The sequence below is a fragment of the Myotis yumanensis genome, unplaced genomic scaffold (assembly GCF_028538775.1).
Source record: "Myotis yumanensis isolate MYYU_CA2020_CCGP unplaced genomic scaffold, mMyoYum1.0.hap1 SCAF_14, whole genome shotgun sequence".
NCBI lineage: Eukaryota > Metazoa > Chordata > Mammalia > Chiroptera > Vespertilionidae > Myotis > Myotis yumanensis.
Genome location: NW_027223765.1, coordinates 51,798,791 through 51,870,879, shown reverse-complemented (window position 1 = coordinate 51,870,879; position 72,089 = coordinate 51,798,791). Strand labels below are relative to the sequence as shown.

The following is a 72,089-nucleotide window of genomic DNA, read 5'->3' as shown; positions in this document are numbered from 1 at the left end:
TTTCTTTTCAAAATGGTGGAAACACATGCGCTATGTGGCCCATAGTAGATAATGTATCTTGATAACACGGTTGCTCTTGCTGCTGCTTCTCCATTTGCCAAGTGAACCCACTCTCCCATGCTCTCTGCCCTGCTCTGTCTTGAGACCAACCTCTCGGGAGTGCCTAACTCAGCTCCCACAAGAAAGCGAGGCTAGGTCGTGTCTCCACATGCTCAGTCTGAAGATCTCTCAGGCTCTGGAATCATATCCCCACCCCTTTGGCCTTTTGTGAGAATGGTAACAGCTTCCCACTGTGCTACTCTTTGGGTACTTACTTCATCATGCCCTGCTGGTTCCTTAACCCTGACTGCTCCTCTCCACAGTGGCTAACTCAGTTCGACTCTCCTTGCCTAAACTCTTGAATATGCCAACTGTTTATGGCCAACATTCAGACCCATAGTTTGCCTACATTAGTCTTCTCTTTTTCCCCTATTATACAAATAATACATATCATGAAAATAGAAAAAAGAGATGAAAAATTATACCTAATCTTACCCCTAGATGTGATGAATACTTACATTTTGGGCTATAGCTTTCCATGTTTTATTCGTTACATGTAAATATATACAGGGTGGGGCAAAAATAGGTTTCCAGTTATGAGTATGTGAAACACAGAGTTTATTCTTATATTACTAGTTATTAATTATTGTATTATTTTCCATACAAACAACTGGAAACCTACTTTGCCCCCATCATACAGGTTTATTTAAAGAACAAACATGGAATAATGATGAGATTTTTAAATGGAAAGTTCTCTTCTGTCAAACCTCAGAGGGAAGGCAGGGGAGGGGGTAAGAGAGCAACCAAAGGACTTGTATGCATGCATATGAGCATAGCCCATGGACACAGGTAGTGGGGGGGGGGTGAGAGCATGTGCTGGGGGCAGGAGTGGGCAGGGACAGGTCAATGGGGGAAAAGGAGACATATGTAATACTTTCAACGATAAAGAACTTAAATTTAAAAAAAGTTCTCAAAGGAAAAAATGTATAAAAATAGTCTAACTTCCTGGTCAAAAAGGTAATAGAAAGCTAATGTTTTCAGATTCAACTTCAATCATATGAAATTACCTCTATGTTTGTAGAAAATTATTATTAGAATTATTATAACTTTGCCTTTTAGAAGACAATTATTTTCTGTGTTCTCTCATAAAGAAGTGACTTACCTTTCTGATTTTACTTAGGTCAGAAAAAATAAATGTGGGGAAAATTTTTTTACTTGACTGACTTTCTGTGAACTTCTACTACTATCATAGCAGAGAAAAAAAAAAGAAATTGAAGTGAGATGGAACATTTTCTAATTTCTATTTCCATCTAGAGGTGTTATATTTAGCTGTAAATGAGAATATAACATTTTCCCTAGGTTTTTCACTTCGAAAGAATAAAAAAAATCGCCAAGTAACGATGAGTATTTTAGAAAACACAAATGTTATATGCTGCACACTAAATGGAATGCTGAATCAGTGATGCCTGTTAACAAGGAAGAAGGATTTGGGACTCTGTATCCTGCCAAGAATTGTCTTATAACTACCCCCACTCCCTGCCCCCCAAGCGTGGCTGGAACCACTCATAATTGTTCAAAAATCAGTAGTTCCACAAAGTCAATGAACATGAAGGCCACTTCAGACCCTGATGTGGACTGAATACTTGTGTCCCCCCAATTTACATGGTGAAGTTTCCCCCGCAGTCTGAGGGGGGGAGGTAATTAATGGGTGAGGTGGAGCATTAATTAATGGGATTAGTGCCCTAATAAAAAGAGGCCTCAGAATTCTCCCCCACTCTCTTTCAGCCACATGAGAAGTTGGCTATCTGCAACCCAGAAGAGGGTCCTCACCAGAACTTGACCATGTGGCACCCGATGGTGGTTTGTTACAGCAGCCCCAAGGGACTAAGACAGCGTCCTTTAAAATGAATGTGACCACATTTACAGGCCCAAGTTATTCAGAGTGATCTAAGATAACAAAGACTTACTGGGAAAGGCTTACTCATGCAAAGCTGTGGGGCATTCAGACTCCCACTCCATCATTTCTGTGATCCGTCATCTTCACTCTCTCCTTTGAGATGGTATTCCTTGCCCCTCTCTCATAGTTTCTAATAACTGCCTAAGGAAGACATGGAAAATATAGATTCCCCCACCCCCTTTCTGTCTCCAGCTCCATTAGTTCAGTTTTCTAAACCATTGATTTTACAGTAATTCCTAAGAGGTCCTTCTGGATTGCATCATCTCTCTGACTCATCCACCTCTGAACTCATGACCCCAGAAAAGCCTTGGCCTGGGTGTAAACCCCACTTCTTGGTCTGGACCTTGCCCTGTTGCAAAGAGAATTGCGAGGTCAGCCAGACATCTTACTCTTCCACCTTACACAGTCCTTGTCAGTGTTGTCTGGAGCCGTGTTCTCCACATTGTTCTGGTTCCCAGAACTTGATGAATAGTAGAGCTTTGGAAGGCATGCTTAAAGAGATGGAAAGACATTGAAGCATCGACAGTGATTGAAACACGGTGTCCACTCCACCTTAACAATGTCAGGTAATGTCTATGAGAGTGTGCCCAAACTTCTGGGCAAGATGGCAGCATAGGTAAATGCGGTACTTGCCTCCTTCCTACAATCACATCAACATTACAACTAAACTACAGAACAACTGTCATTCAGAACTGCCTGAAATCTGGCTGAATGGAAGTCCTACAACTAGGACATTGAAACTGGTAGGAGGGGTAGAGACATGAGACAGCCTGGTCCCATACCCAAGTGTGAAGAATAAAAATTGGGAGGAATATCTCAGCTGCAGAAGTCCTCTGGGAGGAGTAAAAGATCCCAGTCCCACACCAGGCCCCCCAACCCAGAGTTCCAGAGCCAGGAAGAGAAGCCTCCATAACTTCTAGCTGTAAAAATGAGCAGGGAACACAGAAAACCATAGGACATTGAAAAAAGAAATAGAGGAAGATACAAACAAGTGGAAGCACATACCATGTTCATGGATTGGAAGAATTAACGTCATTAAAATGTCCATCTACCCAAGCAATCTGAAAATTCAACACAATCACTATTAAAATACCAATGGCATATTTCACTGATCTAGAAAAAATATTCCAAAAATTTATATAGAACCAAAACTGACCCCCGAACAGCCACAGCAATCTTGAGAAAGAAGAACAAAGTCAAAGGGATTATAATACTGGATATCAAACTATACTACAAAGCCATTTTAATCAGAATGGCTTAGTACTGGCACAAGAACAGGCATATAGACCAATGGAACAGAACAGAGACCCCAGAAATTGACCAATGCCATTATGGTCAATTAATATATGACAAAGGAGGCAAGAGCATACAGTGGTGTAAAGGCAGTCTCTTCAACAAATGGTGTTGGTAAAATTGGACAGGCACATGCAGAAAAGAGAAACTAGATCACCAACTTACACCATATACAAGAATAAACTCAAAATGCATAAAAGACTTAAATGTAAGTGGAGAAACAATAAAAATCCTAGAAGAAAACATAGGCAGCAAAATCTCAAACATCTCACATAGTAGAATTTTTGCCAATATTTCTCTTAGGACAAGAGAAATAAAGGGGAAAATAAACAAATGGGACTATATCAAACTAAAAAGCTTCTGCACAGCAAAAGAAACCATCATCAAAATGAAATGGATTCCACTGTATGAGAGAACATATTTGTCAATGATATAGCTGATAAAAGATTCATTTCCAAAATATATAAAAAACTCATACAACTCAACAAATGGATGACAAAAAAATCCAATTGAAAAATGGGCGGGAGAAACCAAGATGGCGGCATAGGTAAACACCGGAGATTGCTGCCGCAAACAACCACTTCAAAAATACAACTAAAAGATGGAATGGACATCACCCAGAACCACAGGAAGGCTGGCTGAGGAGAGACTCTTCAACTAGAAGGAAAGACAACAGCATACCGAGGCTCAGAGGAGGCGCAGTGTGGAAAATACAAAGGTGCGGAGGTGCGCGCGCAAAGCGGGCTGGTGGCTGAGGGCGCGGTTGTCGCTTTCAATCAGGAGGGAGTCTCAGACTCTGAGCTCCAGATCCGGGCGAGTCTCTAGGGACTCAGACTCAAACGGGAGAAGTGGGATTGTCTGGCATCAGTTGGAACGTGAGGGCAGCTTTCTCTCCGAGGTTTGCAGCTGTTGCTGGGCTCTGAGAAGCAGAGCCTCTGGGAACGGGACTGAGAGCAGCCATAACTGCTCCCTCCACCTGCCCTGTTGATCCCGCCCCACCCAAGCTCCGCGCAGAGCCATTTGCCAGATAACCTCAGGCAAAGGCTAGATTAGCACCTCTGCAGAGGACAGAAGTTTTCCCACTGCAGATACAGCTGATTCTCACAGCCAGTCAGCCTGGTGGTCAAATCCCTCTAGTATTAACTACAACAATCAAGGCTTAACTAGAACAAGACTGCGCACAAAGACCACAAGGGGGTGCACCAAGAAAGCATAAAAAATGCGGAGACAAAAATACATGACAGAAATGGAGGATATAGAGCTAAAAAAACGCAATTTTGAGGGCTTGCAATAATGTGCTAGAAGCTGCCAATAAACTTGATGAGAGCCTCACGAAATCTAATGAGACCCTCGATGTTGTGATAAAGAACCAACTAGAAATTAAGCATGCACTGACTGAAATAAAGAATATTATACAGACACCCAATAGCAGACCAGAGGAGCGCAAGAATCAAGTCAAAGATTTGAAATGCGAAGAAGCAAAAAACACCCAACCGGAAAAGCAAAATGAAAAAAGAATCCGAAAATATGAAGATAGTGTGAGGAGCCTCTGGGACAGCTTCAAGCGTATAAACATCAGAATTATAGGGGTGCTAGAAGATGAGAGAGAGCAAGATATTGAAAACCTGCCGAACCGGTTTGGCTCAGTGGATAGAGCATCGGCCTGTGGACTCAAGGGTCCTGGGTTCGATTCCGGTCAAGGGCATGTACCTTGGTTGCGGGCAAATCCCCACTGTGGGGCGTGCAAGAGGCAGCTGATCGATCTCTCTCATCGATGTTTCTGGCTCTCTATCCCTCTCCCTTCTTCTCTGTAAAAAATCAATAAAATATATTTAAAAAAAAAAAAGATATTGAAAACCTATTTGAAGAAATAATGACAGAAAACTTCCCCCACCTGGTGAAAGAAATGGACATACAGGTCCAAGAAGCACAGAGAACCCCAAACAAAAGGAATCTAAAGAGGACCACACCAAGACACATCATCATTAAAATGCCAAGAGCAAAAGACAAAGAGAGAATCTTAAAAGCAGCAAGAAAAAGAGACTCAATTACCTACAAGGGAATACCCATACGACTGTCAGCTGATTTCTCAACAGAAACTTTGCAGGCCAGAAGGGAGTGGCAAGAAATATTCAAAGTGATGAATAACAAGAACCTACAACCAAGATTACTTTATCCAGCAAAGCTATCATTCAGAATTGAAGGTCAGATAAAGAGCTTCACAGATAAGGAAAAGCTAAAGGAGTTCATCACCACTAAGCCTGTATTATACAAAATGCTGAAAGGTATCCTTTAAGAAGAGGAAGAAGAAAAAGGTAAAGATACAAATTATGAACAACAAACATGCATCTATCAACAAATGAATCTAAGAATCAAGTGAATAAATAACCTGATGTACAGAATTAACCGGTGATTATAATAGAATCAGAGACATAGAAAGGGAATGGACTGACTATTCTTGGGGGGGGAAGGGGAGTGGGAGATGCGGGAAGAGTCTGGACAAAAATCGTGCACCTATGGATGAGGACAGTGGGTGGGGAGTGAGGGCGGAGGGTGGGGCGGGAACTGGGACGAGGGGAGTTATGGGGGGGGGGGGGAAGAGGAACAAATGTAATCTGAACAATAAAGATTTAATAAAAAAAAGAAAAAAAAATGGGCAAAGAGGACATATAGAAGTCCAAGAGACATATGAAAAAATGCTCAATGTCACTAATCATCAGAGAGATGCAAATTAAAACTACAACGAGGTATCACCTCACACCTGCCAGAATGGCTACCATCAGTAAATCAACAAACAACAAGTGCTCGCTAAGATGTGGAGAAAAGGGAACCCTAGTACACTGTTGGTGGAAATGCAGACTGGTGCAGACACTATGGAAAACAGCATGGAGTTTCTTTAAAAAAAATTAAAAGTAGGAACTGTCAATTTAACCTAGTGATTCCACTTCTATAAATATATCCCAAGAAACCTGAAACACCAATCAGAAAGAATATGGGCACCCCTTTGTTCAGGGCAGCACTGTTTACAATAGCTAAGTCCTAGAAACAGCTCAAGTGCTCATCAGTACATGAGTGGATAAAAAAGCTGTGGTACATTTGCACAATGAAATACTATGGGCTATAAAGAAGAAGGATCTCTTATCCTTGGAGACAGCATGGAGGGGCCTGAGAGTGTTATGCTAAGTGAAATAAGCCAGTCAGAGAAAGACAAGTATCACAGGATCTCAGAAGTACGGAGGCATGGAACAGACTGATACATCTTAGAGCGGGAGGCAGTGTGGGATGGGAAGAGATTAACCAAAAGACTTATATACTTACTAGAGGCACAGTGCATGACATTTGTGCACTTGGGCGGACGGGAGGTCCCTCAGCCTGGCCTGCACCTTCTCGAAGTCCAGGGCCCCTCTCGGCATGTCTGACTGCTGGCTTAATGGACATCCCGCCACCGCTGCTGCGCTCACTAGCCATGAGCCTGGCTTTTAACTGAGCAGTGTTCCCCCTGTGGGAGCACACTGACCACCAGGGGGCAGCTCCTTCATTGAACATCTGCCCCCTGGTGGTCAGTGCGCATCATAGCGACCGGTCATTCTTCTGTTCAGTTGATTTGCATATTAGGATTTTATTATATAAGACTAGGGGCCCAGTGCACAAATTCATGCACCTTGAAAGGAACTGTGGATTGTGAGGCTGCGTTGGGCACAGGGGCGGGTCTCGGCCCATCCTCTGCACCCCGGCCCAGCCCCTCCCACCATGACCCCCAGTCCCCTCTCTACTGGCAGCCCCACTCCCACCACCCCCGCCACTCCCACACTTGATGGTGCCAGCCTCGCTTGCACCCGCTGATGGCGTGGAGTGACTGGGGCCAGTGCCATCAGCGGGTGTGAGTGGCGGCTGCTGCCGGCCCTGATCACCCCTCAGGAGCAGGGGGAGGTGGAGAATCCCTGAGGGTCAATCACATCCAGCAGCCATTGCTCGCACCCACTGACAGTGCTGAGTGATTGGGGCTGGTGCCAGGCGACAGAAGTGGGTGTGAGTGGCGGCTTCAGTGCCAGCAGCAGGTGTGAGTAGGGCCGGGGACAGCAGCAGGTGTGAGCACCAGGTGGGACTGTGGCACATGGGAGCAAAGAATTTTCAGTAACCACCAGACCGCGACCAGCACCCCACCTTGGTCTGGTGTCCCCACTCACCTGCTCCATCATCCTGCCATGGCCAATGCCCGCCATGTTCTGCACTCTGCCGCTTGCTACCGATGCCTGCCATGTTCCGCGCACGCCCTCTGGTGGTCAGTGCACGTCATAGTGACCAGTTGTTTGGTTGTTCGGTTGTTCCACCATTCGGTCTATTTGCATATTAGGGTTTTATATATATAGATATGCATAGCTCATGGATACAGACAATAGTGTGGTGAAGGCCAGGGATGGGATAGGAATGGTTGGGAAAAGGGCAAATGGGGGGAAATGGGGGACATCTGTAATAATGTCAATAATAAAAATATATTTATTTAAAAAAGGAAATGCCAGTTTTGCAAATGGGTTATACATATTTATATTTCTCCCAACAATATACAAGCGTTTTGGTAGTTCCACATCCTCTCCAACTTGTAATGTTTTTAATTTCTTTTCTCATATATTAGTATCTCATGATGGATTTAGTTTTCATTTTAATGATAATTGATTTAGAGCACTTTTTCGTGTGCTTATCAGAGCCTTATATAGCTTCTTTCTGAAGTGTTCATTCAAATAGTGGGTTGTATTTCTTTTTAATGTGGATTTGTAAGTGTTCTTTATATGAATGCATTCCTTTGACAGATACTAGTATATATGCACAGGATTTTTCTCCCAAATTATCTCAACTATTTATGTTTCCAATCACATATTTTGATAAACTGAAAATGTCATTATATTGTACATTGTCTCATTTTTTCCTTTGTTTTATGGCTCCTGCTTTATGGTTTTAAGAAATATTTGCCAACCAAAACAAACAAACAAGCAAACAAAAAAACCCCAGGAGGGATTGAGGCTGAGGGAGGCTGAAAGCTGCTGGAGTCCCAGGTGTTCCTCTTAAAGGGCCAGTGCATGAACTTACTCAGACTCACTCCCTCTGAGCTCCAGCATTGGAGCAGCAGCTTGAAAAGAACCAGGGACACATGGGGAGGAACTGAATTGTCCAACATCAGAGAGAGAACTGGGAGACAGCTTTCTCCCAGACAGAAGTGCTGGCAGAGGCCATTGTTCCTCTTCTGAGACCTCCCCACACAGAGCCAGCAGGTGGGTGCCATATCTGAAACTCCATCATCCTGGTTAACACTGTTCACCTTGCCCTGGTGATTCCTTGAGACCCCGCCCCACCAAACTTATTGGCCCACCCAAGCTGTTTCCAGTGGCTTTTCCATAAGAATGGCCTGTCTTGGCTCATGATTAAGATATTTCTAAACGCTCTCAAACAAGCATCATCTGGCCTCAGCATGTCCCACACCTCTCATTAATTGGTCCTAGCCCTCGCACTACAAGTAGCCTGTCTTGGTTTGCAGCTTGGCCTTGCCTAGGCACCTCCAATCACAGCACAAGTAGCAGCCATGGGCATATTGCTTTGTAGCTCATGCATGTGGCCCCAGGCTGGAAACAGGCAGTGGCTGACCTTGGCCTGCACTTCCTAGAACAGACAAACCTGGTAGACAGCTTCAGATCATGTTGAAGCATCACTACCCAAACACCTCTACAAGCAACACACTCAAGGGCAGATTTAGCAGGCACCAGAGCCTACTGAAGTAAGTCCTACTCTATGGCGTAGGCCCCTGCACAGCTGACCCTTCATGATGGTCAGAGGTTGGAGGTTGAAGGTCAGAGGTTGGTGGTCTGTGGTAGAAGCCAGTCCTTGCAGCTGATTGGCCTTTGGGTGAATCTTGCCTATTGACATGCTATCCACAAACTCTCTCATCTCCCCTCACACCCACGTCTCCCCCCCCCCCCCCCACACACACACAGAATTGCACATGATTCAGTCAACACCTTTCATTCTTCTAGACACAATGATTGGTTCAGAAAGTGCACATGTCTGAACGTAGCCAAAGAGATGTAATCCCTGATCTTTTGCTAGGATGATTAGGGCAAAGACTCTCTTTCACTGGGCTTGAATGTGTTCATGTATAGACAGAGCATCCGTGAGCACCGGCAGAGACAGCGTGCTGTACATGAAGCCAGCAAGGACGAAAGAGACCTGCCAACCCTACCTGAGTATTGTTGAAGAAAAGACAATGGCCCCAAAACGGAGTCACGGGTGCTAAGCCCATGTTTTACTAGCTAACCCAACTGCAGTTTTAGCTTCTCCCGGGAATGTCACCTTCAGCCAGTCAAGCTGGATTTACCTGGTCAGCACTGGTGAGGTCCTCAGCCTGACCAGCCCCTGCCTGAAACAACCCACCCTGGCCTGGAAACTTCCCTTTTCCACCCTCTTCACTGTATACGCGTCCTGGGAGCGCGTTCTTATTGCTGGGTGGGATGCTGCGCGATCCAGGGACTGTGGAATAAAGCCCCGTTGAATTCTGTTTGTTTGTTTAACAGCTTCTAACCAGCTATTCCTGAAGCTCTAAACTTTTATTACACGAACCATTAAGATAATAACCTACCTTTTTATGTGTGTTTAAATACACATTAACTGATTTTACTTTATTACTATTATATTTTTTGTCACTAGCAACTCAGTGAGAAGGATGAGTGGCAAATAACTTTTATTAGGTTGACTCAATCCTTAAGTTAATTTAGTATTTGTCCTCTCATCGTTCAACAATCCCCTTATCGTGTCATCTGTCTGCATTACCGCCCGCAATAATTTGCCTGACCCACAGCTTTGGTGCTTGGTGTAAAAGAAGTAAATGAGTGGCACTGGGAGTACATTAGTGCTTCTGACCCTACACTGTCGTCTTTTAGCCAGACTATGCATGTGTGGCACGGCAGCTGACCATCTGGCCTGCTTATGTAAGTTCTGTACTGAAATGGCCCAGGCCTCATTGTTTATTTATGTGATGCAGGCGGCCTCTCTCTAGATCCTAACTCAATCTTCAGTCCCTGTTTTGTAGGCTAGGAGCTCTAATGACGGCAAGAGAAATGTGTGCTGCTTCAGATAGCGCGATTAAAAGAAAATTGTTCCCAAAGAAATTCTTATCTCCTGGTGGGGGGAGCTAAGTCAGTATAAATGATGGAAAAGGAAATTACAAATGTGTCTTGTTTTCTCCTTATTGGAGGCATTGTTTTATCACAACTGTCAAGTCAAGCATGCACCTATTTTGAAAAGCTTTTTACGGCTTTGAATTAAGCACAAATGGAGAAATAAGAGGCTGCATAATTACAGGAGCTAATGGAGCTCTGCTTTGCAAGGCAAAGGCAGGGTTTTGCTGTTACTTTTTTATTCACAAGTGGCACGGGCAAGGGGCTGAGGCGTGGCAAAGACGCTAGAAAAGGAGAGAAAAGCGACAGCAAAATGCAGTTAAGAGAAACAACCAACAAGATCACCAGAGGCCTAGCAGGAGACTAAGAATCTTGCAAAGGAAAGCTGAGCCCTTTCTAATTGTGTTCCCCGGAGGCAGAGAATAAGAGAAAGGGCCAGGGAAGGGGTGGGGACCTTGGATTCTAACCTGTTTCAACTGAATAAGCACAATCAGTCAATCCATCAATGTTGATGTAATCTTTGATGTTAAAAAATTTCATTACGCTGGCTGTTTCTCTTTTCTCTCCATCACAGGTGATTTCAATGGACTGGGCTCCTGCTTAGTCATGGCTCCTGTTCATCACCCAGCGGATGTGTTTGAGAGGCCAGCAGAGGGAGCCCAAGATTATGGGTGGGTTCCAAGTTTAGCCAAGGCAACCATCGTCCCTATTCAGGACTTCCCAATCCAACTTGTGACCACGAAGCTCTTTCTCTTCCCACCTCCCTTTATATCCCTCTTTTCCCCTAGCATCTCCCCAAAACAGCCATGATCCCCAACCCCAAATAGTCTGTGTGGTCCCACCTTTTACCAAAGAGTTCACAGGTTGACATTCTGATGGTAGATCCCCCAATACATGGAAAAGAAAGGCCTCAGTGTGGGTCTAACGTTAAAAATCATGTTGAATGGAAGAGTGTTAAACGTCAGGTCAAATAGCCTATGATCTGCCCTGGCCGGTGTGGCTCAGTTGGTTGAGCGTCCTCCTGGGCAACAAGAGGTTGCAAGTTCGATTCCTGGTCAGGGCACATGCCCCCCGGTTGTGGGCTCAATTCCCAGTAGGGGGCGTGCAGGAGGCAGCCAATCTATGTTTCTCTCCTCTCTCACATTGATATTTCTCTCTCTCTAAAATCCATTTAAAAAAACATCTTTTTAAAACAAAGCCTATGATCTACTGTTAAGTGAAAATTACAGATTACAAAACTGGCAATGATAGCATCTCAGTTGTGTAAAGATTTTTTTTATTATTATAGAAAAAAACAGAAGTTTGTCAAATTAAGAGTGGTTGATTTTGAGGTGTGATATGTATATAGGGGTACTTCAGGGATTTTTTTTCTTGCTTCATTATGTATTTATAACTTTCATATGTATAGTGTATGCAGTCAATGTATATAGCTTTGATAATCACAGGGAAAAATACAAGATTATACATGCTTGTGTATGTTTCATGTGTTCTTATACAATACTCTCTGCTTTATAACACCATAGGAATGTTCATGTGACCATACTAAGGAGCAACACAGAAGGAAAGAAAGAAAATGAGCTCTTATTAAGCCCAATGTGCTAGGGACTGCATTAGAAGCTCAGGAACGAGAAGATAGATCAGTTACACTCCATGACCTCGGGAAGCCTATCTAGTATAGTCATCTGCACCATCTCATTTCCTTGTCACACTGGCTCTGTGAAGTAGATGGCACGGTCACGCCGTGCTTAATGATGGGATACGGTCTGCATCGTTAGACAATTTTGTTCTGTGTGAACAGCTTAGGGTCCACTTCCAGAAACCTAAATGGGGTAGCCCACTACTCTGATCGTATGGGCACTCCTGTTGCACGGCTGGTAGAGCAGAAGGCTGTTTACACCAGCATCATCGCAGACACGTGAGCAATGCCTCGTGCTGTGACTGCTATGTCACTGGGTGGTAGGAATTTTTCAGCTGCATTACAATCTTATGGGACCACGGTCGTATATGTGGTTCCTCGTTGGCCACAATGTCATTATGTGGTGCTGACTACAGTAGCTTCAGTTTGACAGGGAGGTTCCTGTGACCCAGGGCCACTTAACTATTGCATGGCTGACTGGATCTTCACCTCCAAAGACTCTCCTCCTTCCCAAATTGGAGTCATCATAAAGTCATAATTTCCTAGCTTATAACTATTACCTGAATTATTTACTTCTTTTTATTTCAACCTATTTTTAACAAAAATTATTTTAAAAGATGTTTTATGCTACTAATGTAAATGCAAAACAGAATATGTCCCATAAATAAAAGATAGCCATAAATAAGCACAATAAAAACAAATAAAAAATGTACACTGACCCTTCTGGGAGGCTCTGAAGCTCTCTCTCTTTTAAAAATATATTTTACTGATTTCAGAGAGGAAGGGAGAGGGAGAGAGAAAGATCAATGATGAGAGAGAATCCTGCCACTCAGGCATGCGCCCCTGACCATACTCGAACCCGGGACCCTTCAGTCGGCAGGCAGACAGTCTATCCACCGAGCCAAACCAGCCAGGGCTGAAGCTCTCTTTGCCATAAAGAGGGGAGTAGCAAGTCTGAGAGAGATGGTCAAGACACACTGCCCCCTCGCTGAGGCTTTCTCCTGGACATCACCAGAGGGTCAGAACAAGTACTGAAAGGGAGTAGCTCTGTATGCAGCTTGTTGCAGACCTTCATTGATACCAACATGGCTTTGAGAAATATGGCATTTGATGCAAAGCCAGTAAAATATCCCAGCCAGAGAGGAACAGAGAAACCCAGCAGTTAGAAAGACAAGCCTGAGTTCAAAGACTATGTAAATCAAATTTCACTACCATGAATCTCAAGATGATGAGAGTATCTATTTTTTATAAATATTCTGAAACATCAGCATTAACTGGAACATGAAACTAACAGAAATTTTTGAAAGAATGAAAATGTATGTCTCATGTTTGAGAGGGCATTCCATGAGAAGAGAGTGCGTTGCAATACAAAGAATATACATTTAGGAACTGAATAGACGTGTATTCAGATCCACTCAGCAATTTATTACACATATACCCGAGCTTCTCTGAGCATTTTTTTTTTTTTTTTTTTAATATATTTTATTGATTTTTTACAGAGAGGAAGGGAGAGAGATAGATAGTTAGAAACATCGATGGGAGAGAAACATCGATCAGCTGCCTCCTGCACATCTCCCACTGGGGATGTGCCCGCAACCCAGGTACATGCCCTTGACCGGAATCGAACCTGGGACCTTTCAGTCCGTAGGCCGACGCTCTATCCACTGAGCCAAACCGGTTTCGGCCTCTGAGCATTTTGTTTCCATCTAAAAGCCTGGGAAAGGGGTGGATGGTTTTCTCTCATGCAAAGGTCATTTGCATAATTTCTCAGGTTAAAGGATAATTTTCCCAAAAAGGTAAAACAGTGGTTCTTATATAATGATGAGTACCTATTGAATATCTTATTTAACTTATTACTAGTGAAATGTTACAACTCATTCAAAGGAGAATTCAAAGAAGAGAGACAGAGATAGATGGGAGGGCTGAAATAAATTTACAAATGGACAAAAACTGTCTTCTTCCACATGGGAGAGGGAAATTCATTGACCACCCACAGGACGGACTTTCTTTGAATATCTGTAGACAAACTTACATTACTCTAGTTTTCTCAGCAACTTCTGAACTATTGTGGTCAATACAGAAATGTATAGTAAAACAGTTTTCAAATTAACTTTTATTTCAAGACTTGTGAATAGCTTAGTGAGAGACAAAGATTCGTATTACTATAGAACTACATGCCCCCCAGAGACCTGTGCTCCACCGAAAAATATCCAGTCATCCCTTTTGTTTTTTCCAAAGTCTTATTGTTCCTCGTATTTATAGCAAGACCTGATCGGCAGAAGTTAACGCTATTTTTGAAAATAACGAATTTATAATACAAAGTAAATCAACTAGAAAAAAATTGTTCTTTAAAATCTCACCAGTGCTGATGATCCTGTAGTGATCAGCTTCCTCACGGAAAACATGGGACAGGAAGGTCTCTTCCATCTAAAAGCGTAGGATTCGACCAACTAGCCCAGTAGTTGGCAAACTGCGGCTCTCGAGCCACATGCGGCTCTTTGGCCCCTTGAGTGTGGCTCTTCCTAAGCCTTAGGAGTACCCTAATTAAGTTAATAACAATGTACCTACCTATATAGTTTAAGTTTAAAAAATTTGGCTCTCAAAAGAAATTTCAGTCGTTGTACTGTTGCTATTTGGCTCTGTTGACTAATGAGTTGGCCGACCACTGAGCCAATTACAACGCTTTATTTCTATTTTACTAAAATCTAAGTTTCAAAAGGTTAGAGGTAAATTAAAAATTAGCCTGTAATAAAAAAAATAAGTAATTTCTGAAATTAAAGCGTAAGTTAAGAAAAAAAATGAGTCTATAATAGAAAAAAAATTAAACCAATTTGCAGTAAAATTTGAATTATATAATCCCAGGTTTTTTCCTTATTTAAGAAATACTGACAAAGAATGACACTATCAAAGATGAAAGATGACAAAAGCTCTAACTCGATGTCCTGATCAATACAGAAATTTATGGTAAACCAATTTTCAAGACTTTCAAAGTGGCCTACATAATGATTTTTAACTCATTCCTTTGCAAGTTCTCAAACAAAGGATGTCACTTTATACAGTAAAGAAGGTAATTCAAACTGCATTTTCTAAGCAATTAAGGTAGCTTGTGTTTGGAAGTTGATTTAATTTCATTAATTTCTTAATTTCCTTTTGTGTTCAGATTTCGAATGGAGCTCTCTAATTCTCTCAACATGTCTGCATGCCCCTACACTGGCTGGTTCGTGTTGTCCCTGGAGGGCCTTTCTCAGTGACAGACCAACAACTCAGTGATTCTCTCTCAACCATGTAAGCTGTCCAAGTCCTCCAATAAATTTAGCAAACAAAGCAAAGGAATCCAAATAACATTTCCTTCTATTCACAGAAACTTCAGCTTTTATGTGCAGTAATTAATGGCACTGTTTAACGAGGAATGACATTAGAAATGGGGCAGTTGTTATTTACCACAGCCATGTAATAAGGTGTCAAAGGTTATCACAACAGGATATCTGTGTCTAAGTGGGAAGAGATACAGAGACAAAGTCAAGCTAGCTATCCCTGTTTTGTTTTCCCACGGGAGGGAAGTCTGCTAAAATAGACTCTGAGCACCTAAAGCAGCAATGGGCACAATGGTCATTTTCAGGTTCTAGCCCTGCTTTCCTTTCTAATGTGGGTGACAGGCGCAAACATTGGAATATAACCATTCTAATTGAGTACCTGCAATGTGTAATACTGTACTGGCATCTTCTCTTGGTCATGCTACCTGTGTGCATTTTCTTTCCCGTCGTATAGAAAGAGGGTAGCTAGCTTCTAGAAGGGATCTGGTCACAGGAGTGGTGAGCCCGCGCTGATGGTTGTTTGGGTAGTGTGAATGTCGTCAGGGCCTCACTTTGACCACCTCCTCTACCTGGCCCATCTCCTGACCTTGCTTTCTCACAGATTCCTCTAGCACAGTGGTTCTCAACCTGTGGGTCGCGACCCCTTTGGCGGTTGAACGACCCTTTCACAGGGGTCACCTAAGACCATCCTGCATATCAGATATTTACATTACAATTCATAACAGTAGCCACATTACAGTTATGAAGTACCAACAAAAATAATTTTATGGTTGGGTCACAACATGAGGAACTGTATTTAAAGGGCCAGAAGGTTGAGAACCACTGCTCTAGCACATTCTCGCTATGACTAACACTGTCATTTTGGGGTAGGCAGTTAGACAGACATGAGCAGAGCAAGGACAATGGGGCAGGTACAGAAGGTCACCAGGCAGGAAAGCCCAGGGGCTTAGCAATGGACAATTAACTGTAGGGTTGGACTCGCCCAGGATGACTTTTCCTCCCTAGCATGTGCTGGCCATGCAGTTTGCACCCCCTGACCTCTCCTCCCTAGAGATAGCATCTAGGCCTCAGTTGTATTTCAGCTCCAGGCCCAAATAAGCAACAAAACCAGCCACAGCTGACCTGACCTCAGGACGTATGACCCTGCCCTGATGCAGGCCAATCAGCCAGTGCAGACTACAACCCTGAATGGTCACACCTGGAAAGCTGCTGACTATTCTATAAAGATCTTTCCCTGGGACCTCCCCTAAGATCTCCGCCTTAAAACCCTCAGGAAGGAGGACCCAGTGTGCTCTTCCTCCTGAGAGCAGGCCAGTGTCTTTCCCTTTCCCCTCCCCCTCTGTCTCTCTCCCCCTCCCAGCCCCAGGCACATTCCCATTAGCTTCCTCACTTCCAAATTCCAAAGGCCCTTCCTTCACCTCCATAACTTGTTTCCTAAGCCCATTTCTTCTAGGAATTACTGCTTCTAGCTCTGTGATGTACCAAGTAAATGTTCTCTTACAGTTTGGGTCTTTGCTCTGCATTCTCTCCTGGCCAGAACCCAAGTACCGAGGTTGCTGAACCCAGGTTTGGTCTGACCCCACCCGTCAGGCACCTGGTGCTGTTCCACCGCCTACAATTTCAAACCTTCGTCTTTGTTGAAAAAGGCCCGGCTGTAGAGACCCACTCGCCCCTCTTTCTGGGTTTACAGGTGAAAGACATTGAAGCTTAGAGCGGGTTAGGTCGCATGTGTACTAAATAGTCAATACATTTGAACCCAAGTTTTTCAGTTCCTACACCAGTGTTCTTTCTTCTCATGCATTGTCCCCTCACTGAAAGTCAATTTGTATTCCTTTTAAAACTGATTTTACATGCTCACTGTAACAATAATGCAAACTAAGCAATATGTCTTTATTGATTTTGGAGGAAGAGGAAGGGAGAAGGAGATAAAAACATCGATGAGAGAGAAACTATGGGCTGCCTCCTACATGCTCCCCACAGGGTACTGAGCCCTCATGTGCCCTGACGGGGAATCAAACAGGCCACTTCTTGGTGCATGGGATGACGCCCAACCCACTGGGCCACACTGGCCAGGGCTGAAGCACTGCATCTTTCAAGTGAGAGGGGAAAACAGTCTGACAACACTGCAACCTGACAGTGATATGCGATGTACGATGTCTTGAACGTTTCTATGTGACGCATAAATCACTGGTAAATGTGACACAAGGCAGTACGTGACGGACACATGACATCCACGGCGTTCTCTGACATCTTCCCACCCTCCTCCCTCTGGACTCTCGAGAAAGTGGACTTGACCTCACCCGCTGATTCGGGTCTAACCAGGATTTTGAGGAGCCACAGTTGCCAACTTGCACAAAGGTGTTCCTGTCTGTGGCACATCTCAGATCCAGGGAAACGAACTGTGGCATCAAAGCAGTGGGAGGAGCCTGGCAGCAAGTTCTCGGCACGGGCTCCAGAGAAAGGAAACCCAGTGGCATCTGAGCCCTTGACGTGGCCAGCAAACCTTCTCGATGTAACAGTCACATTTCCCCATAACACCTGGTTACAACCCACGAGCCCCTGAGAGCCACGCCGAGGCCTGTGTGACCTGGAACGTGGCCACAGACAGTTTTGCACAGTGCCTCAGCCTCCTGAAGCCCAAGCATCGAGTGCTCACTGCGCATCTTCAATGAAACCTACACTCACCAGCCTGGCTTACGGCTGAACAGAACTCCCTAGAACTTCTCCTTCTGTTATAAAGTGCCTTCATCTGGTTACTTCCCTGGACTATTTTCTCTGGCTTTAGGCGTTTCCAGGCTTTGGAAAAACCCAAAACGCCCTCTCACCCTTCCTTCCCATGATCATCTCATTATTGCCAAGGAACAACGTCAACTTTTGCTGTGTGTGAGGGAGAGAAGAGAAAGGATGATAGATAGATAGATAGATAGATAGATAGATAGATAGATAGGCATTAGAAGGCGAAAGGCCTCATCACAACTCTGAGAGAATGCTTAGGAAAAATAAGGGTGACTTATTCCACCTTTTGAAGCTGGTTATTATAGAACCAGGCAGACGCGCTTACACTGCTGTCTTGTCCCGGATTGAATGATAAACAACTAAGGATCCGTAAACTCGCTTTTGCCCTTGGCAAGGTGGCCTGTTTCCTCATCCAGAACCCAGTGGCGGAGCCACTTCCTCACAGGCGGCCTCCGACTCCCAGGCCGACGTGGAAGAGTGACTCTCACCGCTCCCCTCCTTGCGCTGCCTCGCACAGCTCCGTGGCTCCGTGGCGCTTCTGCAGGGGGGTCTTCTGCAGGGGGATCTGTGTGCGTGGAGGGTGCCTGCACTCCTGTGACAGCTTCCAGAGAGCAGGTTCTTAGCTCACAGCAGCGGCTATTGCCAGTGGCTCACCCAGGGGTGCACTGAACTGCGTTCTCCTTCCCACTAAAGAAAACAAACTAATCACAAAACTGCCCCACTGCTTGGCTCCCGTGCTGCCAGGGGGCCAGGAGATGGGTAAGAAGATCCAAGCAGGAATGTTGGGTGGAATTTTCAGGAAAGCAGATCAGAGGATGAGGAACCTTCTGGAACACGCATTTTCCCTTCCCGCCTGGAATGCAGGCACCGCTGGAGTGGGAGCAGTGAGCCTGGGACCCTAAGGAGAAGGTAGCAGCAGACAGGGTCCCTGGCAACCCCTGGGAGTCACTGTGTGTGCACAGGGCTGCCTGTGTCTTGACTTCTCGTTACATGAGAAAAATAAAACCCTTACTTGGTTTGAGCCATTGCTTTTGGTGTTTCTGTCATTTACTATAGCCAATATAGAGCAGCATTCCCAGTCCTTTGAGCAGTGCCCAGCACGCAGCAGACGTTCAGCACTGACGGAGAGAGGGGGAGAGCCACGGAAGGCATTAGAATCAGGTCCCGAGAGGTACATGCTGGTATCCGCAGACACCAATCATATTTTTTATCTCTAAGATTATAAATCAATTGACAAAGATGCAGAAGAAAAATAGAAAGGTCTATTTTGTAAATGCACTTTGAGTCATTCATTTAATATTTATTGAACTCCTACCATGTACCAGACACCATGCCAGGTGGCGGAGGGAAAGCAACACACACCCGGCCAAGGTTCCTGCGCTCACGGCGCCTCCACTCGTGGGGGAGGAGAGGCAATGAGCAAGGTCTCCGTGTGTTAGAAGGCTGGCGGCAATTGGAAGGTGATCTGAGGAGTCATCTGAGCACAGACCTGAGAGGGTGATGTGCAAATATCACAGGGAAGGGTGTTCTAGGCAGAGGGAACAGCAAATGCGTGGGCCTGGGCCTGGCCTGGGTGGCTCAGTTGGTTGGAGCACCATCCTGTTCACCAAAAGATGGCAGGTTTGTTTCCAGGTCAGGGCATATACCTAGGTTATGGGTTCGATCTCTGGTCGGGACACATATAGGAGGCAACCGGTCTGTTTCTCTCTCTCTCTTTCTCTCTCTCTCAAAATAAATTTTTAAAAAATGCATGGACTTATAGTGAACACTCTCAGGGTCTTGCCCATATGCCTCAGTTACCATTTTAATGACAGCCTGAAGTCAAATTGTCAGCATCTGCATCCTTTTTGCCTCCCTTCCCAGTGTCCTAGGGGCACATCCTTCACTTTCCAAATAAATGATTTACACTCAACTGCTTGTCTCCAAGTCTGCTCCTGAGGGACAAACTGAGAAAGGCCCACCCTTGGGCATGTAAAGAGGCCAGCATTTCTGTAGGGCGGGGGGGCGGGGGGAGGGCGAGGGGGGAGCGAGGATGGTAAGAGAGGAAGTCAGAGACTAATTAGGTCTCGGGGCACAAGGCCTGCGGGAGGCTCAAATTGGACACCAAGTAGTATGGGAAGCGAGCGCAGGTTTGCAGTGATATGTTCTGACCTATGTGGTAAAGGCTCATGCTCACTGCTTTGCTGGGAACAGTTTGAAAAGGGTGGTGATGTTGGAAGCAGGAAGACTTCTTAGGAAATTACAACTCATACAGGTAAGGGTGATGAGAGCTTGCGCCAGAGTGGTAGGTAGCCTATGGCTACTGAAGCCACGGAGAACTCTGCCTACACACGAAGCCACCATGATCGCCCTGTCCCTCCTCATCTCAGATGAGCTCATCCTCCGGGGAGAGCAGCGAATCATGGTGCATTCTTTTATAAAGTATATTAAATGTCAGTCAAATTCAGTATGTACTGTTCCAACAACATGCAGAAGGTCATTGAAGCTACAGTTTTGAACAGAGATGACCAAGTAAACAGTTTTGCAGGGCAAAGCAACTACACCATGCGCCATCAGGAAGGCGTGCTCGTGTGTGCCAACAGCACGCACTGAAATGTTCACAGGGCCCCAAACTGGACCTCCACATGCCCCTTGGCGGTGGGATGGGTAATGTTAGTATGTGCATACCATGGGATGCACAGCAGTGAGATTGACTAAACTATAAGCAATCCTATCTAATAAAAGAGAAACATGGTAATTAGCAGTACCTCTGCTACCCTTCCCATTGGCTAATCAGGGCGATATGCAAATTAACTGCCAGCCAAGATGGCGGCCGGCAGCCAGGCAGCTTAAAGCTAACAGGAGGCTTGCTTGCTTCAGTGATGGAGGGCTCCAATGTTCCCCGCCTGCCACTGCCAGCCTCTGAGCTTGCAGTTTGAAACATTGTAACAAATATAGAAGCTAAACAAAACCCCAGTAACCTGTTTTCAGTCAGCTGGGATCTCAGAGCTGGAGTCGCAACAAAGTTTCGAATACAGAAGATAAATAAAGGCCAGAAACCTGCTTTCAGCAGCGGAGCCTCAGAGAGAAAGCCGGCTCTCAGCTCCAGTGACAGGCATAGAAGGTAAATAAATGCCAGAATAAAACAAAAAGAAAAAAAGGAGAGGTTTGGAGCTTCAGTCACCTGCCAGCCTGAAAACAGCCCTCAGCCCCTCACCCAGACTTGCCAGGCACCCCAGTGGGGACCCCCACCCTGAAGCAACAAGATGGCGGCTAATTTGCATACTGAAGGCAGGCAGCAGCAGGCAAGGCTGTCTTCGGCCTGGGACCCAGATCTGTGACCCTGCCAGGCAGAGGGCAGTGCTTGAGGCTGTCCGCGGTCCCAGGACCTGGATCTGTGACCCTGCCAGACGGGGGGCACTGAGGGAGGCTGTCTGCAGTCTGGGACCCGGATCTGTGACCCTGCCAGGTGGGGGGCACTGAGGGAGGCTGTCTGCAGTCTGGGACCCGGATCTGTGACCCTGCCAGGCGGGGGGCAATGCTTGAGGCTGTCCTTGGTCCCAGAACCTGGATCCGTGACCTGGTGGGCAGGGGGGCAGCACGGGAGGCTGCCTGCAGTCAGGGACCCGAATCTGTGACCCTGCCGGGTGGGGGGCAGCGCTTGAGGCTGTGCACGGTCCCAGGACTCGGATCCGAGACCCTTCATGGCGGGGAGGCAGCCATCAGCACCCAGGAGTGACTATGCAAGATCCGCCTCCTGGCCCAGAAGGTGCAGGATCGCAGGGACAGCCACCGTGGCGGGCCAGACTGATGTCCTCCTGGCCGCACCACGGGGGTTTGCAGATCTGCAAAGCCAGAGGCCTCTGGTGTGCACATACCCCCCTGGCGTGCGAATATCCCCCAGCACACTGTCACCCTCCCACGCCTGCAACAGTTGCAAACCAAGGCGTGCACAAGTTCCCCCCCGCCTCTCCACCGCACTTCCATCAACCTGGCATGCCTAACACCCCCACAGGATGTGCACACATCCCCTCTGATGCGCTCATGTCCTTTGGAGAGTGTCTGGGTGTTCTGGGTGCTGAGAGTGGGCGCCTGTGAGATGACAGTGAGAGGGCGGAGTGGTGATGCCCTGTTCCCACGGAGGCCAGTGCAGCTACAAGATCACCTCTGGGGAGTTAATGCAGGTGCTGAGGCAGGACCAGGTGCAGACAGACACACCTGGTGGGCGCGGGGGGCCCTCTCTGAGGTGCCTTCGGTCAGCGTTCAAGATCAAGAGCCCAGAGGCAGAGAGGAATTCCGTCCTCTCAGTGAAACAGTGGGATAGTCGGGGCGACTGTAGAGGAGGAATGTGCACTTTGGGTGCCAGCACCCATGAGTGAAGGCTGCCCTGACTGAGCTTTGCTTGCTTGGGGCCTAGCGCACTCCTGCCGGGCAACGGGTGACAGGACGTGCTTTTCCGAAGTAATGAGAGAAAACATTGATTCTCCTGCTGCCCACGAAGGTGGAAAGTGAAGTGGGGAGACATGTGGGTAATGAGCAAGGTTCCCTGTCTGGGGGTTCCAAATCTGCTGTTGGTTTCTTTCACCACTGACTAGAGATATACAGGGTGTCCCCCCAAAATGTATACACACTTTGAATACCTACTAATTCCAATGGTTTTAAGCATAAGAAAGGAACAATGGAGCTGTTATCTGTTAAAAGTGTGGGCCCAAATAGGTAGTTGGACATTCCCTGAGGGGTCTCAGATTGGAGAGCGTGAAGGCCAGACTGAGGGGCTCCTTCTCCCCCCCTACCCCAGTGCACGAATTTCGTGCACCGGGTTACTAGTAACATATATAAACTCACAGACAATGTGCAGGAAAAGAAGCCAGATACAAAACATAAATCTACTTACAGGACCTTCAAGAACTGCAAATCTCATCTGTGCTGTTCTAAGTCAGGAGACTTCTTTCTGGGTGGGGCGTGGTAACTGGATTTGAGCGGGAGGGGAGTGCCCAGGTGCTGGGTACGTCCTATTTCTCGGGAGAAGTGCTGAGTACCTGGGTATAGGCGCTTTAGGAAAATGAAAATTCGCTGAGCTGTACACCTTTGAATTGTGCAATTTTCTGCAATATAGGATATATCGAAAAAGTTTAAAATTCTGAAGCTCTAGAACATTCACACACACACATAAGTGTGCATATGTAAATGCAAAACTGCCCTTTGTTATTAGGCAAAAAAAAAAATGACAGCTGGATTTATCACAAAATTTTGTCTATTAAAATTTTATGCCAAGCAAAACAATAAACAGGTGATTTATTCTTTGCCTCCTGCGTGGAGTTGCAATCAGAAATAACATTGAGTAAGAAACAATTATTTTATCTTCATTTTCTTTCAAGGTTAATTCCCGTTAAACCTGCCCTCGCCTGAAACACAGGCCCACTGTATGCATGGAAGTGCGCTCCTCCGACAGTGAGGCCTCCTGTGGGTGCAAACCCGGCAGGAACAGGGCAGGAGAAACCGCCGCTCTGTTCTGCCGGGGAAGCCTGGAGAGCTCCCTGAGAAGTGTGGGGAGCGGAGTTCCAGCACCAGGACCAGAGTTCAGGGCCTGATACCAGGTGAAAGAGGGGGATGAGCTAGAGGAGAGCCCATGCCCCGGTGGGATTCTGGTGCCTCTGGACACCAATGGAGTTGTCTCTTCTTATTTATGTGGCAATTTGCCGAACGTCCGGTCATTTCCCAGCTCTGTCACAGCCCTAGGGGCTGAGAGGACTGAAATCTCCAGGAATGCCAGCCCTCTCTTCCTGCACCTCATAGTAACATCTTTTCTTTTCTTTTTAAAAAAAATATATGTTTATTGATTTCAGAGAGGAAGGGAGAGGGAGAAAGATAGAAATATCAATGAACGATGAGAAAGAATCATTGACCGGCTGCCTCCTGCACGCCCCACACTGGGGACCGAGCCCACAACCCTTGCATATGCCCTGACCAGGAATTGAACTGTGACCTCCTGGTTCATAGGTGGATGCTCAACCACTGAGCCACGCCAGCTCTTTGGCTCTTGCATGCCTGGTGGCAGGCGTCAGCCTCCATCTCTCCTCACTGCTGCATCAGCTCACCCACCCGCTGAACACCATCAACAGCCACCTCCAACTCCTGCAAAGGGATCCGAAGCCTCACCCAGGCCCCCCCCCTTACCCCCCCTGCCCCCCCCCCCCCCCCCGCCAATGTTCTCTACCCACAAGGTGAGGAGATAGAATAGCAAGTGGTGTTTCACGTCCTTATGTTGTGGTGAACGATAACAATTTGATTCAAATGATGAATAACTGAAAGGAAATACATTGAATTTGTAGATTTGGGGAAAGACTGAGAAATGTGTTAGCCTCTTGAGGATTGTGGAATAAGATCATGGAAATGAACCTTAGAGAACCATTGGGACAAGCCTTTAACGTTAAAGTGTGGCGATCCTGGTGCTCAGTTCTGGGTCCTGTCCTTGGTCCCCTGCTCTTCTCTAAGCACTCACTCCCTAGTGACTGTTTTTCCGTTTCACAGCTTTACACATCTATATGCCAATAACTCCCAGATTATACCTCTAGTCCAGACCTTTCTCCTGAAGTCCAGGCTCGCTTACTCAACTACCTCCCCAATTTCCTCTCTCGGATGTCTAATAGAAATGTTGAAATTAACGAGGCCAAAGCTGTGCTCCTGTTCCTCCACTCCCTCCACCCTGGCCGGTTGCACAGTCGATATTCCGTGTGTCAGCAAATTTCCACCTCCTCTCGCCAGCTGCTCCAGCCAAAAACCTTGGGTCCATCCTTGGCTGCTCGCTTTGTCTCCCTCCCTATATCCTATCCACCAGGAAATCCTGTTGGCTCTACCCCCAACATGGGCCCATGGTCTGTGTTCTTCTATGTGATGGTCAGTTGGGGGTGGCCACAAAAGGAGACACAGGAGAGGCTAGAAAAACAAGGTTAGTGCAGTCACAGGTCCTAGGAGCACGAGGGCCAGTGAGGAGCACCAGGCCCTGCCAGGAGGCTGAAGACAGGAGGGAGGGGCACACTTAGAGCCTTTGAAAGGTGGGGAAGGGTAAACAGTTTGAATAATTTTTCAGGCTTCAAACTATACAGGTGGTCCCTCGTTGCCAGGTACTTGGCCGTGGGGCGTTAAGGCAGAGGAATATTGCCTCCTGAGCTGCAAGGGCCTGTTGGGTGAAGAGGTGTGGCTCCTGATCAGTTCACACCTAAGGCACACTGAGCCCTTTCCTATCTCAAAGAATTCATTACCCTAAGACAAGCATGTCAAACTCGCGGCCGGCGGGCCATGAGTTTGACATGCTTGCAAAACGAGCAATAGTTCTCCAACCAGAAAGGTGTGGGTTTTTTTTATTAACTTTTTAAAAATTCTCATCAGATGATATGTTTTTATTGATTCTAGAGAGAGAGGAAGGGAGAGGGAGAGAAAGAGAGAGAAACATTGATTTGCTGCCTGCTATATCCACACTGACCAGGGATCGAACCCACAACCTAGGCATGTGCCCTGACCGGGAACTGAACACACCACCCTTCTGAGTATAGGGCAATGCTCCAACCAACTGCACCTCACTGGCCAGGACCAGAAAGGTGCTTTTTGTTTTTGTTGTTGTTGTTATTTTAATAGAAGATGTCAAACCATCATAGCCTACAGAAAGTAAGATTATATAAACAATAGAATCCAGAATCTAATCACTTCTAACCCTTCCACTGACAATGCCCTGGTCCAAGTCATCATCAGCTCTCACCTGGATTAAGCCAGCACTCCCAGCTCCTGGAGGATGGACGCCCTTCTCAGTACGTGGGAACTGGGCAGGGCACAATAGCACCAACTGCGGTGACTTCAACAACGTTCACCTCTCACCCACTCGCCCGGCTGTGCATGTTCAAGTGCTTTGCCTTGCAGCACAGACTTCCCACTCATTCAACAAACATATCATGAGCACCCACCCATGCCATGCACTTTCCCTGCACTGTGGGCACAGCGGTGAGCAAGGCAGGCGAGGGGACTCGCGGATATGCCCGTCCTAATCTAGAGGGGCCAGTGACAAGCCTGGAGTTGGCAGTGACCAGGTCGACTCCCTATCCAAGTGTGACTCAAAATTATTTTAAATTCTTTCTTCTTACTTTAAAATATTCAATCACTCTCCAAATGAATAGGAAAATACATGTAGAGAGAGTACAGGTTCTGGTACCAATTCCAGTGCTGGGGGACATTTGGCAATGACTGGAGACAAGTTTCATCCTTACAACAGGAGGGGAGGTGGCGTTGGCATCTCGTGGGCAAGAGGCCAACGATGCTGCTGAGAATCCAACAATGCACAGGACAGCCCCCGCCAACAAAGGGTTAAACTGGCCCCCAATGTCAAGAATGTTGAGGTCGGAAAAACCCTGGGCCAGGGCTAAGAACCTCCTCTCCTTTCCCCAACGCCCTCCATCACACAATGGAGCTCTCATCCCTTCGATAAGCTTCTAAATTACGTAGTCATGCCGTTAGAAGCTTAGACAGCTAGCGTTCACGGTCTGGGTCTCCGTTTCTGTAGGAGGCAATCTGCCAAGATTGCCCCCCAGTAAAGCACACCATCTGATATTCACACCTTCGTGTAGTCCTCTGCTCTTGAATCTACTAGTAAATGACCCCAAGACACAGTTGAACTGGTATAACATACAAATGTGAAATTCTGCCTGATTCAGGCCTAACCTTTAGGAAGGCCTGGTGGTTCTGCTTCTCTAGCCTGCGGTGCCATGTAAGAATCCAGACACCTGGCTAAGGAACCAGATGGAGAAGTTTACACAGAGAGGCCATGGGGGCTCTGCAATGGCAGGAAGGACAGAGACATCAGACAAGTGGGCCTGTTGAGCCCCCAGATGTCACGGAGCAGAAGACCTTCCCAGCTGAGTCCAATCAGCTCACAAATTATAAGAGATTTTTTTGAAAGGTTGTTGTTTAAGCCACTAAGTTTTGAGGTAGTTTGTTATGTGACAAGGTTCTCAACCTTGGCTGCACATTAGAATCACCTGGGAATCTTTTTTTTATATATATATTTTATTGATTTTTTTACAGAGAGGAAGCGAGAGGGATAGAGAGTTAGAAATATCGATGAGAGAGAAACATCAATCAGCTGCCTCCTGCACACTCCCTACTGGGGATGTGCCTGCAACCAAGGTACATGCCCTTGACCAAAATCGAACTTGGGACCTTTGAGTCCGCAGGTCGACGCTCTATCCACTGAGCCAAACTGGTTAGGGCAGGAATCTTTTTTAAATCCTGATTTCTGGGCCTCATCCTCCAGAAATTCTGTTTCTTTGTTACTAACGTTGTGGCCCCACCCCATAACAAAGAAACAGAATTTCCAAAAGATAAGGCCCAGAAATCAGGATTTTAAAAAGATTTCCAGGTGATTCTAATGTGCAGCCAAGGTTGCGAACCACTGTAATAGACAATTAAAACTATTTCTTTATCTTTGAGATGAGAAGATGGAACAAGATCATGTTATCTCAAATCCTTGAGCTAAACAAAACTTATCTGGAAGCACAATATGTGTATGTCTGTTAAGACTGCTGTTTCTGGTTTGTTTGTTTTTTGTGGGGGTTTTTTGTGGATGCAGGTAAAAACAAACAAACAGTTGAAGTAATTAGACAATAATGGGTTCCCTTCCTCACATGGCAATGAGTCTGGAGCCAGATGGCCGCTGGAATTGGTTCCGTGGTCTCATGGAGTCAATTCAGTTGCTGTGATTCCAGGCATTCATATCATGCCACACGGCCACAAGCTTACTGCTGCACAGTAGTGGCGCACATGATGATGCTGTGATGGAAGGAGGAAGGAAGAAGGGGAAGGTCAACACCAGCCACATGTGTCCCTTTTTAATAAGGAAGTCAACGTTTCACAAAACTTTAGCATCAAGGACTTCTCATTTTCATGGGCCAACACTGGGTCATGTGCCAACCCATAGCTGTCAGCAAGACTGAGGGATAGAATTGTCCATGAATGAACATACTCGATAGCTTGAAGGTGGGCCCATTGCCACTACACACAACATTAAGGTGCAGGAAGGAAGAATTGGGGGATGAGGATGGAGCAATAAATCACCTGCTTCTGAAACAATGTGAAAAGCACAGAAATGGAGTTAATCAGACTGAATTAAGGGAGGAGGGGCACGATTCCTGTTCACTCAGCCTTCCCTTTCTTCGCTGTGGCCCCTACCAAAATGAGACACCAAGGGGGCCTCCGAGAAGACAGCAGGACTTCAGACAGTCAAGTCTAAAAATCACTTGACTGTCCTTTGATAAACCTTCCTGCTCTTACCATCTAGAATCTGTACAGTCAATTGATGTAGTTTCTTGAGGTATTAAGTTCCATACTTTTCTTTTTCTGTGGAATGAGCATCTTAAATCTTATCTGTTTCAAATGATGAGTTCCTCTTGCCAGTATCATGAAATTTCATTCATTCATTCTCTTATCAAGGTCCATTAGGAAACCCAGGCATCTCTCCTCTAGGTAATAATCAATTAACATGCTAAAAATATTTCCAAGATCATTGTTGCAAAGATCCTCACAAATGCTCTGTGAGGTAGGTATCATTACTCTCATTTTACAGATCAGGGAATAAGGCTCAAAAGATAGGTGAATATGTCAAGGTCACATAGTGCTGGAAATGCCACCCAAATCATCTGCCCCCACTAACTACCAGAGTGTCTTCCAGCAGCTGGGAATAGACTGGTGAGCAAGTCAAAAGAGGTTCTTACCATCATGGGTCATATGTTCTAGATGGAAATCTATTTGAGGAATTGTAAAGAGACCAGTGTGGTTGGACTGGAGGGAGGGAGAGGAACTGAGTCAAGAGGAGGCATCAGAGATGTAATTTGGTCATTTGTCCACAACTGCCTACTTCTCAAACCTCATCTTCCCCCCTTCCCATGATCTTTTGCACGGGACTCACTCTGGTTTCACTTTTGTCTTTTTTGAGTCAAGAGCTGGAAGGGTTAAATCCAATTATGCTAACTCTGGAACCTAGTAGTTTTATAAAAGTAGGCTTGCTGGTGAAAGGGTAAAGGAGAGTCTATGGGCGAATCTTCCTAACGCTGTTTTCTTTTATCCTTCTCATTTGGAAGTCAATTGACCAGATGAATCATTGTCTTTGCAGTTAAGAATTGCCAAGTCAAGAAAATATGATGCTTTACTTTGTGGGACACCCCACTCATTCTGTAACACATCTATCCTGAAATGGGGGGGTGGGGGGGTGGGGGCGGGCGTTAAAAGCCATGGCAGTGATCTGTGCTCCAAAATTTGAAGGGGGAGCCCTGATGTTCTTAGTTCCACAGCTGCAGAATTTATGGGATAAGCCTTGGTTTCTGTTAAAACCAAGGAACGAACAGACTTTATAACTGACAAATCCCCTAGGCCCAATGTAAACAAATAGATTAATGATGTCTTCCAGCAATTAGCAATCCCACAGGATTATTGTCCTCTGTTAACGTGAGGAGGGAGGTTTCTTTGTTTGTTTGTTTTTGTTTTAAGTAAAGTGAAGAGTGGAATCTGAATGCTAGATGTAATCCTTTTGAACCAGAGCATCAGAAAGTTTCAATGGACAAAGAATATTTCAGTGTGCAGGTGAGACCTAGAGTCCAACAACCCCAGGCACTATTTATAAGGCCTCGTCACAGGACCCTGGGAAGTGCACTTGAAGCAACCACACTTGCCCTTTGCTTTAAGAGCCAAGGTGACACTGAAAGGAAGTGGCAAACCAAGGATTGAAGGGTTGACAGGGCAAGCACCACCCTTGAAAGACCTCATACCTTAAACTGCCATTATCCCTTTGCTGAAATGCAGGGTCACTAAAACCCCCAAATGCCAACAATATGGAACAATATGTCAGCAAACGGAACAAGAGTGAACCATACAATAAGAGAGCAATGATAACGGCAACAACAAATGATAGCTTCTGCCACTTATTGAGCATATTATGAGCCAGGAGCCTGACACTTTATCTAATTTCACTCTCACATCATCCCTGTGAGGTAGATACTAGTATAATAACAGATGCTTTTAGAATACTAGATGCTGTTATAGTCCCCATTGCACGGAAAACAAAACTCAGAGTCTAAATCATAGGTAACATGCCCACGGTCACTGAATTTCAGGCCTTCAAATTCTAGAAGAAGTGAGCTTAACACTAAGCATGATGTCCCTTTCAGAGCATTTGTGTGAATCTGATCATATTTCTGGTTTTAAAGACTCTTTGAAAGCAGAGTTAGATGTTTTAAAATTCACTGAGCCTGTTTTTCATTGGAGACAAGTCTTTTAGTTATGATTTGATTTGGTTGTATTTCTAAATTCACAGATTCACAGTAAACAAACATGTCAACCTCAGTCAAAGACAATCTAAATTATGTATTAACTAATTATGTATTAAGAGGCCCGGTGCATGGATTCGTGCACGGGTGGGGTCCCTCAGCCTGGCCTGCGCCATCTCGAAATCTGAGACCCCTTGGGGAATGTCTGACTGCCAGTTTCAGCCTGATCCCCACATCAGCCAAAACTGACAGTCAGCTGGGGAGGAGTCCCAGCCAGGGCTGGGCGCAGCTCCGCTGCCACTCATTCCTGCCCCACTGTGCCTGGCGCTGCCCGGTAGCACTACCACAGAGGCGGGACAGGCTCCTGCCTCCACAGCTGCGCTCACCAGCTGTGAGCCCAGCTTCTGGTTGAGCATCGCTCCCACTGTGGGAGTGCACTGACCCATCAGGGGGCAGATCCTGCATTGAGCATCTGTCCCCTGGTGGTCAGTGAGCATTATAGCAACCGGTCGACCAGTCATTTCAGTTGTAACTGTCACTTAGGCTTATATATATATGTATATATACATATAGATTTGGTTGCCTAGCTGTCCATGTTCTATGCCATTTGGAACAGTCAATTTGCACATTGCTTGTTTGTTTGATTTTTAAATGCCATGACAGAGTTTACCCTTTTTAACAAAACAAAAATAAATCACACATAAATCTCCTTTTAGATGGATAAAAGAGAGGGAGGGAGGGAAGGAGAATGATGGATAGGAGGAAGAACAACCTCTCGTAGCATCCTCACTGACATCCAGTGAGGAGAGAGCAGGGAGAGGAAGTCACCCTTCAGGTTTCTGAGATGCCTGACAAACTCGTCCTTCTGTTAGGAGAGTTCTTGGCCACAGGTAAAGAGAGGCGTCCTCCCCCTCCCAGCTTCTGATCAAACAGCTCATTTTGTAAGGTGCCAAGCAACAGGTTCAGAACTTGGAGAGACAGACTCTGGTTAGAGCAGTTTACAACAATGTCCCTTGTATTTTCTTCTCAAAATGACATTAAGTTTGTATACAAACAGAGGTCTTATACACCTTCTCAGATTATCCTACTGCCCTTGCTCTCTCCTGGCTGGTGCCTCCTTCACACATGGTCATTCTTTCACTTCCAGAGAGGGGGTCACTTTTGAGAAGATGCCAAGGGGTTGGCTTTTACAAAAGGTGAGAGCAGAATTCGGTCCCCATGAGGGTAAACCTTGGCCAGTGGGAAATGGGGCTGGGTGGGAAGAGGAACAGACAACTTCCCCTTCCTTTTCCTCATCCATGGACTGTTTCCAGGCACGTGGCCTCCTGTACCCCTTGCAGAAAAGTACTGTGTGCAAAGCCAACAAGCCTGGTAAGTGGTTCACATGGCTCTTCATGACTGGCTCATAATGCAAAGCATCCCAGTGCTTCTTTCTTTCCTGACCTGGCTTTTCCCCTCACCACAACCTCCTAAATCAACGTTTTAGTGCCTTACACATGGCTGCACAGCTAGAGACCAAACCCTGGCAGCTGAGTGTAGCTATTCCACTAAGTTCTGGCCAATGGGATGTGAGCAGACATGGTATATACAAATACCAAGGTCTTTTCCTTAAAAAACAATTTAGTTTACACCTCCATCTCACCCTCCTGACTCCCTTTTTTTTTCTCTCTCCATCACCCCACTCCCCACTGGCTGAGAAGTAGTAGCAATTCAAACAATTTGGGAGTCTACAAATCACTGATGGCTGAACTGCCATGCCAGTACTGGACCATTCATCATGGGTTCTTAAGTGAGAGGGAAATAAACTTATGTATTTAAAATGAAAATGTATTAGGTGCCTCAATCTTTGCCCCTTTCTGAAGAATTCAAGCCAAGACCAGTAATAATCAGGTATCATCTGCGTTTTGCTGGTGAGCTTCCTTCTGATGAACATTCTTCCCTTGAGTGATACTAAGTGCCCTGGCTTAAGGGAAGGTGCTCCTCTAACTTAGAAGGGCAGGTACTGCTGAAAACCAGTGCTTCTCTGGTCAGGCTACAGGGGTGACTCCACCCAGCTTTTCCCCTTCTTTTATATCTGAGACAACCGACAGGTGACATCCAAATGCAAGCATTAATTTCTGGAGCACTGAAGAGGTGGCTTAATTTATTTTCAAATAAAACTATGAGAAAGGTAGGACACATGCTCAAATTCTCATGTTAGAGAGGACACAGACTTAAGAAGCTCTCACTTCCCCTATTAAAGTGACTAAATGAACTCTTAGGAATGGACTAGCCATGGCCTTTTGTGCTCAACTCAATATGAAAGAAAAACCACCACAAGGCCAACGGCCAAGGCCATGGCCTGCTGAGCAGGATCAACCAAAATTCCTCTGGCAAAATACTGAAACCTAAGGACCACGTGTCTGGGAGTAGAGATTAGAGGGATTATAGAGAAAATACAAAACAGAAAAAAATCCAAGTATCCCCATCTGATTAGCAATTCTGCTGCTAGACTTTTACCTTAGGGAAATTACTGAAGAGTCAGGTTTGCTAGAAAGTGATATTATGGCAGGATTATTCATATTAATGTAATAATACAAACCTCCCAAATAACGGAAGTCCTACTGTTAGTAACATGTTTTGCAAATTCTGGTATATTCACACAATATAACACTAAGTAGTCACTCAAAATGATGATAAAGATTTGTAGCCATCAACATGAAAATGAAGTCCATACAATATATGTGTTTTTTATTTTTTAATACCACTGCCTTCTCTCCTATATAGTTTCTTTTTAAAATATATATATATATTATTGCTTTTTTACAGAGAGGAAGGGAGAGGGATAGAGAGTTAGAAATGTCGATGAGAGAGAAACATCGATCAGCTGCCTCCTGTACACCCTCTACTGGGGATGTGCCCGCAACCAAGATATATGCCCTTGACCGGAATCAAACCTGGGACCCTTCAGTCCACAGGCTGACGCTCTATCCACTGAGCCAAACCGGTTAGGGCTATGTATTTTTTTAAAGCATGTTGATAAGTACAATAAGACGGTGTCTCTATTCTAGAACACTGGTTTTCCAAATATGGTCCCTGGGCCAGCAGCATCAGCATCACTTGGGGAAATGCAAATTCTTGGCCCTAATACAGATCTATTGAATCCGAAACTCTTGTAGTAGATTCCACTAACCCAGTGGTTCTCAACGTTGGCTGCACATTAGAATCACCTGGGAATCTTTTTAAACTCCTGCTTTCTGATTCCCAGGTGATTCTAATGTGCTGCCAACATTGAGAACCACTGCACTAACCTGTTGTAATTAGCCTTCCAGGTGATTCAAATGCATGCAAATGATTGAGAATCACTCGTCTAGAACAAGCAGGAGGTTGCTCTACATATTTATAAGGCATGAGTAAGAGCAATGTTTCCCTTTGTTGTTCTAATACAGTCCCGGGTTATTAGTTTACAGTGGCCAGTAATAGAAAAAGCAGCTCCCATGGTCTTAAGCAATTAGTGACTATTACTTCGCAGAAACGTGGACAGGACAGATTCCGGGACCTCCAGTGAAGGCTCCACCACCACATCATGTGATTCTTTCATTTTCAGCCTGGAGTCAGATGGCTGCTGCCGTTCCATGCATCGCATCCAGATATGCCACATCAGAGGCGAAAAGAACCATTTCCTCTGGACTCTCATTCCTGAGGAGCCCTCCTCTCCCCACAGTCCTTCCCTCATTTCTCATTGGCTGGACCTGGGTCACAAGTTCATCCTTCAGCTAATTGCTTGTGACAGGAACAGGAAAACCATGATTAGCTTAAATTAATTAGGATTCCCCCGAGCTGGAGATAGGCTCACCATCCTTGAAGGAGGGGTACGGAACAAAACTGAGGTCCTGCTGGCAAAGAAGCGAGGAAATGGCGTATAAATAGGCAGTAAACTGCTACCCTGAGTCTAGGCTAATAGCCATGTTTTTACACTTTTCTATAAAACTGAATTATTCGTGACTGTCACCAGTAACTTGTTAGGTGTTGGAAATGGGGCCTACTGTGGTTTGTTTGTTTTCTTTCAGGGGTGTTCCTTACTTTGGAAATGGCTCCGGAGTCTCAAGAGGAAGAAAAATGTATCTCATTCAAGGTTTTTCTTTTTCTTTCTTTTCTTTTGAAACAATTAAAAAAACTGACAATATCAAGCACTGATAAAACTGTGGAGCAACTGGAGATCTCATACATTGCTGGTAGGAGGACAAATTGGTGCCAACACTTTGAAACACCATTTGGTAGTATCTACTGAAGCTAAGCATGCCCTTATCCTATGATCAGCTCAAACTGGAAGCCACCCACATATCTAACAACGGAAGAATGAATAAAGAAGGTGTGGCGTATGCATACAAAAGCATACTACACAGCAATGAAGATAAACAAGCTACTGATACCTCCTACTACATGGATGTGCCTCACAGATAAAAGATTAAACGAAAAAAGTCAGACACAAAATATAGTTCCATTTATGTGAAGATCAAAGACAGCCAAAATTAGTCCACAGTGACAGAAGTCAAAATAGTTTTTCTCCACACTGATAAAGAAAAGTAGTTGCAAGAGAAAAGAAAAACAGATGTATAGAACAGAGCCTTAAAATAGACTCAAGTATATATGAAAATTTAGCACATGATAAAGATGGCATCTCAAATCACTAGGGCAAAAGAAAGATTTTTTAATAAAAGATGTTGAGATAGATGGCTGAGATGCGTAGCCAATTGTAAAAGACAAAATTAAATGCATACTTCATACATTCATACAGCATATTTCATACAGTGAGAATAAGCTACAATGGATTAGGCAGCCAAATGGAATAATGAAACCATACAGGTACTAGAAGAAAACATGGTTGAATCCTTCATTAACCTAGTGTAAGGAAAGGCTTTCTAACAATGACTCAACATCCAGAGGCAATAAAAGCAATATCAGTAAATACAAATATATTTGACTATATATAAACATTTAAAAATGTTCATGACCAAAAAAACACTATAAACAAATTCAAAAGACAACTGACAAAACATTTGCAACATATATCACAAAGCCCAGTACTACTAAAACACAAAGAGCATTTAAAAATTGGCTTTAAAAAAATCTAACAAGAGCCCTGGCCAGCATAGCTCAGTGGTTGAGCATTGACCTATGAACCAGGAGGTCACAGTTCCATTCCCAGTCAGAGCACATGCCTGGGTTGTGGGCTGGATCCCAGGTGTGGGGTGTGCAGGAGGCAGCCAGTCAATGATTCATCATTGATGTTTCTCTCTCGCTCTCTCCCTCTCCCTTCATCTCTAAAATCAATAAAAATATATCTTTAAAAAAATCTAACAAGAGGGCCCAGTTTCTGTTTAGGGGAATGCCCTTTGGAAGCTGCCCCACCCTGACGGTGCCCACACGGAGATGGACAGCACTGCTGGGGGAGTCGCTGCACATGGGATTCTGCGGCACCCCTGTGGTCCCCGAATTCTCCACCAGGGTATTTGAAGAGAAAATGCCGGTCATTAAGACGCTGCGGTGAGTTGTGGGCCAGATGCTGCAGAGCCCAGCCTGCGGCTGTGGGACAGCTGCCCTGCCCGGCCGGGTCCTGGGCACCTCCCGTGGCACATTCAAGGAGATGCCAACTTCCACTCTGCCTCTTTCTCTGAAACAGACCGGCCACGGGTCTTAACTACAGGGGCTCCTGGCCAGCTTGGAGTGGGCTTGCTAACTTGTTAAGGAAACAATTTGGGAAGGACAATGTAATTTTGACTGACATAAGGAAACCCTCCAATCACGCATTCCATAGCGGCTCATTTATTTATTCTGACATTCTGAATTACAAGAAACTTCGAGAGACCGTGGTAAACCACTGCATTACCTGGTTGATTCATTATAGCACTTTGCTCAGTGGGGTGGGAGAAGCAAACCTGTCCTTGGCGAAAGCCGTAAGCATCACTGGATTGCATAATGTTCTGGATGGTGCCTTGGAACACAGTTTGCGATTGTTTGTGTCCAGCATGATCGGAGCTTCCAGACCTACCTCCCCCCAGAAACTCTGCACTCAGAGACCCAGGACGACCTAGGCAAACCACGGCTCAGCAAACCGCAGCTGGCGAGCCACATGCGGCTCTTTGGCCCCTTGAGTGTGGCTCTCCCACAAAATACCACGTGGAGACACGCATATACAGTGCGATTGAAACTTCGTGGCCCATGTGCAGAAGTCGGTATTTTGTGGAAGAGCCACACTCAAGGGGCCAAGAGCCACATGTGGCTCGTGAGCCATGGTTTGCCGAGCCACAGTTTGCCGACCACTGACCTAGGGGATGTCTAAGGTGCATGCCGAGCTCCTGGGAGAATATTATCATTACCGGTATGGCTTAGCTTTCCCATGCCTGAGCTATCCTGGCATCATTTTGGCTAACTCCCAACCTGGAGGAGGAACAACCGACTGTGCAGTACAGATTTCCCACGATGCCACGAAGAATGGCAAACTTCAGCGATACCTGAAACCTAGCGAGAGGCTCCCCATGATGTATGTTGATGACTGCCTCAGGGCCACCCCGGAAGTCATGAAGGCCCCAGCAGAGTCCTTCTCTACGAGGACCTACGACATCAATGCCACGAGCTTCTGCCCTGAGGAGCTGGCCCAGGAAGTTCTCAAGCACATACCGGAATTCCAGATCCCCTACAACGTGGATTCTGTTCGACAGGCCACAGCGGATAGTTGGCCAATGAACTTAGATGACAGTAATGCTCAGAAGGACTGGGGATGGAAGCATGACTTTTACCTTCCCGAGCTGGTGACAACAATATTGAACTTCCATGGTCCCGGTAGTAGAGTTGCCCAAGCTAACTGAAGGAGCTGTATCCTGGACGTCCATTAGGGAAGACTGTAATGTCCCCAAGGTGACAGACATCAAGGACCTAGAGCAGTGATGGCGAACCTTTTGAGCTCGGCGTGTCAGCGTTTTGAAAAACCCTAACTTAACTCTGGTGCCATGTCACATATAGAAATTTTTTTATATTTGCAGCCATAGTAAAACAAAGATGTATATTTTTGATATTTATTTTATATATTTAAATGCCATTTAACAAAGAAAAATCAACCAAAAAATGAGTTCGCGTATCACCTCTGACACGCGTGTCATAGGTTCGCCATCACTGACCTAGAGTATCCAGAGTTGAGGCCTAATTAAACTAAATGTTAGCAGCGCATATTGAACTGCTGGATGGAGAATCGCGTTGGCTTTCACATTTTCAAAATGCTGTTGGTCTGGTGGTAGAACTTCTAAATCTTTGCTGTTTGCCTAAACTTGTCCAAACACCCATGTCACAGAATGAAGACTTAAGTCATAAATTTCCATTTCCTTAAATAAGATGAAGTGACTATTTCTGGGACGGTGGAAGTATTAGTATGTGACATTTTGTGTTTAAATTCAATTTAAATATATACATATATATATATATATATATATATATCTACACTAATAAAAGAGAAACATGGTAATTAGCGTACGACCGCTACCCTTCCCATTGGCTAATCAGCATGTCCTTATGCAAATTAACTGTCAGCCAAGATGGCTGCCAGCAACCATGCACTGAAGCGAGCAGGGAGGCTTGCTTGCTCCAGTGACGGCGAACTCCAACGTTCCCCGCCTGCCGCTGCTGGCCTCTCAGCTGCAACTCTATGCAACTATGTACTATGTTGCAAATAAGAAGCTAAACAAAACCCCAGAAACCGGCTGTCAGTCAGCCAGGTTCAGCCAGCCAGACCGCAACATTGTATCGATGTTTTCAGCAGCAAGGCCTCAGAGCTAAAGCTGGCCCAGAATAAAAAAAAAAAGAAAGAAAAAAAGGAGCGGTTGGGAGCTTCAGTCACCCGCTTCTGGAAAACAGCCCTCAGCCCCTCACCCAGACTGGCCAGGCACCCCAGTGGGGACCCCCACCCTGATCCAGGACACCCTTCAGGGCAAACCAGCCAGCCCCTACCCAGGCACCAGGCCTCTATCCTATATAGTAAAAGGGTAATATGCCTCCCAGCACCGGGTTCAGCGGAGCAGCGAGGCTCCCGGCACCAGGATCAGCGTGACAGGGGGCAGCGCCCAAACCCCCTGATCGCCCTGTGGCTCTGTGTGTGACAGGGGGCAGGGCCACAACCTCCCTATCTGCCCTGCTCTGTTCGTGACAGGGGAAGGTGCCCCAACCCCCTGATCAGCCCTGCTCTGTGCCTGATAGGGGGGAGCTCCCCAATCCCCTGATCGCCCTGCGGCTCTGTGTTTGACAGGGTGCGGCCCACCAACCCCCTGATCGGTCCTGCCCTGAGTGTGACAGTGGTGGCGCCCCAACCCCCTGATCGGCCCTGCTCTGTGGGTGATAAAGGGTGGCGCCTCAACCCCCCTCCACGGGCCTTGCTCTGTGTGTGACAGGGTAGAGCCATAACCTCCCCATTGGCCCTGCCCTGAGTGTGACAGGGTGCAGCGCTCCAACCCCCTGATCCGCCCTGCTCTGTGTGTGACAGGAGGCGGTGCCCCAGCTCCCCTATCGGCCCTACTCTGTGAGTGACAGGGGGGAGCTCCTCAACCCCCTGATCGGCCCTGCTCTGTGTGTGACAGGGGGTGGCGCCGCAACCTCCCCATTGACCCTGCCTTGAGTGTGACAGGGGGCGGTGCTCCAACCCCCCAATCGGCCGTACCGTGAGGGTGACTGAGGGTGGCATCACAACCTCCCGATCCACCCTGCTCTGTGCATGACAGGGGGCGGCGCCCCAACTCCCCAATTGGCCCTGCTCTGAGCCTGACCAGGGGCTGCACCTAGGGATTGGGCCTGCCCTCTGCCACCCGGGAGCAGGCCTAAGCCAGCAGGTCATTATCTCCCGAGGGGTTCCAGACTACAAGAGGGCACAGGCCAGGCATGGGGATCCCCCCCCCCCCCCCCCGTGCACAAATTTTTGTGCACCGGGCCTCTAGTATATATATAAAACCTAACAAAAGAAGGGGCAAGGCACATGAACAGACCACACACACACACACCCACACACACAAGAACTTATGAAAAAAATGTTCAAACTCCTCCTAATTAGGTAATTAGATAATTGTAAATTAAAACAACATTAAAATACTCTTTCTTACCTGTCAATTTGTGAACATTAAAAATGGTGACGCCCTACCTGGTTTGGCTCAGTGGATAGAGCGTCAGCCTGCGGACTGAAAGGTCACGGGTTTGATTCCAGTCAAGGGCACATGCCCAGATTGCAGGCTCAATCCCCAGTAGGGGGCATTCAGGAGGCAACCGATCAATGATTCTCATCATTGGTGTTTCTATCTCTCTCCCTCTCTCTTCCTCTCTGAAATCAATAAAAATATATATATTTTTTAAATGATGACAACTCATTCTGTTAGCAGGACTGTGGTAAATGGCCTCTCTCGGATATTGCTGGTAGAAGTGCACCCTAGTGGGCAGGCCCTGGGGAGGGGACTGTGGAAATAGCTAATAAAACTGCATGTGCACTTACCTTTTGACCCAGCAATCCCCTTTCTAGGAATTTATACTGAAGATAAGCTCCAGCAATATGAAAATATACACACGTTATTCTGTATAGCATTGTTTGTAGTTGCAAAATATTGGAAAATTACTTATATACCCAAATATAGGAGAATGGTTGAGTAACTAGGGCACATCACACAGTGAAGTGCTATGTTGCTGTGTTGGTGTTTTTATAAAGAATAAGGAAAGTCTTAAATGATAAAATGTGATTTTCAGAGTATGTTTCCAGTGAAAAGATAAAAATGCAAAGGAATATCTGCATGTGCCACCTTTCATATAAGGAAGAAACATAGGCCCAGCTGGTGTGGCTCAGTGGTTAAGCATTCACCTATGAACCAGGAGAGAATGGTTCAATTCCTGGTCAGGGCACATACCTGGCTTATGGGCTCAATCCCCAGTGTGGGGTGCAGAAGGCAGCCATTCAATGATTCTTTCTTATTATTTATGTTTCTATCTCTCTCTCTCCCTCTCTCTTCCTTTCCAAAGTCAATAAAAATATATTTATTTTAAAAAGGAAGAAACACAGGATAGGAAAAATGGAAACTAATGAGAATGGCACCCCGAAGGAGAAGATGGGAATGAGCCGGAAAGATGGGGAAATGGGTTTGGGGTGGAAGAGAGGCGGGGAGAGTGACCTTGAGCAGGATGCTGGAGTTTAGAACCATGTTTATGTTTGCATTCTCAAAACATAAATGCATAATTGAAATCAACCAGGACAAGGGGGAAGCCAAACAGAATAGAAATAGTAACAAATGAACCTGTGTTACACCTGAATAACAGAATGACTGCAGGTGAGCAGTGCAACAACTTTTGAAGTAACTCAGGAAAACTGTTTTTGCTCTATGGTATAACACTAAAGAACTGTTTTAAACATGGGTATGGATTAGCAATTCTGAGGCTATCATATATGTCTTCAAGGACTGAGCAAGTTAGTGAATATATTATAGATGAGATATGGGTTTCTCACTGACAGAGAAAAGAGATATTAATAAGAAAAGGAGAAAGAATAGGATAAATCCTGTGGTGTTGGATTGACATTAGAGGTATCAGTAGGAAACCATGATGTGCATTACACTTATACACACACACACACACACACACACACAGCCATACATACAGACAGATGTAGATGTGTGTTAGTATACACATAACTATTTCCTAGTGTTTTGCTCAGAGGATCCAGAGCGATGAAAACAATGACAAAAGGACAGCACAGGGAATACAGTCAATATTCTATAATAATAAAAGTATAATATGCTAATTAGACCAGATGTCCTTCCAGATGTCCTTCTGGATGAACTTCTGGATGAAGCCAGGGCTGCTCAGGCCGTGGCTGTGAGGGCTGAGCCTCTTGCACAAATTTCGTGCATCAAGCCTCTAGTACTGTAATAACGATGCACATATCAGGTGGCTACTAGAGCTATCTGGGGGAACACTTTTTAAGTTATGCAAATTGCCTAATCACTATGCTGTACACCTGGAACTAATACAATATTGTGAGTCAACTGTAATTTCAAAAAAAGAGAAAAGAAAGAAAACAGTGATGGGCCAGTGGCAATGAGCGTATGTAATTCCCCAATAAAGAACCAGGACCTCTTGAAGAAATGGTTGATTCCAAGGCTGAAGCTGGGAAGCACAAGATGAACTTGAACTTCTTATGGTTCCAGAAAGTAAGAAACTGCTCACAAGGTGAGGGGGCCTGTGTGAAGGACACAGGAGCCAGCACGAAGGCATTCCAATGGCCAAGCAGGGGCAGTTTGAGCAGTAAAAGAACTACTGGTAGTCATGCATTGTAACACGTAGAATAGAGTAGATCTCCATGAGTATACAGGCTGATATTAATAGTTAAATAAAGAAATAAATGCAGAAAGGACCCCTCTTCTTTATAGCAGAATTCCAATTCATAATGTAGAAGGGACGATAAAAATAGAAAACCACCTTTGTCATACAGTAACAATAGATGCTAAAATAAGCGGGAAAATACACGATGAGTAACAAGATATTGGCATGGTCTCAAAATATCTCCCAACAAGATATTTATTAATTATAAGGGAGAAAATAATAGCTTTACAATTGAGGAAATCTGGCATACAGCCCTTTATCATGTGCTCAAGGCTAATATCATGAATGACCACGTGTCTGCAGACAGGTAGCACAAAGAAGGACATAAGATCATTCTGTGGCATTCTTGTCGAAAATGCATGACCTTGTCAAAAATCGTGAGGGAACGTCACACAACCTAAATTGAGGAACATTATACACAACAATGGACCAGTCTCTTAAAATGTCATGGGGGACAGGAAAGACAGAGGAACTGTCCCAGGTTGAGGAAGACTAAAGAGATACGACAACAGGATACAGCGTGTGAACCTGGCTTGGATCCTGAGCCAGAAAAAGAACATTGGTGAATAACTGAGATAGGGTCTGTAGATTAGTTAATAGTATTGTATCAATGTTCATATCCGGGTTTTGACAATTGTTCTGTGATGAGAATATATGTTAACACTTAGGAAAAGTGGGTGAAGTTGGTAAGCAGGAATTCTTTGTTCAACTTTTTCAGCTTTTTGGTAAGGCTGATATTATTTAAAAATGAAAAGTTACAAAAAACAGAAAAGAATACTGGTTGCCCTTGGGTACCAATTGGGAGGGGTGTGAGAAAACCTGGAAAATAGTCTCTATCTTGATCTAGCTTGGGGTACATGGCTACATACACATTTCCTAAATTTCACTGAGCATTGTGGTTAAGATTATGCACTTTGCTGTAGGTATGCTATTCCTCAATTTTTAAAAATTATTTATTTCAACATATTTTTATTGATTTTTTAGAGAGAGAGGAGGGGGAAGGGTGGGAGAGAGAGAAACATCAATGAGAGAGAAACATCGATGAACTGCCTCCTGCATGCCCCCTACTGGGGATCCAGCCCACAACCTGGGCATGTGCCCCGACTGGGAACTGAACCAGAGTCCTCTCAGTGCATGGGACAACGCTCAACCAACAGAGCCACACGGCCAGGGCTCCTCAATTTTTAAAAAGTGTTTAAAAAAAGAACCAGATCAACTTTGACCAAGAAAAACTGATGAACGAGCTCGGTGATTTGCATTGGTTAGCCTCCTAATAAAAGCCCAGAAATGTGCTATTTATCACCATGGTGCTATCAGGAATATTGCAGTTTCCCAGCGCAAGTCAGCTTTTCAAGGGCGCCTGTAACGGGCAGACACTGTGTGAAGTGGTTTTTCCTTTGATTTTTCATGACAGAACAGTGGAGGAGATTTTAGTACCCACCTACCCCGCCCCCCTTTTGTTTAAATTGAGGAAACCAAGTCTCAGAGACGTGCGGAGACACTGACAACGCAGGCAGGGAGTGGCAAAGCCAGCATTTCAGTTTGGCGTATCTGCTTCTAGGTCCCAGACGTCTCCTGATACCCCACACTGCCTCCAACAGGAGAATTTTGACTTGTATTTAAAAAAAAAATGAATTCCAAGTCACTTTATGGTTATAGTTGTTCAACCTGTCCTATGGTCATGATTTCATAATTTTTATCTGCACGATATCCCCCCAAATTAACGAATTAAAGAAAAGTTCAGGCACTTAGCTCTTTATAAAGAAATGTGATTTCAAACATTTGGAAAAAGTCTTTAAGTTTAGCTTCCTACCAGCTTGATTTATTTTTCTTCCTTTGCTAACTATTAAACTTCACTTCATTAACTTTCCTTTGAATTCGAGTTGAATGTCTATCACTAGTCATAATAAAATAATAGAGCAAGTTCAGACAGACTCACTGTCAAGTCAATGGGCGATGACAAAGTAATTGCTTCGCAGAGTGCTGCTTTGTATGTCTTTGCCACGCATATTAAAGACTGGGCTACTGCACCTCAAACATCTCCTATTCTAATTAGTCCAGGAACCCTGAAATCACCTCAATCTATCCACCTCGTTTAGCGGGGTCCTTTGTGGGCAATACAGTCTGGTGTTTAAGACTACAGACCTTAGAATCTGATACACCTGGGTCAGTCAAGTCCTGGTTTTACCATTCTTTCAGTGGTATGACCTTGAGCGAGTTATTTAAGTTCCCTGAAGTCTAGTTTTCTTATCATTAAAATGAGATGACTGTTGCTGCTACTGCTGCTACTCCCACTAGTACTGCTAATTCTACCACTCATATTGCTACTGCTACCACTAGTACTGCTAGTGCTACTCCCACTAGTACTGCTACTACCACTAGTACTGCTACTATCACTAGTACTGCTACTACCACTTGTACTGCTGCTGCTGCTACTACCATTGGTACTGCTACTACCACTAGTACTGTTACTGCTACCACTAATACTACTGCTACTACCACTAGTACTGTGAATTCTACCACTACTACTGCTACTGCTACCACTACTACTGCTACTGCTACTACCACTAGTGCTGCTACTACTACCACTGCTACTAATTCTAGTCCTACCACTAGTACTGCTACTACTATTACCACTACTATTGCCACTAATACTTCCACTAGTACTGCTACTATCACTAGTACTGCTACCACTAGCACTGCTGCCACTACTGTAACCCATCCCACCTTTCTTTTGTCATTGTTTCTCTAAATGCTATCTCTGACTAATATGTAGCTTGTAGATAAACAGCATGTTTGTATAACAATCCTAAGAACTAACTCAGAAGATGCAGACTTCGACCTTCAGTCATCCCAATTTCAGGAGATTTGCTGACCTTTAACCGTAGAACCAGGATAATGAAGACCAGTATGACGCACACCATACCATCACTTTACCAATGTAGAAGTCCTTATTGGAATGGACTGAGCTGGTCTGCACATAGATAGCTTTTCAACCTCCTCACCTAGATTTCTTTGTTCTGGTTTCCTTCTGCCTCTTATGAAACCTCTGCCTGCACTGAGAGGGGAGATGGGCTTTGCAACAAGAATCTCCCATCTTCTCAGGTAACCAGCACTTGAATAAACCTCTCTCCTTTTTCACCAGCATCTGTCTCAGGAGTTTGGCTTTCATGATAGCAGGCAGGCGAACCTTGGTTTTGGTTGCACTACCACTAGAGCTGCTACCATCAGTACTGCTACAACTAGTACTAGTACTGAGTAATAATCTATTTATATAAAACCCTTAATATACAAATCAACCAAATGGCGGAATGACCGGTCACTATGATGCACACTGACCACCAGAGAGCAGATGCTCAACGCAGGAGCTGCCCCAGCCTGCAGGCCTCGACCAGCGTTGGTGGTTGGGGGTGGGACCGGCGAGCGGGTGGCACCAGGCCAACCAAGGTGGGTGCAAACGGGGGCCCTGATCACCCCCCTGTTCTCCCCACAGATCGGCCCTAATTGCCGGCCAGGCCTAGGGACCCTACCTATGTATGAATTTCGTGCACCGGGCTTCTAGTATTGCTATCAACTATTATCCTTGGGTTGTAGAAGGGTAAACAAGGTAAAGGATGTAAAACACTTTGCATATTCTTTAGCATGTAATTATAGTTCATTATTATTGTTTCCTGGCACTAATCCAAGCTGACTAATATTCTGCTCATTGTTCCAGTGTTCACCAGGTATTTGTACTGAGAATCTACTGTGCACTGAGCACTCTAAAGGATACAAAGTTAATCCTTTCAGTGTGACCATGTGAAATGACTTTACTCTGGAATTCACTCTAAACACTCTTGGTTTGCACCTCAACGTGCCGGCCCTTGTATCCGGTTTGAGGGAAACAGTGCAAATAAAACAAAGCCCTGAGCTCCTGAAGCTTATATTCTATTGAAGGAAACAGACAATAAGCAAGTAAACAAAGACACAAGGAGATTGCAGTGACTGTGGAAGGTAAAGCAGGTTTATGTGTCAGAGAGCATCTGTGGGAACCACCGGCTGATTTGGCAAAGTCTCCTGCTCCTCGCCCTTTCTGCCTGACCTTTCTAATTGCTTACCTGCCCCAGAGCCGGAGCAGCCACTTTGGACAAAATGTGGATGTGAGAGGTGCAGGATGGAAGGGGCTCCATCCAGGCACCATGCTGCCCAGCTTCTCTGGTCTAACCACTGTTATCTTGTGTTTTGTCACTCAGAGCCAAGCTTAACGGTGCCCAAACCAATTATGTGTTCTCATCGGAGGACTTCTCTGCTTCCAACCTTATCAAATAAGGAAGTCTGGGGGAAAAACTCATAAAAGTAGAGAGAATGCCAGAGACGACTAACTAGTAGTAACCATTTAGACTTATTTTGTATGTTTTTCAGTACTTATTGAATAGTAACTTGTGAAGCTTCATTCCTACTCATAAACATCATAGTAACTTTATGGAATATCTACCTCAAGCCTCATTCAAAAGATGAACAAGCACAATCCCAATAGTCAAGCAACTTCTTAAATAAGTGGCTGAGCCAAGATTTAACCCAAGTGTGAGTGAGCCCTGAACCCACTGTTCCCCCAGTGTCTCCAGAGTCAGCAGGAACGCTGAGAAAGAGAACTGAAAAGAGCAGAGACCCATGACACATGATAGAAAAAGTATTACATAAACGGCTTATGACTAAAAGGAGACAAGCCCTGGCCAGTTTCTCAGTGGTTAGAGCATCAGCCTGCGGACTGAAGGGTCATGGGTTCGATTCCCAAGGGCCCGTACCTCAGTTGTGAGTTTGATCCCCAGCCAATGGATGTCTCTCTCTTGCGTCAGTGTTTCTCTCTCTTTCTCTGTCCTTCCTTCTCCCTACCCCCTCCCTTCCACTCTACCTGAAAATCAATGAAAAATATCCTTGGGTGAAGATTAAAAAATAATAAAAAATAGGAGACGAGCAAGAAGAACGATGAAAATAAAGAATTGGAGGAAAACTCACCCCACGGTCCTTTGGGTGGTATCTAGTTCTTTTTGTGGCTGGAGGCAACCATATTCGGAAATTTGTATAGAGGGCACTGCCCAGAGCAGGATTTCCTACCCCGGGAGGAAGGCACTCATGTTTTGCTGCATGGCTCTGGCCATATCCTGTCCACTGCCTGTTATGTTTTCAAATAAAGTTTTATTGGCACAAAGCCATTCCCATTCATTTATGTGCTGGCTATGTCTGCTGGTGCACTATGATGGATGGCAGAGGTGAGTACTTGTGACAGAATCCTTAAAGCTGTGTTATTTACTATCTGCCCTTTACAGAGAAGTTTGCCACGCTCTGCTCTGTGGTGTGGCTACAGCTCAGAAAGGTTCCTGGTGAGACGCACCAGCTCACCTATGCCGTCAATGCTAAAAGCCCATTTCCAGGAGTTTTTCTACCTCTGAACATCTACATTCAAGGGAAATGCTGAACGTCGGTGTCCTAATGGAAACTTTAATCAAATGCTCAGCAACGCCAAGACCGCTTGCACTCCCCTCCTGTGCGCGATCAGGAGGCACCACCCAGACCTTGTTAGCACACGCTGGTGAACACGCCTGCTCCCTCGCTTGCTTTACTACTTTACTGAGTCACAAGAAACTAAAGTGAAAGAAAACGGGAGGCCTGCTGCGAGGAAGATGGCTTTTAGAACACAGCTGGTGCGAAGCGTGCGAAGGGCATCTTGGCTATACTTTTGAACTGGCAGGAAATGGCCGCGGTTCCATTACTTGGGGAGTCTGTCCTCACACTCTCTGAGCGGAAACCCAGGGTCTTAATCATCTGGTAATGCACTTGCATCGAATCTTGCAGATTTGTCAAACGCCAAAAACAAGCCACGGTTTTATCTCTTTTTCTCTTTGGGGCCAGCTCTATTTTTCATCCACAGCACAAGCAACTTTAAACAGAGATGACAGCTGAGAGGGGGAACGACCCTTCCCAAGAACTGAGCTCTGAGTTCGTTCGGGCCACGCTGTTTGAGGAAGAACCAGGTGAGATGGCAGGAGCAAAAGGAGCAGCAATACTTAATGGTTTTTCTGGGCTCCTAACAGGAAGCCACTAGGGGGTAAAGTTTGGTTCTGTGTTGGCTCCCAGTGGCCACACACACTCTTTGATGCCTGACTCAGTGTCGTCCTTTTCTGGTGTAGTTTCAGCCACTTGTCATTTCTGTTTCCTCTTGGCTTCAGCTGCCCGGTGGGAAGCTTTCCTGGGGGATGTGCAGTCAATCTCCTGTGGATTATTCACTGGGCGGATTAGGCAGGGCATGTTTCTAATCTCAGCGGGGCGTCAGCGGCCACCCAGCATGATCTCAGCAAACCCTGCTCTGTCATATTTGCTTGGGACATGAAAGCCACTCTGAATTCATCCATTCTGGTCTCTGCCTAAGAAAAACAGTGATGTTGGTGATTAAGAAGAAAGGCGTTAGGAATAAGACAACCTTGCATCTGAACATCAGTTTTGCCTCTTACTGGCTGTGTGGCCTACAGTCAGTTACCTAACTGCTCTGAACCTCAGTTATCTCATTGTTTTAATGAGTTGGGTGGCCATACCCAACTCCTAGGCTTGCTGTAAGGTTTAAACAAATGCACCCATTGAAAGGACTTATCTCAGATCCTTAGAATAAATGTCCATAATGAGAGTAAAGTTTCCACCTATAAACTGTGTAGAAAATAATATCAAAAAAGCAATAGAAATATGATCAAGAAACAGTAACAGGTCACAGAAAAATAAGTAGATCTCTTACCCATGTGAAAAGATGTTTGAGCTCACTTATAATAAGAATAATGCAAGTCAACACTATGTAAGGATATCATTTTTCACCTATCAAGTTGGCAAAAATCCAGTCCAAAAATTTTACAACATGTTCTGTAATAAATAGCGGAAGTCAGCTCTTTCATGAATTGCTGCCAAGAAAGCAAAATGGTATGATCCTTTGGGGAGCTCGTTGGCAAATCCTATCAAAATTAAAAATGCATTTACTTTTTTACTCAGCAATTTCACCCCTGAGAATTTTTTTACAGCTACACTTAAACCAGCATGAAGTCAAGTGACAGGTAAATCCCATTACTGTTTGCAAAGTGGTGCGCATGGGTGAGCAAGAGGCCAGAAACACCCGTGTCCATGAGGAGAGGGGCGGATAAATAAACCCTGGTGTATTCACACAATAGTACACAGCTGTGAAAAAGAGAATGCAGTTCTCCATGCCCTGTGAAAATATCTCAGGACAGCTAGCACATGAAAATGGCAGGATGCAAAAATAATCCACACAATACCCCAATTTCTATATAAAAGGTGGGGATAAGAATATATTTATGATGGAAAAAAGTATGGAGTTTCCTCAAAAAATTAAAAATGGAACTCCCATTTGACCCAGCGATCCCACTTCTAGGAATATATCCTAAAAAACCAGAAACAACAATCAGAAAGGATATAGGCACCCCTATGTTCATAGCGCAATTTACAATAGCTAAGATTTGGAAACAGCCTAAGTGCCCATCAGCAGATAAGTGCATAAAAAAGCTGTGGTGCATCTACACAATGGGATACTATGGGGCATTAAAAAAGAAAGAACTCTTACCATTTGCAACAGCATGGATGGACCTGGAGAGTATTATGCTAAGAGAAATAAGCCAGTTGGAGAAAGAGAAGTATCACATAATCTCACTCATATGTGGAATCTAATGAACCAGATAAACTGATGATCAAAAATAGACCCAGAGTCATAGAAGCATGAGCAGACTGTTGAACCTCAGAGGGAAGGCTGGGGAAGGTGGGTAAGAAGAAATCAACCAATGAATTTGTATGCATATATGCATAATCCATGGACATAGACAATGGGGTTATGAGGGCCTGCAGGGGGCAGTGGGGGACAGGAGTGGGCTAGAAGAGGTTAATGGGAGAAAAGGAGGACCTATGTAATACTTTCAACAATAAAGATTTTTTTAAAAATTTAAAAAGGGAATATATTTGTGTTTGTTTATATCTGCACAAAATTAATGCTAGAAGGCTATACAGACAACAAGAGTGGTTTATGTATAAGAGGCTGAAGGTGGGAAATTGGGTGGGTGGGGTCAGGAGTGAGAATAAAACTTTTTTTTAAATTTCTGAATCATCTGAATATATGACCAACTCAAATACCACAATCAAAATAAAGAGAAAATTTAACATCGTCTAAAATGCATGAGTCTCAGAGAACGCCCGTGCAAGTGCGCAGGACGCCAGGCCCTGCGGCTTGGAGCACCCCTTGTCTCTGGGCTCTGGGGTGCGAGGCACCAGCTGTTTGCCCTCCAGATGCTGCGTGGGGTGAGCTGGACCATTATGCAGTCCAGAGCCCTCAGCAAGCGCTGGTATATGAGGAGCCAACGCTGTATTGCCAGGCCATGGCACGCATTTGGGGCACTCTGGGTGCGGCCATTGGGACACCAAGGTGACCAGGGACAGAGCCCAGCCTACACTTCCTATTTCAGCTTCAGCCGCAAGCGTAGCAGCTATTGGGGTGTAGCCACCTTGAGTGAGGACAGCACAACTACCCCCATGGCTGCTGAATTAGGCCTGAGTGCCTACTTGCCACTCAGAAGGGGGACATGGGTTGCTATGGAAACAAGAGGAGCTTCGGGCTCTGGATACTGAGGGTTAGGCCCTCCTCATGCCACACAAGATCTGCACATAGAAAGGGAAGGGAAGATCTTGACCCTAGTCCATGTGTGCTGTTCCCACGCCCGGCCGTGAAGCCTGAGAGGCTGGCCTTGAAGGTGTGCATCCATCGCTTGCTGCGATCCTGGCCAAAGCCCTCCATTGGCTTACAGCCACGTGATCATTCTGGAGACCTGAACACAGCCCCATGTGATCATTCTGGGGACCTGAACACAGCCCCTGCCCCATATTCACTGGGATGCAGGCGACCTGGCAAGGCTCCACTAGGCCCCTGACCTTACTCCTGACTGTGGTTGGGCTCAGCCACCCAACCAATGCTGTTTTGTTTGTTTGTTTGTTTGTTTGTTTGTTTGTTTGCCCAGGGGCAGCTTCCTTCATGGAGAAACAGAGCTTAGTAGGAAATACTATTCTCAAAGCACTGAGGATTGGTTATTCATTCAATGGACATCACTGCTCCTACTTTTGGCCTGGCCCTGAGTCACCACCCAGTTCTGGCTCTGAGCCCCTCAGAGCTCTCTGCGTGGTGGGCTACGGACACATGACAGCCCCTCATAGAATGGTGTCTTTAGGGCTGAGGCAGAGGTGGCAGCCCCGGCAGCTGGGGAGTCAGAAGTGGCACTCCTGGGCCCACTGGACTTCAGGAGAGGCATCTGGAATGTGGGAATCTTCAAAGGTAGTGGAGTAGAGCTTCGGGGCGAGGGGAGCAAAGCCCTCTAGCATGAGAAAAGGCTGCAGGTGGAGAATTCGCCTGATGTGCAGAGCGAGCTGCAAGTCCTGTTCTTATTAGGAGTGACCTGGGAAGGGAGGTGAGGGACAGGAGATGGGCTGCTTCAGGAGCCAGATTTCAAGTGCCTTGAACATCACATTGCCTTGATCACTTCCTAATCCACTATGTCTCCTGCTCATAAACCTTCAATACCTCCCTCTTACCTCTGGCTTTCCAGGCCTGGCTTTCAAGGCTCTTTCTGGTCTGTGTCCAGCCTCTGTTTTAGTCCTCAGTCCCCCTACACACTGTCCACTCTTGCAGGTCATCTTCTCTCTGCCATTGAAAAGTAATTCTGATTTTGGCTTTCCTCACCATACCCTGAATTGGTGGGCATCCCCTCCCTTCTGTCTTTTTGCTTGCATGAACCTCTCATTTCTGAGTCCTTCTAGGTCATTGGTTCTCAAAACCCAACAGCACATTAGAACAAGGAGCTTTTGCAAAAATATCAATACCTTGACCAATTAAATCAGAAACCGTTGGGTGTGGGCCAGGGTAGCAGTACGTTTCAAAAGCTCCCAGGCTGATTTTATTGTACAGTCAGGTTTGAGAGCCGCTGCCCTGCAGGCCAGTTTCCCTCCTGAGTGGGGGGGTGGGGGTGGCCAGTAACTTATGCTGGCACAGCTCAGCTCAGCTGGGCTTGGCTCAAGAAGGGCCTCTAGGAAGATCCCTTGATTAGTTTGCAGAAGAGCCACGTAAACACGGAAGCTCCCACCTAGAAAATGAGCAGAAATGAGATAACGGTGGTGGGGAAGGGGGTGTACACTGCAAAGTATGAGCCTTCCTTCCCTCCCGACCTTATTCCTCGGCAGACATTCATTCAGACGGTTCTTTCTGCTTCCGGGGACAGTGTCATGGACCTTTATGCCTTCTCTCCTTAGTCCAGCGCTATCCTAGATAAGTGCACCTCCTACCTTCTTTCTTCCAGGAAAGAGAACTGACAGTCCCGGGTCACATGACAAACACTGTCCAGAGTAGCAGGACGTGCCCACTTCCCACAAGACCAGCTTTTCTAGGCTTCTCATCTCCCCAAATGGCACCATCATCCTCTGGGCTGCTCTTCTCAGAGCCGGGGAATCGTTAGTGTTGTCCTTCCTCCCTCCCCCTCCCTTCCCACATTCAATTGCTCAGCAAGTACTGTAGAGTCCAGCTCCACATCACCTCTGCATTCCATTTTTCTCTGTCTCCTCTGGTGCTACCCTAGTCTAAGCGGCCATCATCTCCTTGCACGAACTACAGTGGTCATCTCCTGCTGCTACTCTGGCCCCCAATTTAGCCTCCCCTCAGGATCCCCTCCCTCCACAGACCCATCACAGCCTCTGCCTGGGTTACTGCGGCTCAGCCCTTACGTTTCAGCTCCAGAGCACTTCCTAGAAGCCTCACTGATCCCAAGAACAAGCTCAGGTCCCCGCTTTGTCCCTAGCATCCTATCTGGCATGTCATCAGTGTTCTTTGAACATTTGTTGCATCGAATGAGTGGGATGGGCAGTGAGGGCTTTGACACAAGATAAACCAAATAGTGCCAGCCGTCTTCCTAATCCTGGCCCCAGCCCTGCTTTCTAGAGGCAGCCACCTTTAGCTTCCTCTTTCCCATTCTCTTGGGGAGCAATTCTAAGAACTGCTTTGATTACACAAACAACAAAGCAGGAAGGATGGACACGGAATCCAGCTCTGCCAAAGTTGGGCTGTGTGACCTTGAGCCGTAGTTTTTGGAGCAAACACATTTTCTTGGCTAAAATGAAGCAGCTGGTCTAAGTCCCTTTCTGTTCCGGGCATCTAGCTCTGCCTCTCCCTTCGCCCCCTCTGCTTCCCCAGGAATGCTTTCAGGAGGACCCAGGATGCAAGTGGATGACGGCCTGCTCAGTAACCTGGATTGCCGGGCTGGGTCTGACACAGGCCTCTACTGATACCTACGGCTGCCTCCACCCACAGCAGGAGGGGCCTTCACCTGCTGGTCGATAGTCATTGGCACCCGCCATCAGAACTATGGCTCCCGGATTACCTGTGTGCTGGGGACAGGACCTGGTCCTAGACACCTCCCAGGCCTCCTTCCTGCTGCCAGAGGTGATAGGCTCTGACCATTGCCCCGTGGGTGCAGCTTTGAGTGTGTCAACACCTCTGTGCCAGCAAAACAGTGCCCACCTCTTTGCCCCCGCTTCCTCCCTGAGTTGTCAGGCACCCAGCTCGAGGTCCTGCACTTCAGTTCATCCCCAACAAGAGCCGGTGCCCAAGCAGTCAGCGCTGAGCTCGGCAATAAATCCAGGGACAAATGCGCCAAAACAAAGCCCGTGTGCGCTCGACCAGGCCTCCGCCTAGTCAGGCCGGCTCCAGCAGAGGCCAAAAACCAATGAGCTACTTCCAGCCATCCTCCAGCCGTCCCCAAGCTCCTCCCAATTTGGAGCTTCCTAGCCTGTGTGCCCTGTGATTCCAAAGACCCCAGGAGATAAGGTGGTGGGCAAAGGGGTGGAGGGGCAGGCCAAGGCTTCAGAGGTCTAGGGGGAGAAGGAGGCAAGGACCTCACTCTGGAAGTCTGTGCTGGGGGCCCCCTGCCCATGACCCTCTACAGGGGCCACAGGGAGCCATGTGTGATATGAACTGTGAAGAAGCCAGGACCCAACCAAAGCCACCACGTGTACATGTGTTCCAGGCCTGGAGTCCTTCCACAGACCCCTCGTCCCGTGGCAACTTCTTCCTCTGGAGCAGGCCCAGCTGGGCCCACCCAGTGCAGGGAGGTCTGCTGGTCAGCCCTGTACGCGAGCCGAGGCCAGCACCTTCCTACACTGCCACGTCCTCCGCAAGGCTTCCTTCCCCTCCCCACCCCTCCTCCTCCTTCCCCTTCCTCAGGACCCTTCTGTTTCCTCCTCTCTTCCTCCTCTAAGGCCTCTCTCCCCTCTCTTCCTGCCGTGCTCCTCATTGGGGAGCTGCTTGGGCCTTAATGCTGCAGCCAGTCCCCGCCCACTTCCCACCTTCCTGTGAGAAGCACACAGGAACCAGTTGTTCTGGGCACTGTAAACCCTTCCCTTCCTTGCTGGGAAGTGTATCTGTGCCTCAATAAAGTCTGTGTGTTTGTTTTAGTGCAAAATAAAATAATTAAAAAAACACCTTTCATTTTGAACATATTTCTGGTGTCATGCTGGGTTGTAAACCTTGAGGACAGGGCATGGCCTATGACCACTGTAACCAGAGAGCCAGCCATGTGTCCTACTCTCAACCAGGGAATTAAATGCATACTTTTTACTGAACCAACGAATAAAGGAATGAACTTGCTGCTTTCCAGTACAAAGAGAATGATCATAAGCTGACTATCAAAAACTATCAAAGGACCAAGCAATGATGAAAACAATGACATTTTCATTTTTAAAATGGGAAATAGAAAGTTGATCACTGAATTAAGAGCTCAATGACCTAAAAGGGGAAAAGGGAAACGGAATGTATTCCTTCTGTGAACTCTATAGAATACTTTAATCCAGCTTCCTTGTATGGATTTACATGTGAAACTGAAGCCCAGTGGTGCTCCCTCAATGGGCTGGGAAGGAGCCACTCCCCCATCCCATCAAACCAGGTTTCTCCACAGAATGGTCCACTCTTTCCTCATGACCAAGCAATCCATGGAGAATGGGGGAAATCACCCAGACAGATGACTGGTGAAATGACTTCTATGCCAAGAAGCCAATAACAATGTCTTCATCCACAATATCACTTCCCAGATCCACAACAATTTACACAAAAATGCCACCCTCCTCACGGCAGCGTGCCTGATTTAGAGATTGGGCATCTGTTTCAGATAAAGGGTCTGAGTGGAACAGCAATCTCTGTTCTGACCAAACAGAGGAATCCTTTCATAAATCACTGCCAACCTGTCAGACATCTCACACGGAATTTCTTTTAAATCCAGGCAGTTTTCTTTTCCTCAGAGCTTGTCCTGCATGTTGTTATCAAGACCACGAAATGCATACTTCAAGCTTTTGAAAGACTCCAAAATAGCAGTAGTAAACCTAGTAATCAGTCTATGTCTCTCTCAGTTTACCCCATAATAAGACCCTTTTAGCCCTGGCCGGTGTGGCTCTGTTGGTTGGAGCATCGTCCCATACACATTCGGGAGGCAACTGGTCGATGTTTCTCTTTCACATCGACATTTCTCCCTATCTTTCCTCCTCTTTCTAAAATCAATTTTATAAATGTTTTCAGGAGGAAATGTTTAATAGCCAATGTTGTCAGAGAGCCTCCAGCTCAGGAATTTGCAAACAAATGGAACTGACTTGGTCACTCCTTGTTCGCTTGCCCAGAGCAGGCATTACTCATTGATCAGTCTCTTCCCACGGAGCTTGCGTGAGGTCCTGTTGTTTGTCTCAGCCCAAGTCCCAGGTGAGCGCTATAAGGAGCAGCAATGAACATGCAGGATGGCATAGCCCGATCCGATCACTTTTAAGATAACAGAACTTGCCGGAAGCTGGTCCATCCTTGCTGCTTGACACAGTCACTGCAGGAAAGAAACATCTGCACAGCATATGTTTCAAGGGACCTGGCATATATAGCATATTGTTCTTAATATGTTTGCTCTCCTTAGCGCCATGTGTTTTAACCAAGGTCACCTCTCTGAGAAAGGATTTTTCCCCAGGTGGGGATTTTTCCCTGAGGTTAGGGAGGGGATACAACCCCTTAATTAAGTGCCAGGTGGGTAGTTAAGCTACATAATCTTTACTCCCTGGAATGGAGATAAGAAACGCCCTAACCTTTGGAATAGAAATTGATAGGATTAAAATCAACTGGTATAAATACAGATGTAACGAGACAACTTGAGAGAGAACCTAGACACAGAACCTAGAGACAGGACTTGGCTGGAGATCCTACACAGAACCTAGAGATAGGACTTGGCTGGAGATCCTATACAGAACCTAGAGAGAGAACCTAGGGAGAGAACATGGCAAAAGATCCTGGACAGAACCTGGCTACAGAACTTTACTGGAGAACCTAGACAGAACATGGCAAAAGAACCTGGATAGAACCTGGCTACAGAACTTCACTGGAGAACCTAGACAGAACATGGCAAAAGAACCTGGATAGAACCTGGCTAAAGAACCTGGTGACTGAACCTGGCTGGAGAACCTGGAGAACCTGGCTGGAGAACCTAGTGAGAGAACATGGCACCAGAACTTGGTTGGAGATCCTGACCAGAACTTCGCTGGAGATCCTAGCCAGAACTTCGCTGGAGATCCTAGAGAGAACCTCCCTATGCTGATCAACTGAATGCCGTCTCCGTGTCATTCCTTCATCATCCGACTCCATCCACACCTTTGGGGACCCCTGGACCTGCTGGGGTCAGACCCCAGCAAGAACTGAGCCAGCGGGAAAGAGACGTGGCCGTGGTCACACAGTGCATCAGGGATGCTCTGAGCATGTCCCTAAGCACTGATCTCAGTATTGTCCTTTCTCTCCACCAACACATGGCTTGCGTTCAGAAGGCCAAGTATGAGCTTGTTGAGTATGTGTGGTTGTTCTTGTATTTTTCAACAGTTACCTCGTTTTCCTTAAAAAAAAAAAAAAAATTCTTGCATACCAGTTAATCCCGGTTAACTGTTTTTCAAATAAAGAATTTACTAATTTACTAATCATTCCAATATAAACGATTCAGGAGTTCCTAGCAGCCTGCTGCTCTAAATATCATTTTGTTTTAGTGATGATCTCCTTTTTCCATAAAATATGCATCCTCCTCAGTGAAGAAGGGGTAATTGCTTTAAGCAGGAAATTAGTTTTCATCTGGGCTGACACCAGGGCTGTGGGATGAGCTTGGATCATGGACAATACCCTCCCCAAAGCTGCACAAGGGCATGGTAAAGCCGCAGGGCCCTTTAATCAATTCATTACTGTGTTTATTACATTTCAACTGGGCTTTATTTTTTCTTTTGCTTCAGCAAAGATTCTGAGAATTATAGGACGTCAGAACCAGATGGGCCTTTCCTTTCATTCAGTTAGACAAGTATGAGAAAGCAAGGGAGTCCTGGACATGATTTGCCCAGGGTAACACAGCGAGGGCCCAGCTCTCATAATTCTAAGCTCCTTCCAACTCTGCACCCCACAACCCCGAAATCAAAATGAGCAGTCCAAAACATCCTGAGCTCACTAATCAATGCTTCACACACCTTTATGTGCATGTGAATCAACCTGGGATCTCATGAAAACAGATTCACATTAGGAAGGTCTTGCGGGGAGGGGGTGGGCGGGCTGCAATGCTGCATTTCTAACTGCTCCCCAGAGGTGCCAGGCGCTGACCCCTGGCCAGTCTCTGTTTAGTGCAAAGAAAACCATCTGCTTCTAGTAGAGAATCTTCACTGGATCCCAGACTAACCAGCCGCATGCGGTTGCGGTGTCAGTTGGGTCATCTTAGGTTGTTAGACGCTGGGATGCCGGTTACGCGATAAGGAAGACTTACACTTACGGGAGAAGCTGGCCCATTAACTGAATTGATGAGACTTGATGAGATACAGGAGGAAGCAAATTCATTCCCCCACTGCTGTCTTCAGATCTTCTCTACTGTGTTTTCTCTCCTGCCCAGGTCAATGCCGAGGGTGGATCCCATGGTGTGTTTGGGAACATTCAAGTATTAGCAATCTCATTTCGAGGTATTGAAATAGCCACTTCCGTTTCTCGTCCAATTCCAGCTTTTCTCCCCAGTAGTGTAGACATAACCCCAGGTGGGAAAGTAGAATGACTGTGTTTCTTACCTTGCTGGGCCTCCAGTTCTAACCAGTCTTGGCTACTTCTGAACGGCACAGAGTTGGGGCAGGGAGAAGGAGAATTTACGGAGGGGACCATTTGGTCTTACTGAACTGGTGACAAAAAACCTCCAACTTTGGCTCCTTCGCCTTTGGGGCAGTTTTATGTTCTTTAGAGACTCTTCCTCCCTCACGCCCCAGAACTAAGAGGCTGACAGTGCTCTGCTCCGGGGTACAACTCACAGTCCACGTCCTGCTACATTCTCTTCAGAGGCGGGTTCTTTAAAGAGGCTCAAACAGGCTATCAGTGCCAGTGGCACCCACTGTCGTGGCTCACAGCCCACTCTATATCTTTGCAGGAGGGACAGCCTCTCACCCTGGGGCTCTTCCGTGCCTCTGCTCCCCAACTCCAAGAAAAACCAGTCAAGCCCTTCTAAAAATATTTTCATTATGCTCCACGAGGTGACATTTTACCGTTTAAAAAAATCTCATGGCCCTGGCCAGTTTGGCTCAGATAGTGCGTTGGCATGGGTACTGAAGGGTCCCAGGTTCAATTCCAGTCAAGGGCACATGCCTGGGTTGTGGTCTCAATCCCCAGTAGGGGGCCTACAGAAGGCAGCCAATCAATGATTCTCTCGCATCATTGATTTTTCTATCTCTTTCTCGCTCTCCCTTCCTCTCTGAAATCAATAAAAGTATATATTTTTTAAATCTTATGAAGAACTGTATAATATAGAATACTAATCTATTGGTCTTAAATCCCTAGAGGTGTATATTTTAGACCGAAGCATGTTTCCTGAGTACAGAATGGTTATATATTTCTAAGAAATGGTTGCTAATCCTTCTGGCATAAAGGTTGGATAGATAGAATGAATGTTTCTTCAATTCAGTTCATTATAGCAATTGACCACCTACCAATTTCTAGACACATTGCTTGAAGAGTTAACACCCTAAAATTCCTATGAATTAATGATAAAAGCACTATTGGAATCTTAGTAGATAACATTTTAATTTTTTCCATGAAAAATGTATTATATGGAACATTAATCTCATGGTCCATTCATGTCATAGAATACTGACTTATGTATTATTATAGAAAGAAGTCTAATACATTTAGCAAAAAAGTGTATAGAACAGACTATATACAGTATATATATATATATATATATATATATATATAATTTGTAAGAGTATAAGCTATAATGTTAAAAAAAATAATGATTCTGATTATGGAAGAGCTTTGCTTACTAATTTATTCTTTCCTGTACTCCTGATTTTTAAAAAAACTATATAATACATTTATAATCAGAAAAAAATGTTAAGAAACAAATAATGATGCCATGAAATTAAACTCCCAGTTTTTTCCTTCATAGGTCTCTTTGTGACAACCTGCAGCATGCTACATTAGCCTCCCCAATGGAAATAGTATATGAGCTGCAGGTAAAATTTTATTATAGTAATAAGATTTTACTCAACACAATATATCCAAAAGATTATCATTTACATTCTTCTCCCTCCCCCAAGTCTTTGAAATCCTCTGTGTATTTTACACAACACATATCAATGTAGCTACTGGCTAGTGTATTGGACAGTATGGTTTTACATATGCATTTGCTGTTGTTCTGATAAATAAGAGAAGAGCCAATTCTGTTTTGGGTACTTTTCTGCTTGCTTTTGTAGTTCAAGCAATAGTAAAATCACTAAAACACAAACACAATCAAAAGAAAGACATGCCGCCCTGGCCGGTTTGGCTCAGTGGATGGAGCGTCGGCCTGCGGACTCAGGGATCCCGGGTTTGATTCTGGTTGGGGGCATGTGCCTTGGTTGCGGGCACATCCCCAGTGGCAGGGGTGTAGAGGGCAGCTGATCGATGTTTCTCTCTCATCGATGTTTCTGGCTCTCTATCCCTCTCCCTTCCTCTCTGTGAGAAATCAATGAAATGTATTTTTAAAAAAAAAAAGAAGAAGAAAGACATGCCCAAGAGTTAACAGCAGTTATTTTTGGAGAATCTTTGGTTTACTGGTTTTTAATTTCTAAAGTTGATTTTATTAAAATGGTTGTGTATTATATCAATAATCTTGAAAAGACAGTTGTTGGGTTTTTGTTTGTTTAAAGACACTGTGGCTCTAAGCGTTCCTTTCCCTAAAAAAACACACTTTGGGTGGACCCCTACCTGTCACCCTTATCTCTACTTTCACTCTCTCTTGTTGACAGGAGGGTCAAAGTCAGCATCTCCGGGAGCCACAGTCGAGCTGTTCCCGGAAGGAGTGGCACTGAGACTGCGATAAAAGGTCACAGGTATCAGAGCTCCTGGACTGCACCCCGAGACAATGACCAGGATTATTATCAAGCTTCTCTGAATAATCAGCCATGGATCTCAAAGGTCTGATTCATCCTAAAGTTACTCCTCTTACTTATTTGTTTGTTTATTTATTTACTTACTTATTTATTTTTCCTGTGGTAGTACCACGCAGGAGACATTTTTATTGCCTGACTAGCAGCTAGAGCAGGGGTGGGCAAACTTTTTGACTCGAGGGCCACAATGGGCTCTTAAACTGGACTGGAGGGCCGGAACAAAAGCATGGATGGAGTGTTTGTGTGAACTAATATAAATTCAAAGTAAACATCATTACATAAAAGAGTACGGTCTTTTTTTTTTTTTTAGTTTTATTCATTTCAAACGGGCCGGATCCGGCCCGAGGGCCGTAGTTTGCCCACGGCTGAGCTAGAGGGACAGGGTACAAGGTAGACCTCACAGCACAGTGTAACAGGTAGGCCTGGGTTCCCATCTCTAGGCTTCCATTTCCTCAGCTGTAAGGTAGAGATAATATACAACTTACTTCATAAGATTGTATTATCCTATGTAATAAAAGCCTAATATGCAAATTGACTGAACGGCAGAATGACCGGTCACTATGATGTGCACTGACCACAAGGGGGCAGACACTCAATGCAGGAGCTTCCCCCAGGCCAGCCAAGGCAGGCACCAGCAGGGCCCCTGCCACCCCGATCGCCTCGCTGGTTGCCCCAAAAAGGGAGGCAACCAGCGGCGGCAGCAGGGGACAGGGACGGCGAGCGGGCAGTGCCAGGCCAGCCAAAGTGAGGGCCATTGGGGGCCACCCCAATCGCCCCACTGGTAGCCCCACAGATTGGCCCTGATTGCCAGCCAGGCCTAGGGACCCTACCCATGCACAAATTTCGTGCACTGAGCCTCTAGTAATTTTATAAATATGTTGTATTTTTGTGTTGCTGTTTTGTATCAAGTATATTATACACAGAGAAAAGTGCACCCATCCTAAGTGCAAAGCACAGTAAATCTCCACAAATTAAAAATATACTCTTGTTGTTACAGAAGACCGGAGAAAAACCAAGCCATGCTTAGAGAAAGGGAGTTACATTTTATTATTAAATTCTGTGCTGGCCCAGAGAAAAATGTGTCTTTCAAATTCTGGGTCCCCCAACATGGAGGAAACTCTCTTTATTTATACTTTTTCCAGTCCTCTGTCTCCAAAATTTAGAATGAGACTTCCAGGCCTTCTGAGAAAGAAGGCCTGCGTGCTGGGAAGAGGCCATGAGACCATATCTCAAGGCCTGGCCTGGTGTCCGCACTGACAACTCTGTCTGGGGCAGTCTATGGCCTCTCTGGAATGGGAGTAGTCTTATTTTCCTTATTATTTAAGCAAGCAAGTGTTTACAGAAGCCATACTATCAGGGTTAAAATTTCAAACAGCAGTTTTTATATAAGATGGATGCTTCACTGTGACCATCACCTAGATCAGGAAACATCACTTTAGTGCCCCAGCCCCCTCCGGTCTCTGCCCCCTGTATTAGTTGTCTCTTGCTGTATTACAAACAAGCCGAGTGGCTTGAAACAGCACAAATTTGTTATCTCAGTTTCCACAGGTCGGGATCCTGGCTATGGCTTACCTGGATCCTCTGCTCAGGTCTCAGAAGATGGCAACCAAAGTGTCAGCCAAGGCTCGGGGCTCCTTTGAGGCTAAAGCTCATTCAGGGTGTGGGCAGGATTCAATCCCGTATGTCTGTGTAACTGAAGCCCCCATTTTCATGCTACCTGTTGGCTGGAGACTGCTCTCAGTCCCCACAGGCTGCCCCGCAGCCCTTGCCACGTGACCTCCGTATTCGGTTCACACTGACGCTTCCTTCCAGGCCAGCAGCAGCTTGTCTCTCTGACTTCTATTTTTGGCTTTAAATGTTATTTTAAGAACCTGCCTGATTAGGTCAGGCCCACTGAGGACAATCTCCTAGGTCCATGGTCGGCAAACCGCGGCTCTCGAGCCATATGCGGCTCTTTGGCCCCTTGAGTGTGGCTCTTCCACAAAATACCACGTGCAGGCACGCACGTACAGTGAGATTGAAACTCATGGCCCATGCGCAGAAGTCAGTATTTTGTGGAAGAGCCGGTATTTTGTGGAAGAGCCATACTCAAGGGGCCAAAGAGCCGCATGTGGCTCGAAAGCCACGGTTTGCCGAGCCGCAGTTTGCCGACCACTGTCCTAGGTGATTAGGGATCTCAATTAATGGAGTGATATCCCATCAAACCACAGGTTGCACCCGTATTCCAGGAGCAGGGATTATACCAGTGAGTAATACCACTGGCAGAGATAGGTGACCACCTTAGGATTCTGTCTAACATCTCTTCCTCTAAAGCAGGGGTGGGGAACTTTTACTGCCAAGAGCCATTTGGGTATTTGTAACATCATTCAAGGGCCACACAAAATTATCAACTTAAAAATTAGCCTGCTGTGTTTGGTCAACATTTAATTAACTCACCCCTAATGCCTTGGCAGGGCAGGACCAAATGATTTCTCAGGCCTTCTATGGCTCTCGGGCCGGATGTTCCCCATCCCACCTAAAGTTAATCACTCTCTGATGTCTAACACGGGTTTTTTTTTTGAACTTTATAAAAATGGAATTAAAAGGTTAACATGGTGGCACACGGGCAGGCTAAATAGCCATCTCAGATGGTGGATAAAGAAAAGTTGAATTTATTTCAGGGAAGGGGCTGGAGGATAGACTATCCAAAGGGAAGGGCTGCCCAGCACAGAGCCAAGGGGACATTGGGCGATGCTGGCAGCACCAAGGAGCTGGAGTGTCATCCTTATATGCAGTCACTGGTGGGCAGCTCTTGTCCTCAGTGGGTTGGGGCTGAGCTGGGCTTGGAATCAGATGGAATGCAGGTGTGCGGTCAGGTGTCCTCAGGACACTTTCCATTCCTCGTATGGCTTGAGTCCTGGTGTCCAGAGAGGTTTTCTGGCCTTCGTTCTCCTGTGGAGGGAAGCTTACAGATGGCCGTTAAGGATTGCATTGCCCTAGCGTCCGAACATTTCCGTCCTCTTTCTATTTGTTAGTAATTATTCTCATGGAATTGGGGCAAATGTCTCTATCTTCTGTCAGTCACTCTAAGGAACAAGTCCCCTTCCCCCGCCCTTACCCCATGCTGCTGGCAGGGAAATATGGATAAACAGTTACCCGCACACCAGAAACCCACCAGCGGGCAGCTTAGTATGTCCGCTTAGTATGTCCCTTACTATAAAGGAGGGTGAAATTATCAGAGCAATTCATATTGTAGTTATTAGATACTGAAAGGCAATAACTAGAACACCTGGTAAAAGTCAGACAGTCACCACAGGAAGCTACTGCAGCAACTTTTAGAGAAAACATTCCTGCATCTTTTTCCCAGACAGGGGATCCCAAAGCATAAAGGTCCCCGTCTGTGACTTTCTTCCCAAAATGAATAGAACAAGTATAATCTGTATATTAGCGATAGGTGTCCCAGCTCCTACTAGGCAAGATGGAAAGGCCTGCTCTGCCTAAGTCCCTCCCCTTCCCACCTCAGAGCAGTTGGAGTGGTGAGAAGCACATCCCAGAGTCCCGTCCATGTTGACTGTCTGGAGATCCGGTTTTCCATGTTTTGAGTAGAACTGTGTCTCCTGCTAAGAAGGGAGGTAGCAGACCTGTGACAGAAAAACCCCTAGCTCATGCCAAATCATTAATTATGGTCAGTGTTGATTAAGATGCTACACATAACTCTTAATTTTTAACATCATGATCTACACATGCATCTGTTCCTATAGCAGCCTGAAGTGGTCGCCCATATGTTATTTTATAAGGACTCAAACCAATCTGCTTCAGGGAGCTACTCTAATCCTGAGCAGGGCAGTTGGCAACACCTGATCCCAATGTAGATGAGTCTCCTGCCATAGTTTGGCTATATTCTTCTTCAGGTTGTGGTCCACTCTCCACTTTCCCCTGAAGATGGGGGTGGTGTGCTGAGTGGAGTTTGTTTGTGACACCCAAGGCTGAGGAAACCTGTTGAGTGACTTGGGAGGTAAAAACTGGTCCCGAGGCAGCCGTGGTGTCACTTGCCTAGTTTTGTTGCTTTCCTGGGCCTGGAGCTGAAATACAACTGAGGCCGAGATGTTATCTCTAGGGAGGAACTGGGCGGGGGTTAAACTCATGCAGTGTAACCAGTGATGTGCTAGGGGAGGACAGTTACCCTGGGGCTGACGTTCTTGTTTTCCCAGGTTTGCCCCTTGCTAGGCATCCGGGGCTTTCTGTCCTGGCGAGTTTCTGTACCTTGCTCTGGGGGCCGACATGCCCCCCTCAAGGATTTTTGGCTCTGAATTCTTTCAGAGAAAAGGGTGTAGGATGTCTTCTGTAGCCACTTTCTGCTGAAAAGGGGCGATGTTTTTCTTCAGAGCCAAAACCCTTGCCCTCTGTCAGAGGGACATGAGGCCTGTGCCCAAAAGGAGGTTGTGATGGTGTCTTGGGGGGTATTTCCTGAGTGCCAGTAGGGCTTGTAAGCTAGTGGCAGCCGCCCTCGTGGCTTCTAAGTGGCTGACCCGTGCTCACAAGCACTGGCCCCGTGGAGCTGAGAGTCTCGGTCCCTAGTGCCCTCTTCCCCAAGGTGAAGTGACTCACCTGCCAGAGGAAATCAGAAGGTCTGCCGACCTGGCCCTGCTGCCGCCCCTGGGGAGTCCAGAAGCCCTGGTCGGTGTTGGACCCGAGACTAACAGTCTCTAGGGGTCCAGTCTGGGGTGGGGGAGGAGGGAAGGAAGGGGCTTCCCTTCTGGATATCCCCATATGGGCCACCAAAAAGAAAGGTTAACATGGTGGCACGCGGGCAGGCTAAATAGCCATCACACGGTGGATAAAGAAAACTGAAATTTATTTAAGGGAAGGGGCTGGGCGATGGGCTATCCAAAGGGAAGGGCTGCCCAGCCCTGAGCCCAGGGGACATTGCGGTGATGCTGGCAGCACCCAGGAGCTGGAGTGTCATCCTTATATGCAGTCACTGGCGGGCAGCTCCTGTCCTCGGTGGGTTGGGGCTGAGCTGGGCTCGGAATGAGATGGAATGCAGGTGTGCGGTCAGGTGTCCTCAGGACAGTTCCCATTCCTCGTATGGCCTGAGTCCTGGTGTCCACCGAGTTTTTCTGGTCTTCGTTCTCCTGTGGAGGGAAGCTTACAGATGGCCCTTAAGGATTGCATTACCATAGAGTCCGAACAGGAATCATGCAGTTTGCCTCTTGTGTCTGGCTTCTTTGGTTCAGCATTACATATGTTTATGAAATGCACTCATTCTTCTGTATTAATTGCAGATGCTGCAAGTGTGAACATGCCACAGTTTACATACTCATAAAAGTTGGTAGTTTCGCCAAAACTGGTTTGACTCAGTGGATAGAGCGTCAGCCTGCAGACTGAAAGGTCCCAGGTTCGATTCTGGTCAAGGGCATGTACCTGGGTTGCGGGCACATCCCCAGTAGGAGATGTGCAGGAGGCAGCTGATCTATGTTTCTTTCTCATCGATGTTTCTAACTCTCTATCTCTCTCCCTTCCTCTCTGTAAAAAATCAATAAAATATATTTTTTTAAAAAGTTGGTAGTTCCTATCACTACCATGCTGCTGTTCTTTTGGTAAACACATGCATGCCTCTCTGTTGGGTATACACAAAGGAGTGGAATTGCTGGGTCATAAGCTATGCATATGTGCAGCTTGGAAACTGCCAAACAGTTTTCAGAAGTGGATTTACCAAGCTGTACATCCACCAACAGTGTTAGTGTATTCCATAAAGCTGTTTTGAGGGCTATAAAATAAGATCATGATAAAGAACACAGGACAGGACCCAGGATATAGTATGGAGATAAAAGTTCGTCTTCTCAATACAAATGAATTAATGCTGAGTGTTCTCTTCTGTTACACCATTAAAGTCTTTGGGGTGTGTATGCCCAGCGTATTGATATACCCTGGTGCCTAGCCAAATGTATTAATAGCCAAAGGAACACATCGATGCTGAGTAGCTTCCTGATCAAGAACAACTTCCTCAGACTTGCATTCTCTTTCCATTTCCCTGGCCCTGCCCTGAGACACGTAATAGCAGGGCACTGAGGATCCCCATTGCTCAGAACTAAACTAGTCTACATCAGCCTCACTGAGGAGCTGGCTTCTTCTACAAGCAAGCCAGCAAGATTAAACAAAGCACCACAGTAGCTATTTCTAAAATAAAAACACGCAGGTCGTATCTGTAGCAGGAGATTTAAAGAGAGGTAATTCAGTTGGTAGGATCATCAAATCACAAGAAATACTCTGCTTTAAAACCTTGCCTACGATAAGATTTTTCACAATTAAGACATTCAACTCAGGCCACTTAGCAGCAAGGCAGTGCTCATCTTTTCTATATTTGATTTTTCTAATCATTATTAGTTTATCTTTGATTAAATCCAATATTGATGTGCATAATATACCAAATGTCAGTGAATAAATACATAAAAGTGTGCTTAGATGGATTTTTTTTTCTTTCAGCATTTTTTTTTTATTTTTCGCTAAAAGTATTACAAAGGGTATTACATAAGTGTCCTTTTTTCCCCCCCGCCCTTGACAAACCCCTGCCCTCCCTTACCCCCCAGTGTCTTATGTCCATTAGTTATGCTTATATGGATGCATACAAGTCTTTCGGTTGATCACTTACTCCCCTCCCTCCTGTCCCCCAACCCTCCCTGGCCTTCCCACTGCAGCTTGACAATCAGTTTGAGGCAGCTCTGCCTCTGTATTAGATGGATTTTTTTAATGTAGAAAAAAGCACTGCAAGAAAGCCAACCAGCCTGACCACTATGGCTCGGTGGTTGAGTGTTGACCCATAAACCAGGAGGTCACTGGTTTGATTCCTGGTCAGGGCACATGCCCAGGTTTCAAGCTCGATTCCCTAGTAGGGGCCTGCAGGAGGCAGCTGATCAATGATTCTCTCTCATCAATGTTTCTATCTCTATCTCCCTCTCCCTTCCTTTCTCTGAAATCAATAAAAACATATTTTTTTAAAAAAATATCCTCAGGTGAGGGTTTTTTAAGTGTTTTTTATTGTTTTGTTTTGTTTTTATTTTTGTTTTTTAAGAAAAAAGGTTTTTTGTGTGCTTGGTTATCTTTTTGTCCAAGGGCTTGGGCATGCCTGGTACTAATTGACTCTTTCTAATCGTTTGTCATTTCTCCTAATACAGGTGATGAGTCACCAGGTTCAGCTGCTTGCTGCAAGCCCTGTGGAGGCCACATCAAATCAAGGGGAGCATAATGGGGAGCTCTGTCCAATCATCCATTTGGTAAACACAAGTTTTTCCTAGACCACAAGCTCTTCAGAAATTGGCCAGACTTTAATCCAGGGTCACTTAAGCCCCTCTAAACTTCCAGTTTCTCCTTTGTACAATGGGACAAATAAAGGCATCTATCTTATAGGGTAGTAATATTCACTGATTTAACAAATATTTAATTTCATTATCTGCCAGGCTCTGTGTCAGGCAATTAATAAATAATTATTACATGTTAATCATGCATCAGCTAATGTTTTTCTCAACACTTAACACATTGCAGACCAGTAGTTTTATTGCTAGCTTTACCCAGTGGTCAGATAAGTTTCTATTGAACGAGTACAAAAAATGTTTTGCATAAATGTTAAAGCACGCTTTCAAATTAAATACCCATTGCATTTCGAAGTTATTTATTACATGTTCTTACAAGCTAATACCTTTTTAAAGTATGATACTTTGTCAAACACTGTGTAATATGAAGCGAGAATTCTCGCGATCCGTCCGCAATGTGTTGTTTGCATATCAACTATCCACTTTGTGGGAAAGTATTTGAAAGGTTTGGAGTCTTAGGCTGGCTTCATACATCCCCTCTCAAGCTCATACCCACCTACATGCATAATCATATGCCTACTGCCTACCTCGTGTGCCTCCAACTGCTCAAGCCTGTGTTCTTGAGTATTGTGGTCGGAGAATGCAAACTAATTTTACTATTAGCCCAAGTGCTTCATAAGTAGAAAGGCAAATAGGTCTCATTCCAAAGTCAGAGGAAAGTTTTGGGGTTAACTGTCATTTTGATTATCTGCCCTGCATCTCCCCTTCCATTAGCTAAGAACGTTAGGGGGCTCTGGCCAGTGTGGCTCAGCTGATTGGAGCATAGTCCTATGCACCGGAGGGTCTCAGGTTAAATTCCTGGTCAGTGCACAAGCCGAGGTTGTGGGTTCTGTCTCACTCAGGCTGGCACAGGAGGGGATGAATGGATGTTTCTCTCTCCCCTCTGTCCTCTCTTTCTCTTTCTCTCTCTCCCCCTTCCCTCACTCCCTCCCTTCCTCCGTCTCTAAAATCAATTTAAAAATGAGAACATTAGGGGGGAGGTCACTAGACAGATTCATTTTTATAGCTGAGATTCTCCTTCCCTCCTATTCTCCTACTCCCCCTACCTCCTGTCCCCACCCACCCCCAGTCCCTAGGACTCTAATGAAGCTGTCAGTGAGGAAATGACCCAGAATGCTTTTCTGCCTTTGATGGAGAAGTCTTCAAATTTGCTTTCACCCTTATTCATATGGTTGAAGAACAGCTATTAAATCAGCATTGACAGAGGAACAACAGAAAGTCACAGAAGCAAGAGAAGGTCCTAAACAGAATATTCAGCTCTGAAGCCAGAGCACGTAGGTCCCAGCTCTGACAGCTCCATTTGAGAGTCGCCAGATAAAACACAGACACCCAGTTAAAGTTGAATTTCATGTGAGCAACAAATACATTGGTAACAGAAATATGTCACAAATCTGCATATGAGATCTATTTCTATTAAAAATTGGTCAGTTGTTTATCTGAAACTCAAACTTCACTGGGTGTTCTGTATTTTTATTTGCTAAACCTGGTAACCTTCTTCCATTTGCTAGTTTTGTGACCTTGAGCAAGTTACATAAACTCTGTGTTTAAGTTTCCCTCATCTGTAAAAAAAATAAATGAATGAATAAAAAAGGAATAGTAAAAGAACATTCTTCATAGGACAGAGTATTAGTCATTTGTACTGTTTAGTAAAATGTCTCCTTGTCTTCCTTCCACAAACCTGGTCATGTAGCCCTTCCTTGTCCCCCTGCAGTTAGGTGAGGCCTATGACTTGCTTCAGCCAATGGAAACTTAGGAAGAATGTGTCACTTCTAAGTATTTGTGTTTAAGAACTAGTCACAGTGTACTGCTCTCTCTGCCCCTGCTGCAGTGGCCTGGTGTGGTCAGAGTACCTGAGAGTGGACAACATAGAGAGGAAGCCCGCGTCATACACACACACACTCACACACACACACACACACACACCCTGAAGGAAGACATGTGTGAAGGAGGAATAAACACCTATAATTTTAAACACTGAAATTTGGGGATTATTTCTTACTGCAGCATAACTTAACCCACCCTGACTGAGAGTTGTTATAAAGATTTCATGGGCCAATCATTGCTTTTCTGTTAAGGTTAGAGAAACTTGTTATTAAAATTAATTTTCTTTAAATACATACTTTTCCCCACCCTCACCCACTCTGGGGTATAAAGAAACTCCCCACTCCGCCATCCCCTCTAGAAACCCTGAGATGGTGAGGATGAAGTATAAAAATACTACCTTACCCTCCAGATACCCATCCCAGGCCCCTTTTGCTTCTGTAGAAAAAACCCCTGGAAATCCACTTGAGTGTAAAACAGCCCTTCCTCTGGAAGAGCCCTCAAGCCCCCACACGGAGCAGGACGCTCTGAGATGAACTGAGGGAGAGTGAATAGACAGCACTTCAGACCCTAGCGGGGGAGGGCATGGCCTTCCATGACCCTGTAGCAGCCAGCCTTTGTTCCCATAGGTCCCATGTAAACATTGGCGTTGCTTGTATATGCCACTGCTCTTCCTAATTGCCTGCCTAACCTCCCTCACTTCACTGGAGGCCTTGGCTCCTGGGTCTTTCCTTCCTTTCCTCCCTCCTAACCTTCCTACAGGAGAAGTGGGAAGGGGAGCAAGAGCCCATCTCGTCCCTTCTTCCAGGCATGAGCCAATAGGTGTTGAGCATGGAGAACATGCCTGGCACAGAGTAGGCACAACATAAGTACTTACTATGTAAGAAAAAGCCAGCAACACTTTTTTGACACTAAAAAGGGATCAAGACAGGCCTTGCTTGCTGTCCGAGTGATGGTAATAAACATTTATTGTCCAGCCTTCTTTCTCCAGGCCTGAGAAATCAAACCTCCCCCTCTCCTCCACAGTGCTGGGTAATAAACTTTGTAAAGTCAGTAGCATTTAGCTCAGGGAGTTTCTTTAATCATTAAACAGGATTTTTATGTCCAAAACACTCTTGATACGGGTCTGCTCCGATTGCAGTGTGGGCTGGGCGGGAGAGGGGATTGCCGCTGACCGGCTGGCTGCACACCGCGGGAGCCAGCCCTGTGCACAGAGACTCAGAAAGGGCCGAGGAGCCCGACCCACGGAGACCGGGTTAATGAGAATCAGATGCGCGTCACTCAGGCCGCAGGGCTCATCCTGCTCTCTGGGCACCGGGACTCACATCCATAATCAGCCGGGGCTTGATTTTATGCAGCCTTTCAGCTCCGAAAGAATTCCAGAGCGTCCCAGGAGCGCTCTCCCTGGCAGCCCCGCGATGGGGAGACGGACAGGGGAAGGTCGCTGCATAGCTCAGCTCCCGAGCTTCCCTGCAACCTGCCGCCCAGAAAGGGCCCGCCCGCCTGGAATGCCAGGTGACTCGCTCCTGTTACAAACAATATCATTACTTTTCCTTTCATGCTCATAAAAGCAATCCAAACATGCACCAGGGAGGCTTTCAAACTTCCTTTCAAATGAAGGACAGAGTTCATGTCAGACGCACAACATTGCCATCGATGTATATGTGTCCGTACAGTTATTTTCATATACAACTGAAACAAAACTTCATCTACTCAATGTCACTTATTTTAAAAAGCTGATCATTGCCGAAACCGGTTTGGCTCAGTGGATAGAGCGTCGGCCTGCGTACTCAAGGGTCCCAGGTTCGATTCCGGTCAAGGGCATGTGCCTGGGTTGCCGGCACATCCCCAGTGAGAGATGTGCAGGAGGCAGTTGATTGATGTTTCTCTCTCATCGATGTTTCTAACTCTCTATCTCTCTCCTTTCCTCTCTGTAAAAATTCAATAAAATATATTTAAAAAAATAAAAATAAATAAATAAATAAAAAGCTGATCACTATCCAAATGTGGATTTTACAACCAACTTATGTGTAGGGTTTTGCATGTTGAACCTCATCTCACTCACAGATGGTGAAAGGGAAGGAAGGCCTCAGACCCAGGGCACTTGGATTAGACCACACTTTACGGGTCACAAACCTGGGGCTCTTCCAGTTTTCACTTGCTGGGATATTGATGGAGGATACCAGTGTTCAGGTAAACAAAAAGATGCCGAAGCCGCCCTCATGTGCTGAGACTATTTGCAGTTCCCCTGTTGATTCAGAGTTGGGGTTAAAGGTAGGGAGAAAGTCCATGTTCCTTCAGTACTAAACACAGCTTTGGGTGGACCCTAAACCAATCAGATTTTTATTTTACTGTATGTAACAGAACCCCCCCCCCCCCCCACACACACACACACACATGAAATTACTGGTCCAATGCTGGGCTTCAGCAGAGTTGGCTCAGAATGCTGGGATGATGTCATGGTAACTGTCTTCTTCCACCGCTGAGCTCCACTTTCCTCTCTCACGGCTGCATTCTTTTCTGTCATATAGGAGCCCTCCCACTGGCCAGAGAAGATATTCATCAGCATCTCTCAGCTTACATGCTTCCAGCCTGACCACCCAGGAGAATAAGGCGC

General features: G+C 45.8%; 2 pseudogenes; both read left to right on the top strand.

The window, feature by feature from the left end:
- Positions 1-35,925: 35,925 nt before the first annotated feature.
- Positions 35,926-37,270, top strand: LOC139022299 (L-threonine 3-dehydrogenase, mitochondrial-like; annotated as a pseudogene).
- A 12,865-nt stretch (positions 37,271-50,135) lies between these two features.
- On the top strand, positions 50,136-54,170 carry LOC139022423 (DNA-(apurinic or apyrimidinic site) endonuclease 2-like; annotated as a pseudogene).
- The last annotated feature ends 17,919 nt before the right edge of the window (positions 54,171-72,089 follow it).